The sequence below is a fragment of the Oryzias latipes genome, chromosome 16 (assembly GCF_002234675.1).
Source record: "Oryzias latipes chromosome 16, ASM223467v1".
Lineage (NCBI taxonomy): Eukaryota > Metazoa > Chordata > Actinopteri > Beloniformes > Adrianichthyidae > Oryzias > Oryzias latipes.
In genome coordinates, this window is record NC_019874.2 from 17,415,950 (window position 1) to 17,487,157 (window position 71,208).

General features: G+C 39.6%; 3 protein-coding genes across 5 annotated transcripts in view; 1 reads left to right on the plus strand and 2 right to left on the minus strand.

Annotated features, from left to right (window-relative positions):
* Positions 1-2,454: 2,454 nt before the first annotated feature.
* On the minus strand, positions 2,455-5,362 carry ino80c (INO80 complex subunit C). The gene is made up of 5 exons (XM_004077860.4): positions 5,094-5,362; positions 3,983-4,096; positions 3,784-3,895; positions 3,554-3,621; positions 2,455-3,478 (listed from the first exon to the last, which is right to left on the minus strand). The coding sequence occupies exons 1-5, from the start codon at positions 5,259-5,261 to the stop codon at positions 3,347-3,349; spliced, it is 594 nt and encodes a 197-aa protein (XP_004077908.1). The 5' UTR covers positions 5,262-5,362; the 3' UTR covers positions 2,455-3,346.
* A 10,744-nt stretch (positions 5,363-16,106) lies between these two features.
* Positions 16,107-58,088, plus strand: galnt1 (polypeptide N-acetylgalactosaminyltransferase 1). Of its 2 annotated transcripts, none has more exons than XM_023964018.1 (14): positions 16,107-16,543; positions 30,127-30,233; positions 42,360-42,501; positions 42,594-42,762; positions 46,377-46,543; positions 47,014-47,141; positions 47,229-47,308; positions 47,530-47,700; positions 52,145-52,262; positions 52,580-52,760; positions 55,317-55,456; positions 55,545-55,643; positions 55,923-56,057; positions 56,217-58,088. In XM_023964018.1, exons 3-14 carry the CDS (start codon positions 42,363-42,365, stop codon positions 56,361-56,363), a joined length of 1,674 nt encoding a protein of 557 aa, XP_023819786.1. In that variant the 5' UTR covers positions 16,107-16,543; positions 30,127-30,233; positions 42,360-42,362; the 3' UTR covers positions 56,364-58,088. The 2 variants fall into 2 exon arrangements, with proteins under 2 accessions (XP_023819786.1, XP_023819785.1); XM_023964017.1 differs by having other exon boundaries at positions 16,108-16,543; positions 30,130-30,234; positions 42,362-42,501.
* A 2,745-nt stretch (positions 58,089-60,833) lies between these two features.
* The window catches only part of tmem245 (transmembrane protein 245), an 11,327-nt gene continuing 952 nt past the window's right edge, over positions 60,834-71,208 (minus strand). Inside the window, exons 2-18 of one of the 2 annotated variants that reach the window (XM_004078112.4) lie at positions 70,695-70,812; positions 69,358-69,453; positions 68,950-69,057; positions 67,373-67,570; positions 67,113-67,282; positions 65,834-65,857; positions 64,313-64,417; positions 64,154-64,236; positions 63,968-64,058; positions 63,399-63,497; positions 63,206-63,334; positions 63,010-63,132; positions 62,713-62,858; positions 62,545-62,645; positions 62,281-62,455; positions 61,967-62,161; positions 60,834-61,894 (exon numbers count right to left, since the gene is read on the minus strand). In XM_004078112.4, the coding sequence (XP_004078160.1) occupies positions 61,849-61,894; positions 61,967-62,161; positions 62,281-62,455; positions 62,545-62,645; positions 62,713-62,858; positions 63,010-63,132; positions 63,206-63,334; positions 63,399-63,497; positions 63,968-64,058; positions 64,154-64,236; positions 64,313-64,417; positions 65,834-65,857; positions 67,113-67,282; positions 67,373-67,570; positions 68,950-69,057; positions 69,358-69,453; positions 70,695-70,812 (2,007 nt within the window). In that variant the 3' untranslated portion in view covers positions 60,834-61,848. The remainder of the gene's footprint in view (positions 61,895-61,966; positions 62,162-62,280; positions 62,456-62,544; positions 62,646-62,712; positions 62,859-63,009; positions 63,133-63,205; positions 63,335-63,398; positions 63,498-63,967; positions 64,059-64,153; positions 64,237-64,312; positions 64,418-65,833; positions 65,858-67,112; positions 67,283-67,372; positions 67,571-68,949; positions 69,058-69,357; positions 69,454-70,694; positions 70,813-71,208) is intronic. The other variant, XM_011485226.3, reaches the window with a different exon arrangement.

Sequence of the window (71,208 nt, forward strand, 5' to 3'; positions counted from 1 at the left end):
ACAGTCTTACAGGTTGTGACAATTTCAGACAGTCTTGACTTTCTGAGGAAAAAAAGGTCACAGTTTTAAAATGAAACACCACAGGCAGGAGATTAAAGTTCACTGTTTAATTTTAAAGATTTTCTCAAGAACAAATGTGAAAGCTGACAGCGTTGCTGCCAGTAGGGTTATCATTGTCTGCTTCGCCTCTATACCTTCTGCTGCCATTTAAAGTCTCACTCTTTCTCTTTGACTCTGACCTTTCCATCTCCCACCAAATCTGAACAAAGAGGGAAAGTGGTATAAAAGTTCAGTTTGAGCACTTTAGACATGATGGGAAGTGTAAACAACACTCAGAAGCACATTTCTTTGGACAAAAAACCTTATATTTGGATCAAAAATGGGAAGAAAAAAGCTTTTTTTATCATTTAAAAAAAGAAAAAAACTTAAGCTTTTGGAACGTTTACAAGCTGGTTTTAAAATAAAAGATCACATCTATGACATTGGGTTTTATTTTGTTGTTGAATTATCATTTTAGTTATTTTAAAATCAACTTAAAGGTGCTAAAGAAATGTCTGACATCCAAACTAAATGTGCAGTTTTCTGCAAAGAAATGGTTTAATTTGTTATCAAAGAGTGCAAAGATTATCCAGTCTTTGTGGAAAGAAGCCGCCTCATTTCTTCCTCTGTTTCTGTAGGTCAGACGCATAAATATGAAAGTTACCACACTGGTGCTGCAGGCGCTGGACTTGGTCTATTGATCAATTTAGCAGAGCTGGTGGTCCATTTTACTGACCTGACATTTGAGGGTAGCTTTCATGGATTTTTCTTGTATTCCTTCAGAAGTGAGACATGTCTGGTGAGTAATGCATCTGTTGCTGGATGAAGTACAGATAGTAAATAGGCTCAAAGACTCACAAAAAAGGCAGTGCAAAAAAAAAATACATGCAAAGAAAATTAGAAGCATGTAGGAACCATTTAAGGAGTTTAATGAATTTACATCAAACTGAGGAGTTGTGGATGTTAGATGTTAACTATAGTGTTTTATTTGTTTTTCCTCTTCTTTTATTTGGGTGAAAAACATTTTATTACCTACATAAAAACTGAATTGAGTTGACTTCGAGGACACTATTTATGAAATGCAAAGTGATGCTAAACCCTTCAACCAAGCAGTTTATAACTTCTGTAGGAATTACAATAACTGTCATAAAGATGGGTATTTTGTAACTGAACAGTCACATGTTGGGTGCATTTACACAGTGTTGCAGTTTTTAAAGTTGCAAACCTTTCATCGTTTTTGGACTAAAATCGATAACAGTTGTTCATAAACCCAGTGTGAAGCAATGGATTGAGCACACACTCTGCTGTGATTTTCGTCTTTCGATTTCAGTATGAGTCTGCATGTAGCAATAATATTAACTCTTAACATTTCTATCTGAACTTTTTTCCACCCTTAAGTTTTTGCAAGGTTTCTCAAAGGCTACCACTTTGTGTTGGATATCACAGATGTGTAAAAGGTAGTGAATACTAGGTAAATTGAAATTTTGACCAAAGCATTCCTGGGCCCTCTCTCTGCTCTGTGGGACTCATGTAAACTCTTGAGGACATGCTGCAAGATTGGACTGCAGATGTGAGGAGCTCTGGCGCTCCCAAGTGGTAGCATGAAGCAAGTGCAAGGACACTTTCAGTTGCAGGACTAAACAAATTACACGTTCTACTTAGACACATAAACAAACACGTGCACATGCATGGATGCCAATTTCACCTTATGTGTTTGTCTGCTGGGACCTGTATGAATTCTGTAAATCCAAACCCCCCCCCCCCCCCCCCCCCCCCCCCCCCCAGCTTGAAAGCAGTCAACTCAGACGCAGCAAGAAAACCTCAGAAAGTGCACAAATCTGCAGAATGAGTCTGTGCAAACACGCACACTCAGTCCGTTGGATTGTGTGCTTGGGTAGCAGAAGGCCCTGACGCTGTTCATTAATCACTATGTTGAGGTTTTGAAGCCACAGCAGGAATGGAAATGCCGGTCTGATTTTAATAGATATACTATTCTGCCCTCATCAGCTTGACTGGAGTTCAGAGCAGGAAGAAGTAACACTCAGTCACCAGAAGACTGGGCGTTTGCAGGAACACGAACAGCTTGTGCAGCAGTGTGGCTCATTTGTGTGTTTTAATTGCTTTTAGACAACAGTGGAGGTTTCTCTGAGGAAAATATATACAGCTTTGGGTGCACAAGCAAGCTGTCCTTTCTGGATCAGTGCATTTTGGTTATCCTTTTTTATTTTCCCTAACCTAACGCATCATTTGCAGTTAGTAACAAGCAAATTTGCATTTTATTAAAAAAAAAATTTTAATAAGTCACACAAAATTTGATTTTAACTGGATATCTTTTGTTGGCATTTGGAAGGATTTTCCTTTTCAACAGGTTACCAAATCTTTAGCTGGATTTAAAAAAGACAAACAAGGCTTTTCCTTTTTTCCTCCATGACTGGGCTGTTATATTTTGAGGGCCACCATTGATTCATTTCACCACTTGACATCTCTAACGAGAAAAAAAATCGTAACTTCCTGCAGTGAAGGATTCATGTGAAACCCCTGTCTACAATTAAAAACAAGAGAGAAAATGTCACATTTAAAGTTGACATCACTGGTGGCTCTTATATGAAAAACACTGACTTAGTTCAGATGCTTAAAAATGAAAAAACTACAATAAAACACTTTTGTGTTTGCGGAGGAGCTCATAGCTTCTGCTTTACTCCAGTCAAGAAAATAATTTTGCATCCACTCAGAGATAAAATGCACCAACATATAAACATACATGACATTAGGTCTCTTTCCTAATTAATAATCATAAACTTAGGCATATTTACATACATACATTCAATTTAAAGGTGAACAAAGAATGAATTCCTTCAAACAAACTAATACAAACATTTGTTTTCCAGCAGAATATGAATTCATATTACAGGAACCAGAGGTATTGTGAGTTTATAAAAAAAGTATCTTAACCTGTTTGGTTTATACAGCACTTGATAAATACTGGATCTTGTACATTTCACTTTTCAGAGAAAGAGATTATTACCTTTTAAGAAACAGGTTTTTGAAATGCATTTCAACAAACAAGCACATGTTTGTCATATGCTTCCGCCATGGGAGCTGTTATACAAAGAAGAGGGAAACATGTTTAAAGAGCATTCAAAATACAAGTCTCTTTTGCAGACACAGCCTTTTTTTTCACAACAGCAGCTCAGAGTCCCAGCAGGGAGCATTTTCAGCAGCAGAGCTGATCTCTGGCCCAGCAGCCTCCTCCACTGACTTTACTTCAAAAACTGGATTTAAGGGGTTCTAAGCTCCTTTTCAGCTGTCATGGAACAATGCACGTTGCCTTTCGTAGGGTCAGGTAGCCGGTTACAACATCCGAAGGTAGGAGACGGATGTAGGAGAACTCATCTGGGGATGTGAAGCGCAGCTTGGTCTGAGGGTCTGTGTAGTTCGCCTGACGAGAAGCTCAGTATTACTAAATGTGAACTTTACACAAGACTTGGGGGAATTTGTTCAACTAATTACTCACAGGAAGTCCAGAGATGTCAGAGTACTTTTTGGCCGGCTTCAGAGAAGGAGGGGCGTCGATGTTGTAATCTATGGAAAAACAGCAAACTCTGACTTTGTAACATTGTAATATTAAGGCCTTTCTACGACATGAAGGTTTCATGGCAGGCACCTCCAACTTCTAAATAAATGTAGTTTAATATGACAATATAAATGGCACAGTGCAGAAAAAATAAAAACAACTAAACTTACAGTTTGGATCATCGAGCTTCCAGGGTAAAGCCCGCTCTAAAACCAGAAGCTGTTTAAGATTCTTCCAGGTCCTGTTCTTTTTTCCTGCTGCTGCACCACCAATCCCTGAGTGCTGCCAACACGAGGTTACCAAACAAATGACCAATAATGACCAACAGCCACTAATCATTTTATATTCATCTTTACCTCAGGCACTCACCTGAAATGTGTGGTCTTTAAAAGGAGGCGGTTTTACCGTTGACTCTGTGGCAGGTGGACCCCCGTCTACTGACTCTGCTGCCTTCACTTCAAGAATGGCTTCAGTAGCTGTTACCTTAAAAAAAAATACAATTTAAATTTAAAAATTAAAAAAAAGGGAAAAGATGGGGCAAATACAAGTAATCACATAGTTTTTGCTATTTTCATCAATTCATTTTGAAAACTCTCTCAAAATTAATTGATGTAAATTGAATTTTTTTTTTTTTTTTATTTTAATCATTTTATTTTTTAATAATTTTGTGGGTGAAAGGAGGATGTTGGCCAAGCTAACATCCATCATGGTCAAAACCTATCACCCACTACATCAGACAGTGGAGGCGCTGAACAGCTCCTTCAGTTGCAGACTGTTACACCCCCCATGCAGGAAGGAACGGTTCTGCAGGTCATTCATTCCGCTGTTAGATTGTACAATGCCACAGTTTAAATATGCATTTTCAAACCGGTTATCATGCATCCATAGCCCATCTGTATATCTTTTTACTTTATTTATTTAATTTTATTATTACGCATAACATACGTTATGTCGTTATAGTGTACATAAGTATTACCTTTTGTATTTTTTTGTACATTTTGTATTTGTATTTTTGCACATTTTGAACACCCTTCATTCTTTTGCACATTGCTGTTGTTCTTTTCTTCTTTTTGCACTGAACTGCGGTAGCAATTGAATTTCCCCAACGTGGGATCAATAAAGAATATCTCATCTCATATCTTTCAAAATAAAATGTTTTAAAAAAAAGTCCTTAATGTGTTAACACAGCATTAAGCAACCTTAACCAGATCGCACTAACTTAAGGGATTGAAATTGCTGCTAAAAACAGATGCATTTGAGAAATCTGTGTTCAATTCCTTCTTTTTGGTCGAGAAACACAGTCGATCATTCAGGAGCAAAATAGAAAGTTCAAGCGCCAAATAAATGTAATAAACCGTAAGCCAGCATCTCAATAAAAAATAATTAAAAAACAGAAAGAAACGAGCAAAAAGTAAAAAAGCCACTACGGGGCATTGTTGTGACACTTTTTTGGTGTGCGAGCACATTTTGATAATATTACTTTTGTTTGTGTTGTCGTTATTGGAGGTCCTTTCTTCTTCTTGGTGCTGCTGCTGCTCCCGGCGGTCTGCAGAACCGCAGGACTGCCGGGACGCTTCTTTCCGCGGACAGCGACACTACCGGCTACCGACAGCGATGGCTTAACGGTTATGGGATTCTGCGACGCCATTTGAACAAACGTTTCACTAATTTGCAAAATAAAGTCCCCGTTGGGTCACAACATTTAGCCTTTGCATGCTATTATAGCTATCCTCCTAACCCGGATGTGAATCCGGTAGCTTCCTGTGCGGAAGAACCTTACAAAACAAAAGTACATTTATTTCTTTCTCTTTTGTTATTTATTTATTTATTTATTCATTTGTTTGTTTGTTTGTTTGTTTGTTTGTTTATTTTCCATTAAATTTACATGTGCAAGTATGTGCTACACTAAAACACATATATTGTAAAAAATGTTATATTCTCAAGTTACTGGGTATATATTTTGTTAATGACTGCAGCTCTTTGGCTTTTCTCACTGCAAAAAGTAATCTTTTCAAGTCTATACTGAAAGTGTGGCAGTGGAAGTTTACATTTTATACACTATTTATCTGATGTAAACTAAAAATGTTCCAAATATATTTTGAAAATGTATTTAGTGTGTATATTTCCTACACTACACCTAAAAGCTATGCTCCAGTGTGCTCAATAAAATGAACTTCCAATGTCAGTAACTTTTTTTTTTGCCAAGGGCTATACTATGCAAAGACCACAATAATGTGTAGCCTAATAATACCTTAACTGTGCCCATAGAAAAACATTTTTTCCCCAAGAATTTACCAGACATAATGAAATGCCATGTGGTTATTGTTGATGTAGCTCTTAGAAAGTATTTTCTGATTCCATCTAATTGCTTAATATGTACACAGGAGAAGTAGAAGCAGGAATACATCATCAGGATTTTCCCATTAAAATGTTACATGGATAGACCAATGTTTTCCAGTCTTGGTCGTCAGGGCACTCTTAACTGCATCTCTCTTATTTTTATTTTTTATTTTACATATTTCCTGTTTCAATCACTCCTGGATTCAATACATTTTTCTTTAGGCGCTGGGAACTTCATGATGAGCAAAAATCAGATGTGTTTGAAGCAGACTAACAGAGAACAATGGCCCTTCAGGTTAGTGGAGTGAACCTGGCATTGTTCTGTAACAAATCCATAGAGTCTATCGTAGCAGATAATTGTTTTAATCAAACTTTATCAGTTCCAAATGATAAAATTCTTTAAGAAAAAAAAGGGGCGGTGGGGTATTTGTTCAAGTGTGTGGTATTGTTCCTTTTTAAGTGGAGTCATGCCACCCCCTTGTGTTTGGAAGAGGTTTTTACAAACATTAAAAAAGCAGCAATGGCCCATTTAAACTGTTAGAAATGGCAATACCTTTGAAAGTAATAGCTTTGAGGCTGATCTCTGAATAAAACAATTAAACTGATAACCTTCCACAAAGATTTCGAGTCAACTGTGATTTTTTTGTCACTTCATTATTTTTTCATGTTACACCGTTGTATTGATCCACACTTAAAAGGCTCTTTGATTGTGAGGCTGCTCTATTTTACTTTATTGTCAAAGTTTGTAGACTTCAGAAAAGAAGCTGGAATAGAACTTGCATTCCAATTTATTTATCTGGGTTTGTTCCAGCAAGCTACACAGCAAAATCTGAATGAAATCAATGTGGCATGCTGGATTTTCAAGTGTAAAAGGGAGCTATACCCTTCATTGAAAGAAACATAGCCATGAGCAGATCTCATCAACTCAGCAACACATGGATTGTTTTCCGTTTTAAAGAAAACAGAATTGAGCATGAAATAGAAGAATATAATAAAATAAACTGAGAAACTGAAGGTTTTACGATAGTTTATCAAATAAATGAATAAATTTAATAATCTACTGCTTTGCTTGACAGCAAAATTACTGTTTTGTGGTCTTGGTGAAGGTGAAAATGACTCTCTCACTAATGGAAAACAACAGCATTTGTAGTTGTTTTGTATTATGACCCAAGTGTGGGTCAGTAAGTTTAAATAATTAATGTGCTCTCCTTTTAGATTGCTGTTCATTACTGCCTATAAAATGGTTTACAATCCTCTGAATAATCAACCCTCATGTTTCAACTGCATAAAAGTAGACTTTGAAGACTGGATGAATAAACCAATCAATCTATCAATTATGAACAGTTTACTTTACTGAAGTCAATAAAATAATCAGATAAATGCAACACACAAAAGATTTCTTTTTTTTTTTTTTTTTTTTTTTTTTTTTAACTTGTCCTGTCCAACAGCTAGGCAAACAGATGAGAGCTGAGGGCCTCTTGTGTTGGACATATTTTATTCTAACAAGAGGGGTTATTCATCTTCAGACAAACCAAAGGTATGTCTGAATAAACCCCTTTTGTAATTGAGGCCAAACTTTATTAATTTCAATCATGTTTGAAAATCTTTGGTGTTGGACCGGACGGAAAAGGAAAGAGGGGAACAAGAGAGAGGGACGTTAGAGAGAGGGGGGGGTAGGAGGGTGATAATAGGAGGGGAAGGGGGGTAAGACCATGAAGCAGCATAGAGCAGACAGGTTTACTGGTTGTTTATCGTTACGGTACGGTTCAAATGTAGTACAAAAAGGGCGGGGCCTGTTCACACACACTCAAATATTATCAACACACCTGCTAGCCGCAGAAATGTCCACATGTCAGCATGCACACAAAACAGATAGTGTTCACGAACGCATACCTATGCCTTTAAACCAACTAGTGTGAAATCTTTCATTCATTCAATCATGCAAACTATTAGTGCAAAGGTGAGCTAACACCTGTGCTCAGGTGAGTGTTTATGTTCTTCTAAAATGGATGGTGGAATGTGAAAAGAAGGAGGAGGAGCGCCCAGCCACCCCCACACCCATACCCCCGCCGCAGCAGCAGCGGCAGCCGGAATTCCCCCAGCGCCACACGGGAACAGGCAGGGAACAACCGCCCCCCGGGCGACCAAGACCGCCACCCAGGCCAGGGCCAGCAGGACCGCCGCGAGGCCCCCAGAGCCAGAGAGCAGGGAGGCGCAGAGGGAAAGAGAGCGCCGCCCCAGCCCAGCCAGGAAAGCAGCCCCCCGCCGCGCCGGAAGAGCCCAACGCAGGGCCCCACCGGAGAGGGACGCCCACAGCCCCAGACGAGCACCCCACCACCACCCAGGAGTTCCGGGCATCCCCCCGCCCCGACCCCAGGTACGAGCCAGGACCCCCCAAGGGAGACCCGCTCCGCACTCCAGGCAGCCACCCACCCGGCCCACGGTTGGTCCAGGTAGGAGCAAGGCAGGGGCCCGCCGCCCCCGCCCAGGAGGGGGGAACCCCGGGGAAAAAAGGGCGGCCCATAAGGGATGTTATAAGTATGGCCCGACCAGGCTCGGCCATGTTGGAAGTTTGGCGGGGCCCAGGGGCAAGGACCAGGACCCACCCCCCAGGGACACGAACACCCCCGGCTCAGGTGTAATATGAACCCCCCCACCGCGCGGAGAGAGCACCGCCGGGCCCAGGGAGCCGGCACCCAAGGGACACGGCCGCCATCGCCAAGAGGCCCGCACCCCCCACCAGGGACGGGGTAGGGGACAGATGGACCCAGGTCCCACCTTCCTTGTAAAATGTGTGTGCGTGTATGGGTGTTTGAGAGGGTGTTTGTGTGCATGTGTGTGTGTTTATGTTTGAATGTATATATTGAAGGGGGAGGGGTGTGTGTACTAAGGGGGGTGCAGTTAAAATTGGCGAGTAGGGCACTAAGGGGACATCTCCTGATTACTCACAGTGATGTCCCCTCACCCTCCACACCAAGGGGCCCTAAATGTCTAAGGTGCGGTTAAAATTGGCGGGTAGGGTGCCAGGAGGACATCTGCTGCTTGCTTGCAGTGATGTCCAAGCACCCCCCCTACCAAGGACCCTACGTGTCTAAGGTGCAAATAAAACCGAAAGAGGGGGGGCCCACTCCATACGGCAACCATAGGAGGGGGGCCACTCCCAAGTAGCCCCCCCCCAAGGCGCATCGCAGGCTAAACCCCCCACCCCCTCACCCTAATATGAGGTTATATAAGGAAGGGGGTAAGTTGGGGACAGCTGGTAGACTGTCCCCCGGTGGTCAAACAGCCGTCCCCCAGCCCACCCCCAGCAAAGGGGCCAGGGCCACCCAGCCCAGGGGCCCACCCCCGGAGGCGCCGACACCCCAGGCCCGGCACCACCCACCCCACACAGAGAGAGAGGAGCCAGAAAGCGTCGCCCCCCCCCGGAGCAAGCCCAGGCCCCCACCCCCAGACGCCGGCCCTAGAAGAGCTCTGGTCAGGCCTCGACGGGACCGAGGAGGCCAACCGGCCGAGGCAACCACTGATTGCCTCAGCGGAGACCCCGACCCGCTAGCCCCCCCGACCCGTACTAATAATGGGCCCCCCCTCCCCCCCAGAACGCCCCCCCACAGGACAGGGCCGACAAGCCCCCCACCCCACCCCACCCCAGACCCCGCAGCCGAAGCGGGTGATACCCAGAGCGACCGGGGGCCCCGAGAGGGTTGTCCCGTCCCGTCCCAGAGCCAGGGAAGGGCCGATCCCAGCCCCAGGTGCAGATGGGCAGCCCATCCGGCGCCGCTGGGCCCCCCCCACCCGAGCAGGGCCCCCCGCCAACCCCCCCCAGCACAGGCAAAGGGACCACCCCCCCAAGCCAAGCCAGACCACCACCCCACCCCCCCACCACGCACCCCCACACCCAAGCCCAGAGGACCACGCAGCGCCCCAGCCCGCCCCACCCAGGCACCGGACCCGACCCCCCGACCAACGGAGCCCCCCACCGCCCCCGCCAGGCACCGGAAGCCCCGACCCCCACCCCAAACCACGGCAGAAGGGCAAGGAGCAGCGACGACCAAGCCCTCCACCCCCTAAGTCATGGAGTCAACCACAGGAGACCAGAGAGACTGAATTCTTTCAAAGTTACTTGAGCTTTGGGCTGACATTTTTTCCAAGCTGATATGATCAAACAGCAGATTTCTGTGTTGACTTATGTTTATATTTTTCTTGTTTTTCCAATTTATTAAAATAGTTTTTTTGGCAATACAAAGAGTTATGAAAATGATAGATGCTAATCCTTCTTCTATATCGATGGCACTCATGTCACCAAGCACACAAAGTGACGGTGAGGCAGTGATTGAAACCTTAAGCCAGACTGATAAATCGACACATACCTGCTGCCAGAGAGCCCTGACAGGAGTGCAGAACCACAGTGCGTGCATGTAGCTGTCGGGTAGATTATTATCACAGTGCTCGCAAATGTCTGAGTTACTGAGACCCATCTTGAACATCCTCTGTCCAGTGTAGTAAATTCTGTGAAGAGTTTTGAGATGGATTAGCTGTAGATTTGAACTTTTTGTCAGTTTAAAGGTGTTTAGACAAAGTTCTGACCAGAAGCTTTCATCTGTGCTGATGCTCAAATCTGCATCCCATTTTTTTGTTGGAAGGGCAATATTGTTATCTAAATTGCATAAAAGTTTGTATATTTTGGAGAGAGTTCTATTCATTGAAAAATTAATCAGAGTGGTAACTACATCTGGTAGCTTTAAATCGTCGTCTTTAATTTTATACTTTTTAGTAATACTTGATTTAAGTTGCTGATATTCCAAGAAGTTATTTATTCCATGTTTGTCTTGAAGTTCCTGGGGGGTTATGAATCTTCTATCAATAATTACGTGCTCTAGTTGTTTTATGCCCCCTGCTTGCCAAGCTGGGAAGTGAATCATTTTTTTGTTAATAAGGATGTCCGGGTTGTTCCAGATGGGTGTCATTTTGCACGGTTGAATTGATGATTTTGATATTTTGAGAAATTCCCACCAGGCTGTTAAGGTGGCATTTATATTAATGCTTTTGAAACAATCCTGTTTTTTAACTATTTGGCTAATAAATGGTAGCTGTGACAGGTTGATCTTTCCACATAACACCTGTTCCAAGTCTAACCATGAGTTGGTTTCTGGATTATTTTTTAACCATTTTAAGATATATTGTAATCTATTTGCAAGAAAGTATTTGTGGAAATTAGGTAGTTCTAATCCTCCACAGCTTTTTGCAGATTTTAAAGTTTTTAGACTAATTCTTGCAGGTTTGTTGTTCCATAGAAAGCTTGATATGGATGAGTCTAATGTTTTGAACCATTTTAATGGCGGTTGTGTGGGAATCATTGAGAAGAGATAATTAACTTTGGGTAAGATTTTCATTTTAACCGTGGCTACCTTGCCCATAAGGGACAGAGGCAGGTTGGTCCAGCGTGTTAGATCGTCCTGTATGCTTTTCAGTAATGGGGTGTGGTTTAGCTGCACCAGTTCTGATAGTTTGGGGGAAAAGTAGATACCCAGATATTTGATATTTCCTGTTTTAACTGGAATTGTGAGTCTTTGTTCCATATTCCTGTTGAGTGGTAATAAAACAGACTTATTCCAATTAATGGAAAAGATTTCTTTTTTTCTCGGGCTTCCCCTAGAGGAGCTGACCTGGTCCCAAATGAGCAGGAGAAAAGGAGAAAATGGATGGATGGATGGATGGATGGATGGATGGATGGATGGATGGATGGATGGATGGATGGATGGATGGATGGATGGATGGATGGATGGATGGATGGATGGATGGAAAAATCCTAAACATCCCTTTTGTCCAGGAAAATCTGCCTTATTGACCTTTAATGATACAAAATGGTGATTGACTGCAATATAACAATGCTCTTGTTTTTATTTTTCTTAATCATCTTCAGGATATTCTTTTCTTGTTGATCTTTTTATTGTTAGAAAGGTTTGCAGCAATTACAACAGGGCTTTTTTTCACAATTGGATTCTCAGAAATAAACAAAGGTTTCCATAAATAAAAGTTATTAATTTACATGCATCACAGTTTTAAGAATCTTTTTTCCCCAAGGTCTTTGATATTTCTCAGTTGCCTCATTAAGCCCTTTTTTCTAAACTATATTAGAAGTAAATTATACTGACTAAAACATGAATTCTGACCTACATCCCTTATAAGTGACAGGTGATTAAAACAAATCAACGTTTTTTTTGTTTTTGTTTTTTTTTCTGTCATTATCCTTTAACAGAAATACAATAAATATTGCAATGAACTTGTGGCATTTGTGGAATGGCAGTATTTCTTCTTTTACGCTTACATTTTTGGGTAATTACCTGTTCTGTCAAATTTATTGTACAAGATTTAAAAATAAAATGTCAACTGTTACTTCATCAAAATGAGATAGACTGAAGCGTTCATATTGAAGGGTGTATTTGTGTAAAATAGTAGGTAATACTTGTTTGTGTACTTGTATGGTACATTATAGATGTTAGGGGGGAAGAACTGACACCTTTGTGAACTTACAAAGACATTGAAGAAAAATAATAAACTTCTTTGTCATTATTCGTCTACCGGAACAGCCGTGGACAATATATGTGTGTAATGTACAATGCCATTTGGCTGTGCAAAATTATTTTATTTTCTACAGTGGAATTGAATGCCAAATCAATTGAGGGAGAATCGTCATGGTCTTTGTCTGGGATGGAACTTTCAGTATAGTCCACACACTATGGTTCCTCTTCCCCTACACTGAGCACTCCTGTAGCTGCTGAAAAGAACTTTATGAGCCGCATAAGTAAAGCTTATTGGGACTTGCATGGAGAAGCATCCCTGGGATTCTGCTCTCCTTGAGGGCAATGTTCTCTCATAGGAAATGCTGATTCAGAAAAAGGCTTCTCTAAATGCTGTGTTCATTTCTCCCCCCACAGTGCTGCTACTTATATGAATAAAATATGTCCTGAGACCCAGCTTGAACTCAACTACAATATGAAATGAATGTTTTATGGTTAAAATAATGGAGTCTGAGCTGAGAACTGTGAGAAAATTGAACCGTTTGGTCTTTTGTTTCAACCATTACAAGCGCATCTATTTAAATACGATTTAAAATCCAGCATTTCATAGGAACAAATAAGTGATGTTGTGTTGTTTTTTTACTCTGTGATCAACTGTGAAATCTTCAGCAGCTACAAAAAGCCTTATACAACTGTTTTGAAAAGAAATTTTGAGACTCAAATTTAAAATTCACACAAGCATGCACGCTGCAGGGATGTTTCAGCATAAAAGCCAGATGCTGGACTGCTCTGCGGTAGGCTTCAGTGGTAATCATGTAAGCCTCAGACTGGAGCAGGGGATATTGATCCGTGTCAGCAGGCCATTGACTGGTACTGGATGCTTGTCGATGTCTGTAATGTGAATGGATAGCTCTCTTTGTGAGCTGGCATGTGTGTAAAGACCGTCCGTGCATGTTTGAGATCATTTGTGTCTACGGAGCTTTCATTTGAATGAATGCTTGCAGGGGTTCACACACGAGCAGAAGCTCTCCAAGAGGCAGAATCAATAGCATTTTAAAGAAAAGGAACATGTTTGCTAAATTCACAGCAATGCAATTCTCTTTAGTGACTCAGCTAGGCTGGTCTTTTTCTCTTCAGCCTACCAGTAATTTCAAAGTTCTGTCTTGTTTGCCTTTGTGTTAAATAGGACAGTATTGGTACCTCGCTTGACAGAGCAACACTATATATTCAGTTGAGTGATAATTTCCGTTGTCCACTTTACTTTTTAACCAATTTATGTTTTAAACGTGATTGTTCAAGCTGGTTTGAATCAAACCAATACATTCACATACTTAAAAAAATATATATAAAACCTCTCAATTCTAACCAGAGAGAGGTAAAACTGAAGTTAGAAAAAAGATAAGCAACTCTTCCATAAATTTGACTAATATGTTGCATTTTTGTCAGAATTAAAAGAGGTCAGGTTTATCATGTTTACCTTTTCACTGTTGTGACTCATTCTTCCCGAATACATTTAGAGAGACCTGACCTGGAAGCGCCAACATACTTTTATTCACATCTCATCAAGTCGAAGCAGAGGGTTTTCTGTCTGCGTGCGCACAGCGCTGAGTTGTAAAAATGAAAAATAGCTCCCTTAAATGACTTCATTAAGTTCAACAGGAGTTTGGCAGTGATGCTGACACAAACAATTTGCATGTTCAACACTTAGAAAGGGGGGCCAGTGCCATACCTTCAACATCATACATTTGCAGTCATAAATTTTCCACAAAAATTGCACCAGGGACTGCACTGCCAATCAAGAACAAAATACACCACCCCAGTGAATGATTGGTAACAGTGGAATAAAATGTAGGGGGGGCAAGGTACCGCCTGGCATTAGAAAAAAGGGAGCATTCCCAAGAGTGTGTGTGGTTCTGATTGTAATTTTTTATAAAGTTGTGCCTTCAGTCAAGGCGTCTAAGCAGTCCCTGGATAGAAAAGGTAACAGTAAGCAATAATGCTGACATCTTGTTTATAGCTTTCTTGTAACAGAGGTTTCCCCCATTTGCCATAAACAGCTCTACTTTCTTTATTGCAGAAAAGAGGAGGCAATTTGCTTCTTTTTTTTTTATCTTTTTATATCTCTTTTTTTCACGCTGGGTTTTATCCTCAGCAATAACCAACACACCGTATGCCAGGTCTGGCTTCTTATTGGATTCATGATTTGTTACCCTGTGGAAGTTATTGCTCCTTAGCTTTAACAGTATTTCCTCTCTGGCTTCCCAAGTGCACTGAGGCTTGATTGTACATATTCAAACTGAAAAGACTCCATAAAAGCACAGAAACAAATCAGCCCTTGTGAAATTGCATCACTCTTCTTTTGGTGCAGATAAAACTACAGTTAAAGCACCTTATGAAGCAGCTTCAGTCAATATAAAACGCAAGCAGATCCATTATGGATCTAAACGGCCATCAAGAAATAAGAATTTATTTTTTTCTTTAAAAGCTTAAGCAATTTGTTGCATTGGCATTTAAAAAAAACACACAAAACATCATGATTGGTAAAAACAAAAACACTGTTGAATTCAAAAGTGCAGTTAAAAGATTTATCTAAAAAATAGTTTTCCAGAAACTCTTTTTTCAAAGGAAATTCCTTAATTAAAGGAAGTAAAAACTGAATCTGCATCTACAAGTACAGTTTCATATTCATTTCTCATTCAGAAAAAAAAGTAATAATAAAAGGAAGCAGTTGTAATCAGTGTGCAAGCCTTCATTTGGAATAATTCTTTTTGCTAAACATTAGTCATTATGAAAGTTTTGTTATTGCTATTTTTGCAAAGAGAATAAAAATGTAAACGTGTTTCAGTAAAAACTTCATTTATTTTTTATGCATTTATTTTGGAAAAGCCCATTTTAAAGAGACCATATACAGACATACATCTAAATAATTGCAATCCGTGTTTCAGAGGTACTGAAATGTATAAATATTTATTTTCTAATTACCTGTTTGTCTGATGCTGTTTTGCAGTTTTTAAATTCTAATGTTAAAAAGCAATTTTTAAGTTATCTCAACAAGTAAGATGTCGTTCATTCTCAAACTATGTGTTTTTATCTTGTTTGTTCTCTAATAAATAGTTTTCTTTGTAATCTAGTTGGATCTTTTCTTGCATAAATTCCTATAAAAATGCAGTGAGATGTGAAAGCTATCAGTTTGTGGCACTGCTGAGGTGTTTTAGATTGTAGCACCTATTTAAAAAAAGCCCTTTGACATGCATTTTTAACTAGTTTAACATCAATTTCCCTGCAGTTTGTAATTTTTTTTAACACTAGGACTATTGAGAGGTAGTTTTGAATGTTTGTGACGGTGGTGCTTTGATTTATTGGACAGTTTTTAGTTACTCAGATGCTTTAGGCAGGAATTGTGTTTTATGGCTTTTGACTGTACTTATTTAAGACCGTTGAAAAGCTCCAGCTCCTTCACCAACATCTCGTAAAGCCTCTGCTCTCACGCTAAGTCAGATTTGCTTCCTGTGCCTCTAGGATCCCTGATTTATTATTAATTACTGGGCTGTGTGAGAGAAGATGAGGTCAGCCGTGGAATGTCTTCCGGGTTGAGTTGTTTGAGGGAGGGATGAGCAGAGATGCAGCCTGTGCTCGCTCTGCACATCAGCAGCCGCAGCAGCAGCAGCAGCAGCAAGGCTCCACTGTCTCAAGCAGACAGGCAGAGACAGCACGTCCGCCCGCAGAGACCGCATTAGTATCCCCGCCGAATCTCCCAGCAGCCACATTTCGGTCTTCTCCAAATGGATGTATAAACTGCCGACACCTTTTTTTGTGACAAAGGGGCTGTTTTTCGTAGCTGCTTTAAACGTATCAAACAGCCCGAGTTGCCCCCCCCCCCCCCTCTTTTTTTTAGGTAACTGTTTTATCTCGACAGCACAGAGGGAGCCGCTCTTCCCCCATCGTTAGCTCGTTAAGCTAGCCACTCTGCTAACTTAGCTGTGGTACTTTGAACCGTCAGTTTTCGGCTTCGCAGCTAGCCTGCGGTATTTGACGCCCCGGTGACCATTTGAGGCGACTCCGTCACTTTCAGGTGAGTGGGAAAGAAAACTACACGAACACACACGGCACGGTTGTTCCTCTGCCACCCTCGTAGTTCGCCGCTGGTCCGCCTCTAGTCTAACGGGTTGTAGCAGCAGGCTTGGCGCTATGGCAGGGATTCTTGTTGACAGAAGCAGCCAAGCAACGGGAACGTGATGCGACTCGCCTTTTGATACACCGACTGTCACTTCACAGCCGTGAATATGTGCTACTACCCGTTTTTTAGTTATTTTATTCGACAGGAATAAACAAAACGTAGACTCCTTTTCTTTTTTAAACTAGTCTTGGTGTTTATTTTCCTTAGACTAATGGCTTTTTCATCGTAGGCGTCCAACCTTGACTTTTACCTCCGGGTTAACTTCATCCGCATTTTAACCACTTTTGGCTTCACTCGCATGAATGAATAATGATATGAATTCAAATGAGTAACGGTTATCGAGTTATTTGGTTTGGTTAGGAAACCATGCCAAAGAAGTATGTAAAAACAGCATATCCCTAGTCAGCCCTACATGTGTGCTCTCTTCCTTTGGCTCATTTCCTCTTTTTCTCCACTTTTGTTAAAGGTTGTATTATGAGCCTCTGTGTTTTTCCATCTTAATTTACTGCTCTATAATAGCCTAACCTTTAAGAAATAGTTTTAACTAAAAGGAGAACATTCAGAGTAAACATTCATCACTGACTTGAATCCTATCGGAAGGAGGACTGAGCTATGTTGGTGTGAGAGTCTTTTTGGGTCCTGACTTTCGTGTTCGTGTCAGAGAGACCGCTTGAGTGAATAAGAAGAGAGAATGGCTGTGCCTCAGTCAGCATGCATTAACAAAACTGTAATTATCTGGAGTGATAAGAAAATGGATTCCCTATTAATCCAGCAAGAGTCATGGCTACAGACAGAGGGATGAAGCTTCGTAATTGACAGGAAGCAATTTAAATTCATCAGATATCTTCTTTAAAAGAATGAACGGATGGAGCACGTGTTACATATCGTGGACGGTAATGTAGGAAACGGTGTTGCTGCGTGGTAGTTGGATCTTTGCAACCGCCATTAAAGTGAGTTGGGATTGGTGTTAAAATGTGTGCAAAATTCCTGGTTTTGAACTTTTGCATTCTTTGTGGTCTGAGTTGTCTCAGTGCAGAGAGCCTGCATCTGCAATTCAAACTAAAGTTAAAGCAGGACTGTCCAACATTGAAAGGAAATGAATCATGTTCCTCATTTCAAGGCCGTGAAATCAGTTGCTTTGCTTCCTGCACTGTGTGTAGGTTCTGTTTAGGTCAGATGAGCTGATGTGTGAATGTATCGTTTACACCTTTATTTATCTTCGTTTTGTGTTCAAACCCATCAGTTACTTAGTTTAAAGCAGTCAAAGTAACTGTTTTTTTTTTCAGAGGTATAAGAATTTAATCAAGTTTTATCTATGTTTTTTAATAATATTCATTGGACAAAGTTAATTCCGTTTATGCATAGCTTTTATTGGAAGTATATTCCCATGTACTTTGCACGGATTACAGATTTTCAGCAGGGGAGAAGTTGAAGATGAAAATTGTTAATATTGTCTCCGTCTGTACTTTTATTTGCATTTGTCATCCGACATAATTGCCTTGAATTTAATGCTTCAAGCTGGTTTGGAACAATAGCTCTATTTTGGCTGGTGTCTCCGGAGGCAGGCAGCAGCGGCAGCATTCGGCGTTCCCCGCACTCTTGTGTGCCAGCGAGGCTTGGTTTAGGATTGGGTTTCCACAGCCACCTGGACCTCCAAACACAGGAATGCCATTGTTCCGGCTTCCAGGCTATGTCCAGATACAACACACACGCGAACACAAACACACACACATGCTTATAAAGAGTCACATAAATGAAGATCATAAACAAACCTGTCCGCAAAACCAGGGTTACACTTTTTTATTGTTGCTGTACACTTAAATATGAAATAATATCAAACATTGGTAATCAAACTAGATGACTTGGTGAAGCTTGACTATGCTAGATATGTGCATACATCAGATCTGGCGTGACTGCTAATTTTTTAACTTGTTTTTATAAAACCTAAAAAAAAGTTGCAATGACAACCAGAGATAGGACATGTGTTTAGGAGCGTGTTGTGAAAAGACAAATGACTCCACCAATGTATCTTCACGGATGACAGCTGTAAGTTATCAATAAGTCATTGTGAGAACACACAGTTGACTAAATCTCTGATGAGTGAACTGAATATATTCACCTGCAGGATGTATAATGGGGTCAAATTTAGCTTTGATGATAAGCAGATATATTAATATTTAGCCATGTGCTGTGCATTTACACTTATCCCACATGTTAAGCCATGAAAAGAAGGGTCACCAAAAATTAATAGTATGACTACTGCTTGTCTGGCTGTCTCTTTCCATTGTTCATTATCATTGTTTAATCCCAAGACACCTTTTCACAACACATTTTGTTCTTTTACCTAAAAAACTCATCACAAATTTTGTTTTTTCATTGTTGAGGGTCACTGTGGAAGCAATTAGCCGTGATAAATGTCTGCTATTCCACCTGTCAAAACATGCAGCTGCTTATCAGTCTGCTGTGGAAATAAGAAGTCTATTTGACAGGCAACTGATGCTTCAACCTTTTTTCCATTTTCTGTTTTTAAAGTCATGATGTTTTCATTTTTCTTAACTAATTCCAGTATATTTCTTTAAAAAAATCTTTCTTGAAACTACATGTGATGACCACATGAACCACATCTTAGTATTAACTCTTAAGATGAAGATGTCTTGTTGAAAAGAACAAAGCTAGACTGTATCAAGGGCTGATGAGAGAGTAGGATATCAATTTCATTTATTTGTGTTTGCCATGATTGTTGGTAATTTTGCTGCAGTACATTTTATATAAGGCAGTCAATTTATTTGTATGTTAGAATTTATGTTAAAAAAAAGAAAAATTTTAATCGTAAGTTGTTATCAGGACAGTAAATATCTGAAGATTCAGTTTTCAGGCCAAACTAGGGCTGCGCGAAATGAGGAAAACTTGCGATATGCGATATGAGGGATTAATATTGGGATAACGATATAATTTGCGGTATATAAACAAATAGCGAAACAACCAAAAACATCACTCCCATTTTATTGCAACAGTTTAAGAATTGTACTCCAAATGACCCTCGTTGACATATGAGGGAACATCTAACATAAAAGGGCTCCATCTGATTGGTCAACAACGCTAAAGGCTCTATCCGATTGGTCAAATGCATAAAGGGATTTATTTGATTCTTTAAATAATTTAAGCTGCCACAAGATTTTTTTAGCACATTTAAGGTAACCATTTATTGCATTTTTTGCTGTGTTTTGCGATACGCATATTGCACAGCTTGATCTTGCGATAACGATAAATTTGCGGTATATTGTGCAGGCCTAGGCCAAACCTTTTTTCTCCCCAAATAACAAGAAGAATGCTTAGCAGCTCAACTCTAACCTGTGTGTATTTAAAGCAGAAAAAGATGTCTAACTCTTGAGACCAGCTAGTTTTGTTTACAGAAAAATGAAAGTTAGAATAGTCCCCTGAGGAGTGAAAAAGCCAACAGTTTTTCCAGAAAGACTGAAGAAATGTCAGCCAATTGCACTTGAAAGTCCTGACAGCTTGAGAGCAAAATATGTACAAAGGGTAACAAAGACTAACTCAAGTATATAAAGAGCAAAAAAAGGTTCTGTCCAGTGAGCTTTTACCAAGTATTTTTCTCACATTATATTTTCTGCTTTACTTGAATAGGTTGTCAAGATTTACTGTGTAGCTTACAGCAAGTTTTGGTGGAGGCTGATGGGTAATTTAGCTAGGTCAGATAACGGTGACTTCAGAGAAAAAGGCTCAAGAAGAGCCTAGTTTTTATTCCTGTGGGATTGGTTGGGCAGGCACTTTTGAGTTGTACATGTGAATCCGTCCATGCTTGTGTGTGTGTGCGTGTCCTTTTGCTCTCCAATGGGCAACATTAGGGATAGAGTTGCATTGAAGTGGGTCAGCCAGAGCCACCAGGAATTCCTGCCAGATCACTACTTCATACTCTCAGACCGGAATCAACTAAAGGCCACATACATCTGAGTGTGTGTGTGCATATATAATCGTATATAAATGTATTTCTTGTAAACGTTAACTGTTGTAAAATCAAACTTTAATGAACCGCATTAGAACAGGGTGATCTTAGCTCGTTGACATTCAGTGACCTATCGTGTTTCTGTCTTGTTCTTTGTACCCAATTCTTCATTAAAAAAACACAAAAAAAGAACGCTCTTGTAAGAATTGCAGCTGAGGAAGCAAAAAGAGCTGTAAAACCTAAGCTACGGTATGGCACAGTATGTTTGAACCGCATAAAGCTCTGCGGATGATTCACAGACTGTCACACTCTGTATGTCTCAGCTGGATGGACACAGTATTTCTGCTGGCTTAATGATAAGGAAATGGGATTTAGGACACTATTCAGAAGAGGTTTATTTCAACTCATAGCTGCAGTCTCTTGTTTTCTGCATTCACTCTCTTCTGTAAGGGGAAATTATGGTCTATTTTTGTTTACAACTTTATTTTTTTTTTAAGCGTGTCCCCATGTTCTTAAACAGAGATGGCATTATGAGTTCATAAAACAAAAGAACATTCTGGTCATATTTCATGGTTAGATTCAGTTACAGTTCAAATGATTTACACTAAACATCTGCAAAGTAGCAGCTAAAGGGCTGCTTTGGATCAAAAAAGACTTAGTCAAGTTTAAGTGAATGTATTATTTTTACTTTATTTGCTATCATTTAAAAAAAATACTGTGGGCTGTAACTATAATTTATGAGTGCAACATTAAAATATATCAATATCTTTGGTTTGATCAACTTTTACTCAAAAGGAACTTTTACAAAATACTTAAGCTCAGTACACAATTTCAAAATAAAATAATACATATGTAAATAAAAGCTGTTTACCAAAATGCTTGCGACAAAAAGTGTTATTGTATGTCAAACAAGCGTTCAGTTTAAAGTGGCCTGGAGTGGAAAATGTGATACTGCGGCTTAAAGGACAAGTTGCAGGTTGTTCAAGAATGGTTGCAATAAATCCATCTCAGTCTGAGGACACTTCCTTAGGACATCTATTTATGGCAGCCTGAAAGGGTAAAAGCAGAGATTTTCCACAGCAAAATAGTGGTAATGGTGCTTGAAATGCCTTTTAGCAGATCCTTCTATCCATGCATCTAATAAGTTATTCCTCAACAGAGCACACTATATATTATATTTAAATTTTACACAGCAGCCATTTGCAATCCCTACACAATTGGTCTGTTTTATTATTTATGACATTATTGTATTTGCTCTTTTTGCATAAATGATTCACATGCATTGATTTAAAGCTAGTTTAAGGTTGAAAAGGGTTATTCACCTACTGCTCACTCTTGTTTTCTTGTAGACATGGGATGATCAAAAACATTAACTTTAAAAAAACAACAACAACAATTTCATTGATAAGTGGGAAAACATTGGAAAGTGGCCAAAAATGTCATATAGAGCTTTATTTCATTATAGTTTGATGCTTTTATAAAATGTCTACAGACACTTTAAAGGGCTTAGATCGTACTGTTCTTAAAGGGCCTATACCATGCAAAATCATGTTTTGAGCTTTTAAGTGGATTATAATGTCCATTCCTCATGAAAAGAAACCACAAAGCAGTATTTTGATCCGTTCACAGAGTTTTTAGAGTATTCCTCTAAAAACTGGTGCTCTGAGCACTAGCCCCTTCCAATCCACAAAAACGAGCAGGTTCTCTCGAGATGATGTGGACAAGCGATGCACATCCATCTTTGCAAAAGTTTGGATGTTGACCGGCTCTAGGTTGATGTCTTGAAATGGGCAGCATCCACAAGGACTCCGTGCCTCAGAGACCGGGTCGTCTTACTTACGGTTTGGAAAAGAGCTCAGGAAAGTAACTAATATTTTATTAAAAAAATTACGTTTATGAAGCACAGCTTCTAGTTATAACTTTTAGGACTATGTTAACTGTTGTTCCACCTTTTGGAAATGTCATCAAAACAATCCAAATAGGAACCCAAATGTCTCATTTCTCTACAGACTTGGTAATTAGGACACCAGTGGCCTCATTAATGGAGCTTCATGCTGTTTTTCTAGTTCTTTATTGGTCTTTCAGTCCACAAGATGGGAAACTTTTTATTTTATTTTAGCATATTTATCACAAGTCTTTTTAGCTTCATCCATTTAAAGGTGGGTGGGTGTTGTATAAACAGAAAGCTACACCGAGTTCTGTCTAGAAGGCTGCTCTTTCGAAAGCTCTGGTTGTTTCTGGCAAAAGTTACTGCATCATAAACTCAGCAGACTGTTTCTCCCATGTATCACCTAAATAACTGTGCTTTTAGTTGATGAAAGTTGCCTAAAAGCTTCAAACACTTGCATCCAAAACAGAATACATACTTCTGCAAAAATTCAGTTCAAAGTACCTATTTTTCTTTAAATATCCAGTCACCATGTTTTGTTTGAAAATAAGGTAAATGGGTTCAAGTGATTAAAATTATTCAATCAAAGCTTTTGTTCTATTTGTTAAAGCTTTAAACTTTCAATAAAGGAGCTGCAGAGCTGTAGTTAGCTAGGTTAACTGACAGCACATTATGCACAAAGGTGGAATGTTCTCATTAGTCAGAGCAAGACTCTGCTCCAGACTTTGACCCTTAACTATTCTCCCCCAACTCTTCTTCTCGTCTTACTATAGTATTATTCGTAGATCACATCAGACTGTAACCATTTGGAATAGGAAGAAGTGTTATTGTTTTTTGATTTTATTTTGTAGACCATTCTCTGGAGTTTATGTGTTTACAGTAAACTTTCATGAGAGGCAAATATATGAACAGTCTGTACTAACAGGTGCTGTATAAATAAAGTTTAATATGAATTGGCATTATACAATATGTGTTACACATAAGTCAAATTGCCAATGCTGCTAACCTTGCACATCACACGTTTTGCTACATTATGAAGCCACACTTTATTATAACTTTTGTTGGGATGCCAGAGTGGAGAACAAATTAGTAAACCCAGAAAGATGCATGGAAAAGGACTCACTAAATTATTAAAATAAGATGCCATATTCACAGATCCTTACTTCCTGTCTCTGAAGGGAAGAATGTGTCCTTGAAATGGGGGAATTTCTATATGGACGTGAAACAGGAGAAGTCTTTCTAACGATTCTATTTTGACCCAGCCTGAAAAAAAAGTTATTCAAATCAAAAGCCTATCATTGGGAAGGGCTGGATGTTCACCATTAAGAACACAGGCCATTATCTAGTATTTTCGGCTAAACTGAAACCAATTGTGTGATTTGCTTTGGTAACCTCTAAAGGGAGAAGGCTAAAACACAAAACCTGTAAAAAGTTTTGGGCTTCATTTAAACCACTGTCATTCCCCTCTCCCTCCCTGTAAGTCCCCAGCCTTTTGGCAGAGAATAGAATTTGCTGTCTGTTTGCAGGGGCAGGATGTTCACAAGCATTTGCCAAGATTTTGCATTGTAGCGCAAACATAAATTCTTTTATATTGAAAAAATGTCATTCGTTGTGTTAGTTAATGACATGTCGCCATTTGCACTTTTGATAATTACAGTCACAAGGGGGGGGGCAGTTTAGTTATTTATTTATCTTTTATTCAAATGTTAAGAGAGAAAGAAAAAAACATGTTAAAATTATAAAGACAGGATACTTAATTACAGACAGAGGCGATAGCTGAACACGGCAGGCATGAAACAGCAGTTTACTTTATGATTCTGGGAACATTTTTACACAAATCTGAGAGTTGTTTATGCTCAATAAACAAGTCTAGGTTCACGCTACTGCCCACGTGCTGATGAGTTGTTACACTTGTTGAGATTCATGGGGAGGTTTATGGTAACTTCACACTCTTGTTTCCTGTATTCCTCAGAGCAGGAAGTGACATACTTCTTACTCCTGTGAGCTAGTGGAAGTACAAAGATTGACAGAGGAGCAGAGATGTGTTTTATACTGGCTTAGAGAAGTGAAGGCTTTGCATTTTTCTGTACTGTTGTGTTTATAGCTGCCACTGGCATGAAAATTTTACCTGCAACCTCTTAAGTTTTTTTTTTTTTTTAAGATGTGGTTGACAAAAATATATGATTGTATGCTGGAGAAAATTTGCCTAACGCACCAGTTCCAGCTTTCTTTCATTTCTCTTTGATAAAAAATGATGTTTATGGCCCAAAACAGTGCAAGTTGTAACCTTCTAAAAGTCCAAATCACTAGCTTAAAAATATTCCTTAAAACATCTAATTTTTCTGATTCAGTCCATGTTGATGTTCAAAGGCATTACTTGAACTCTGTATTTTTTGTTTTCATTGTAATATCCCCAAGTATTCAGTAGAAGAGTAATATTGCAGCAAATGTGATTCCTCTATTTGCTTTCATTTAGTTGCCACAAAGCTTGAACAAACACATTTTATATTTACTGCAGAGTAAACATGTTTTCTTTACAGAAGCTTATTGGCAATTTTGTTCCAGATCTAATCATCGCAATAACTTGAACCACTTTCTTAATTAAAAACACAGAGATGCATCATTGGTTTTGTGAGAACTGACAAATATTGAACTTGTCTAACTATGGGCTATGTTAGATAATCAATCCTTTTTTTAAATTGTATTTTGCATCAAGTCAAGGCATCACTGGCTTGTGACTATCTCCCCTTGACCTTAGTATGACATCGTGTGAGCACACATTGACACAGGCATCCATCTCTAGCTCTTATCTGCCACCAGATTGATACTCTTGAGTGTTTTTTTTTCTTTTCTTTTTTGTTAGAAGACTTTTTTCAGTGGACTTGTTTAGACTCAGTTAGGCTGATAATCATATCTACAGTAAGGTCACTGTTCACTGAGCCCGTGACCTCTAAGACCCGGTCCTCTAAGGCCAGGTCTTGGAGGAGCCCAGTCACTAGAGACCGGCAATGTAGCTCCACAGTGAAAGTGGGTGTGTGTAAGCCTGGGGGCGGTCCTGGCAGCACAGACTCTTCCCGGAAGGGGCTGTTATCACTTGTCTGCATCAGCTCGTGAGGACCCGCTCCTTTTCGCGGATTGGGAGGGGCTGGTGCTCAGAGAGCAGGTTTTTAAAGGAATACTCAGAAATGTGTGAATTGATCAAAATACCGCTTTGGTGTTGTATATAGTGAGGAATGAACATTATGATACACTTAAAAGCTTAAAAAGTTGATTTTGCATGGTATAGGCCTTTTAAAAAGAACAACAACTAAGTAAAATTTAATAAGAGATTAGGAATATGAGATCATCAATCTACTTTTTTTTTAAGTACCAAACTGACTAAGTGATGTCAGTTTGGTACTTATTGCCTGCCTGATTAACTCCTGGTAGTTTATTTCAACATGCAATCATAGCATATTTTAACAGTGTTCAATAACAGAAAATCGGCATTAATAAACACCACACCCAACATTTTTCTGTTAATCGGGCAGGCAGGGACGGGCTTTCTATCCTTAAAAACCTGTTGAAGGCCCCCATTTTTTTCCCACTCAAACAGAAACAAGCACAGAAACTGCTTCCAGTTTATGTATTTCTATACCCTTTCCTTCTTTTCCCTGTCTATTACAGACTTTCCTTTATAGGTTTTTTAAATTTTGAACGCAAATTTTTGCTGTTATTTTTACAAAAGGTAACCCTAACTTCTTATTTTATCTATTGAAGCAGTCTTTTCTTAACTGCTCCTCAATATCTCTGACATGTTTTCTGTGTTTTTGCAGCAGTCAAGCAATCCTGGGTTTTTGGCTTTTTTTCACTCTGTGGGTGTAAACTGAGTGCCATGACATTTCCAGTGATCTCTGCAGCTATGCTTTCCGCTGGAGTACAAGGAGATCCTCTTTTCCAGTTCATCTTGTTCATTTGCTTTTGCTGCTATTTTAGTCAAAAATTTAAACAGTAGTACAAGCATATCTCTGCAAGTGTGCGTAGGGTTTTCCTATCTTTACTTTTATGGTTTTGGACATTTGCTAAGCATATTGTGTGGTAACATAGCCTAGACAATGAATACAATGCAAAACACTTAGACAAAAAATGTATTTGTCATCAGCAGAAAAGGTTTTTGGTTTTGTTTTTCTTTCCACAAGGATTTTTTAAGTGTAGAAGAAAATACATTCAAGACAAACTTTCAGAGTTTTTGTGTTGGATGCTTTTCCCAAAAATGAGAGTTTTATTACTTTCAAATTTATTTACTGGTAGTACAGAAATCAGAAACTTTATCAGAAATCCTTAAGCTTTGTTTATTTATCTGCAAAGTAGCATGTTGCCAAAAGCCAAGAATAGCCAAACTGTTACATGTGTCAAACATGCTGAATGTGTGATTGCGTGAAATGACTGTATGTCATTTGGTTAACATTGTTACCATCAGTGCTGTGATCTACTGTCCTGCTGTCCTGTTTCCTGCCTTCTGTGTTCTCTATAAACAGGAAGCTGACTGTCTTTCTGTTTTTCTTTCCTTTCATCTCCCCATTCTACCCATTTCTTTGTTCCCCCTATTTCATCTTCCTTCCTTACCTCTGTTAGCTGATGCATCTATCTATCCTGTCAAATAAGGGAAAAGCAAATTTGACAATTGTGTAAAATCAAACAGGCTGGCGTTGGAGTTGTTGTATGACCCAAACTGTGGAGTGTCAATGGAAGTAGAAAACACCTCTTTCCTACCTATCTTTTCCATACTCTATTCCTGGAATTCCTGTTTTTCCTCCTTGGGCTTCCCCTGGAAAGCTGTCAGAAACATTGAGCAATGACTTCAGTTGCCTGTAGCAGTGTTGCTGTCATGTGTTGTTTACTTTCCTCCAGCTTCTATCTTGTGGGGCTTTGGTGTTTGGTGCATGTATGAACTGCTATAGAGGGCTTCACGCCCTGCAGAGCCTTCCTGTCCCCCACTATCTGTGACATGAGGGGTTTGACAGGGCAATAGGTTGGAGAGATGAGTGGAAGGAGGAGGAAGAGGAGGAGGAGGAGAGGAGGTGCTGTTTGCCCAGGCTTGGCACAGCACTGTTAGTTGTTAATTCCAAAGATGTCATCTTTGGTCTCCCTCTGTTTCAACATACGCTGTAAATGGAGCTGCGTGAAACATACAGTAATGCTCACTGGGAAGCACACTTGCATGCAAACACAAGCTATCAAACAGCAAAGTCTAAAAGCCTATAAAAAAAGAAGTCACCTGTCTTTTGTCTGAGTGTCTTCTTCTCTTTGCTTTTTCCCCTGCAGTATTTAGAAAAAGGAGTGGAACTGTTTGGTTTAGTGCTTAGACATGGCTGGTTTGTCACACAGTTTTCACACCGAGCTTGGAGATATGTGAAAGTCTGTTTTAACTGGGAGATTTATTTCTGCCCACTCCACCAGTTAAATAATCCAGAACAAAGGTTATTTCAAAGCCCCCCTGTGTTTTTCAGTCACTTTGACTTACACTTTGATCTTGGGATAGGTTAAGTCAGGCCATATATGTTTAAATCTTAGCTTAACATTTCTCCATGTGGAAAGAGAGCTGCTGAAACCTCTTCATTTGTCTGCTGGCAAGCCCCTCCTCGCTTTTTTACTCATAAAGCGCCTCAGTCACTGGTGTTCTGAATTTACGACAGGAACTACGTCGACGCATGCTAAATGGAAACATGCCTTTTTGGGAGAAGAGACTGTTCAAACATAACTGACTAATAACGGGGAGTGTTATGTTGAGACAGGGACTGAGGCAAGACTGGGGTGGGTTGATCAGAGCCCTGCCATTTGGCTACCATGATGCATTTCCTGCATTGGTGCACAGCTGGTCATAGCCTGAAGGAAGAAATGACAGTAAAGTGAATGAATTAAAGAGATAGAAAATGATTGCTTTAGAAACTAAACACTTTATCACCTAATTCATTAAAAAATCCTTAATATTATAATATAATACAGGTTGAAGAAAGTCTTATAGGGGGACTAGTAGATTTAAGGAATACAAATAAGCATTTAAAAACTTAACTAGTCTATTCTTGATTATGTTTGAGCACAAAAACATACAATTATCAATCAAATTGATTTAAAACATTGTTTTGGTATAGAAGAAAAATAACTAAGCTTGTTTTAGGGAGTTTATTTTTAATTCGGACTTAGATGATAGAAAAATAAAAATGTATTTAAAAATATCACCCTTGCAATCATGTTTTATTTTAGCTGCTTATCCAAAGCCCCAGACATGAATTATTGCATTAAAAATGAATATTTTTTAGTTTGCTTGGGCACTTACGTCGTAATGCAGCAGTTTTTGTCTTTTTATTAAAACACAACCAAACCCAAACTTTGCTGCAATGTGGTTTTGAGGCCTAAATACACATGGGGAAGGATTTGTTTTTTAAAACTTAAAAAAAGCTTAGATGCCTGATAGTAGTCGGGTACAATGCTAGCAAACCTGCACGAACAGCTTCCTCTGTCATTATCTTTAGTTCTATGTACCTTTCTTGCATTTTGAATGGCGATGTTTGAGGTAACGGAGTAACACTTGTAGGTTGACAGCAGAGAGTGGAGAGGAAGAGGTTTGTGCTGCAGATATGCCATCTGCACTGCAGTATGCTTTTGTAAATTCATTTTCTGACTGTTATGAGAACCGGGTGAGTATTTATAGAAAAGTGTTCATTAAAGCCCTCGCTTGTCTCGTATTGAATTTGCAGATGGGATTCCATTCATCTCAAATTTTCTGATGATTTCTGTTGAGAAGATCAGAGTGTCAAAATATTTTAGGATAGAGGTAATAATTGATGACTTACCCAGGGGTAAAGCAGACTGATGCCTTTAATGTGGCTGTATCTCTGTCAAACTGATGCATACCTGCACCGCATTGCAGTGTCATCATTGTCATTAATGCAGATCTATTAATACAAACCTTCTACATTCATATACTACACACAGACTGGAAAAATGGTGTCCCAGGATGATGACTTGGCTTTAAAGTAGGCCAAGGGCCGAACTGCAAACCCACACAGACAAATGCACATAAGCCTGCTCTGAGTCTTTTTTTTTTTAGTCTTATCTCATCTCTGTGGATTTTTCAAATATAGCAGATTAATCAAGTGAAGTGAGCAGTTGTGGGAATTTGTCCGTTGTCCATCCCTATTTTTGCATAGCTTAGATCCCATAGTCCTTGTTTTGAGTCATTTTTATCCTGATTTAAAGCTGGCACAATGCCTTTGGTTAGGTCTGACCTGTGGATGGGTGTGGAAGAAGCGAAGATTATACAGTTACAACACAGTTCAGAAAGATGAGGGAGCTTAGTGAACAATTTCTAAAATGATCCACTATCTCCACTTGTGTGTGAAATGAAACATTTTTGCTTAAATGATCATAGATTTAGTTTGTATTTTAGTTGTAAATAAGCCATTTTTGTGCTTGCACTGGGAGGAAGGGTGTTTTATGAGGTTGTTTAAAGTACAGCTTTGCATCAGAGTTTATCCGTACTTCCAGTAGCTCCATTCTACAATTGAACAAAGTTAAAAAAAAAAAAAACTCTGGGAAGCATTTTGTTGTAATAAACTTATTTTTGATCTGTCTTGTCTCTTCAAGAAGCATGTGTAAGTGACGAGCACAAGAAGTGGGATCTCTGAGGCCCCGCCCCCCTGCTGGTGGAGGATCCTACACATCTATCCAGAGACCCCGTCATTCACCTCAAAGGTAGGAATACCATTTATTGCAGCCCATTGAGTAAACCAGTGCAAAGACACTGATCACAGTGATCATTTGTTTATTAATTGTAGATTATGGAAGTTTTTTTAGTCCTAATTTAAAGTAATATGCAATTCTCAATTGACAATTTAATTTGCAATTTGATCATACAATTTAAAAATGAACTTTTCTATTGACAATTCAATATGCAAGTCTGGCTTGGAATATGAAAAATAAAATATAAAATAAAAACAAAATCAATTGCATTTTAAATTGTCATGGGTTTTTGATGTTAATGACGACAATGCATTTTGCAATTTGCAGTTCAATATGCAAGTTGACCTTGTATTTTGAAAAAGTGTTTTGCAATTTATTATACAATATTAAAAAATGACATTTGAACACATGGTTTGTTTTAAATTCATTTTAAAGTAACTGAAAATCTATTGAATTGTAAAATGTCTTGCTGTTTTTGTGTCAAAATTCAATTGAAATTGCAAAACAGCGGCCCCCTGGTATAATGCATTTTCATTTGCATAGCGTCGCACTTTGTGTCAAAATTCAAATTGAAATGCAAACTGTCAGACGCTCATCAGGGCAGGGCCTACCAACTCCATATATTTGCTAAACCCCTTCTCCACTTCCTTTGGTCGACCAATTACCAATGTTAAAGACTCAACTAACCAATGAAATGATTTGGCATCGGAGGCTAGAGAAGAGACTGACTACAACTGCAACTGCTGTGTTGCAGCTAGATTTTTTCAAACACACTGTTAGAGCTTCTGTGTCCTATAAAACAGTGTTCCCCGGGCCTTGGACCGGGACCTTTCCGTGGGTCACTTGGTACTGGGCCACAGACAAAAAAACCTAATAAATATGATAACAGATTATTTCAGTTTTTTAAAATGTTTTGATCCTGAAGGAAGTTTTATTTTGAAAAGAACTCCCAGATTCTATTCACCACATCCGTCTTGGTCTTGTGACTTAAAGCTGCGAGTCTGCTAAGTTAGTAGCCCAGAGCTAAAAAGCAAACAAAAGCCAAACAATAAAACATATTTAGAAAATTTCTTTGGGGAGGAAGGAGCCAGTGTGGAAACCGAAGCAGAGCCTTCGACTTCACAGAAAAATAAAAAGTAACACGCTGCACATTGATTTTACACCTCTTATTTTAGTGTAAGTTGATATGAGAAATGTTATCAAATATTAATGCAGGAAAAAAATTGTACACTGACAAATAACTAACTTCCATGAAATTTACGAGACATCATCAGCACTGCTTTTGATGGAGGATGCTCAGCAGCAACAACAACAGGGCACATCTACTTTGTTTTGGTATGATTAGCTAGTTTCAGGGTAAATGAGGCAACATTATTATTTCTTCCTTCAATGTTGTTTAGTAGTCCATATATTTTGCTTGTTAATTGCAGTTTAAAAAAAATGTATTAAAAGATTAGCATTGTATTGCTCAGGGCTTTTCTGCATTGGTCCGTAAACATTTAAAGGAATTCTGAACAATAAAGGTATTTTCATAAAGGAATATACTGTATGTTTTAACTTGTTGATATATATATATATATATATATATATATATATATATATATATATATATATATATATATATATATATATATATATATATATATATATATATATATATATATATATATATATATATATATATATATATATATATATATATATATATATTATCACTGCTGCTAAATTATTTGGTTGGATGTTGCTTATGCTGAGTGAGCATGTAGGGTATTTGTAGGTCCATTAAGAAGTCCCTCTTTATGGCTGAGTCTGAAGTGGAGAAAAATGGCTTTGCATGTTGGCTTTGTATCAATATACAACACATTACTAACATAAAGTGTTGCGTATTGGCCCCAACCCTGCTTTTAGCCGTGACAATATCATTGATTGCGTAAACGCTTTACTGCTGTAAAGTGTTGGGAATCAGCACAAGGTTGCTTTTCCCTGCCACTGATTCAGCTGGAATTACGTTAATTCCGTAAATGGTTCAAGAGTCACAGTAGTCGAAAGAATGTCAACACTGGAGCTAAAGCTTCTGGGTTAAAGGGTTAATGAGAAAGAGAGCCAAAGAAAACTTCTGGAAGCTTTGTTATGTTTATGTTTTGGAGGGAAAATAGCCATAGTACTGTTCTTTAGACAATAAACAACAGACTTGTTTGTGATGTTATTCTCTGGACCAGCTGTGTCTTGGAGTCTGATCACGTTGTAATGCTGCCCAAGTCAACACGAATGGAACCACAGCCTCAAGGGTTTGAAAAAGTACGGCACAGCCCGCAAAGGCAGGAAATGTAAACACTATAAATCAGTGTAAAGCAAGATCATACAGGACAGAGAAGGGCTTATGGGTAAATGGTGTACCTTTAGTCCATGACCACTGCCTTGTCCTACTTGTGTGATCAGAACAGGGTTAGAGCACTGCTATTGGGATTCTATTCTGAATTTGACAACGTTTTACCCTTTGGTGTAAACATATCAGATCATTTTTATTAAAGCATGCACTAAAGAACTGTTTTAGAGAAAAGTTACTGGTGAAGATCTGTTAAACAGGCAGAGAGCAAAACACTGTGTGTGAAAACATCTTGAATACATCTGTCATTGCAGACGACATTAAAAAAGACGTACCATCAGCAGATAAGAGATCAGTTAACCTACCAGTAAGAAAGAAAGAGATGTGGTGTTATTAAATATGGACGTCAAAAAATGTATCCATTAATAAAAGAATGCACAAAATCTACAACATTTTACTTCCAAACAAAGGCAATTTTTCTTGATGCTCTTCTAGAAAATCATGCCTGTAGAAAAAACAAAAAGAGGGAGCATTTTCTACAATGTGCTACAGAATGACAACAGTCCCCATAAGTGGGAATCCAAATGAAATAAAAAATATTTGTAAAAAAAGTTTTTACAGAAAAAATCTTTGGTCATTTTGAAGATTGTTGAAAATTAAAAAAAAGTCTGTCAGCACTGAATCTGAAACAAATTTGGCAGAAGTTGCTGTTGTCTTAGCTATAGGGGTAAGTTCAGTTATTATAAATGTGACTCCATAGATTACCTGAAAATTTTACTGTTTACTGTAAATTCACTACTTTAGGTAATTAATCAATAAGTAAGGAGGCTAAAATACATCAAATATTTTCTGCCCTGAGCACAGAAATGACAGAAATCACAATATTTTGGGGAAAAAATTGCAAGTAGACTAATTTCCAAAACTGTTTAGTTAAAACAAAAACAAATATAAAAAAACTTCTGTTTTGTTTCGCATTAGAGCTTAGTCATATACTTAATCAACATTTATAAAACCTTACTCTCTTGTTGTTTATTACTAGGGCTGCACGATATGAAGAAAACTCGCTATATGGGATATTAGTAATTAATATTGCGATAACGATATAATTTGCAGTATATAAACAATTAGCAAAACAACCAAAAATATTATTCCCATTCCATTACAACAGCTTAAAAATTATACTACAAATGACCCTTGTTGACATAGGAGGCGAACATACAACATAATAGGGCGCCATCCGATTAGTTAACAACGTGAAGGGGTCCATCTGATTGGTCAAATGCAGAAAGGGATTCTTTCAATCCATTAAACACTTCAAGCTGCCATAAGATTGTTTGGCCACATCTAAGGTAACCATTTACTGCAAATTTGCTGTCTTTTGCGATATGCATATTGCACAGCTTGATATTGCGATAACGATAAATTTGCGGTATATTGTGCAGCCCTATTTATTACTATTAGTGGCATAATTTACATTCATTTTCTTTAATCTCTTTTGCAGTGTTTTATAAAGAAGCTTGCTTGGTATGGGAGTATGTACTAATTTAATATAAAATGAGAAAAGCATTGGGTATTTTGGTCAAAGTAAAAAAAGATTATAAACTTTAGAAAATTAGTTCTTGTGTTTGCATAAACAGATGACTTTATTTGGCAACACAAAGAGACAACTGTACTTGTTTTTTAATATACTTTCCTATTATCAGTTTACATTGTCAGATTAAATATTGCTGTTTTTGTTTAGTGACTGACAAGTGAGATTGCATTGTCGTTCTACATCCTTGTTTTTCAGAGATCCTGCTTAAGCAAACAAACAATTAATAAGAAAACTATTATTAGCTTTTCCAAATTAATACAGGTAATGCCATGAGACTATTATGAATGCATAAAACTGTGACATATAGACACTGTATGTTAAATATTTGAAGTATTTTTTCATTATTCATTATAGAAGGGTTTGTTTGAAGCATTTAAAGATAAATGGCTTTTCGTATCTTTGCAGGACAGTAGGTCAATTGCTAATCAGGCATTTCTCCTTTCAAAATTTATAACTGCAAAGAAAGGTTTATGGATTTTCCAATCATAATTTCTTGTTTTAAGATGCACTGGATTTTGATTACAATTTTACTCTTCTTTGTCGATGGTCTATTGATCGTTTGGTGTCATTGTTTTATTTAAATCTTTGTAGTCTCTAGGTAAGTTGGCCCTTCCAGGCATTTTTGGTCTTTTGTTAATGTTTTGGCTAAAATCAAAATGTTAATGTGAAATGGTTATTACTGTAATCTTTTACTACAAGAGTTTTATACTCTGCTCAAAGAAAAGTAAAGGAAAAGCTACATATACGCATCTTATACCTGAACTAATGAAATACTCTTTTTAAATGCTTTGTTCTTAACTAGTTACATGTGCTTACAACACAACCAGACAGAAACTATTAATGGAAATTAAATATATTAGCCTATGAAGGTCTGGATGTGGAATCATACTCTAAATTGAAGTGGAAAAACGCACTACATGGTGATCCAACTTCAATGTAATGTCTGTGAAACACGTCCAAAATGAGGCTCACTAGTGGGTGTTGTCTCCACGTTTGTGTATGACTTCCCTGCAACACCTGGGTATGCTTCTGATGAGGCGGCGGATGGTCTCCTGGGTGATCTGCTACCTCACTGGACCAAAGCATTCGCCAACTCTTGGGGAGTCTATGGTGCAACCTAGTGTTGGAGGATGGATCTGTGAAAAGCACAGAGCACCAGTGGCGAATTTGCCAATCTTGGAGTTTTTTTTAGCAAATGACAAACGTCTTGCATGGTGTTGGGATGTAAGCACAACTCCTACCTGTGGATGTCGGACCCTCATACCACCCTCATGGAGTCTGTTTCTATAGTTTGAGCAGACACATGCACATTTATGGCCTGCTGGAGGTCATTTTGCAGGACTCTGGCAGTGCTCCTCCTGTTTTTCCTTGCTCAAAGGTAAAACACATCTCCTGATGTACTGGCCTGTCTCGAGGTAGTGCCTCCATGCTCTAGTAACTATGCTGACAGGTACAGCAAACCTTCTTGCCACAGCTCACATTGATGTGCCGTCCTGGATGAGTTGCACTGCCTGGGCCACTTGTGGGGGTTGTAGACACTGTCTGTCTGCATTCATAAGTCACTTAAACATCAGCCAGAAAACATTAGGACAGAGAAGTTGTCTGTGGTCAACACTTGCAAACCACTCTTTCATTTGAGGTGTCTTGCTGATTACCTATTATTTCCACCTGTTGTCTGTTCCACTTGCATAAAAACATGGGAAATGGATTGTCAGTCAGAGTTGCTCCGTAATTGGACAGTTTGATTACACAAAAGTGAGATTGACTTGGAGTAACAATGAGTTGTTTAGGTGTTCCCTTTAATTTTTTTGAGCTGTGTAAATTCTGTCGTGTTTGCAAAAGTCACAACAGGAACAATATGAGAACGTCAAGTGTAAAGGATAATCGTGCAGACCAGATGTCAGTTGGCCAAACGCAAAATTTCAAGCTCAAATCAGGTTAGTTGAAGCTGTAAATGTTAGGATTTGATCAAGGTGTTATTGCTTTAGCGTTTAACCCCAAATGAATGCACAGTCTTTGATCAAGTGCATATTTGGTGTAACTAGTCTTGCTTTATTCCAGTTATTGATTCTTTTGCTTTGTACTTACACAGTCCAGAAAAAAACAAAAAAAGAAAACCCAGCTAAATAAGCAATTACAGTGCACTGGTGTCAAAAGACTAGCAGGCATGATGCAGTGGTTTATGTAGTATTATGTCAGTTGTAATTATTGATTTTTAATGCGTGCACTCTTTGACGGCTGCTAGGCAGCTGCAATCGCTTCCACCATTCAGGGACCACCAGCTGTGGCATTAATGTGTATTGATTTTGGCCAAAAATGCCCCAGTAATTGGAGATTGAAGTTTTTAATTCCACTTCACTCCCGAGCCAAGTTTTGAATTGGTAATCAATTTCAAATGGGACTTTTGCACTGCCACTGGCAGTTTTCTATTTTACACTTTATGTTTTTTTACACTGAGCTCTCCAAAATGGTATTGAGCAGTGCTTCAAAAGAAAAGGTCATTATTGATTGTTTAGCCTATTAGAGTACAACAAAAAAGTCGGTGTTTCAGGAATAGAATGAATGTAAAAGATGCAGAAAACCACCAGTCACTTAGATTTGCAAGCTACAGTTTTACAACTTTCCAATGTTTTAAAAAATGTTTTTGTTTATACTGTGACCCTGTAAGGAATAAAACGGGTTTAGAAAATGGATGGACTTTTAATTACTGTTTTATTGTTTATTAAGTTCAACTTTTAAGAATAGATTTTCTGTTTTAGTGTGCTTTTCATTTCTCCTTATTTATTTTTACCTTTGTTCTGGAACCATCGAGAAGGGAACAGCTGGTATCCTCCCATTTGAGTTGTGACATCCTGAGTTAGACCATGTTCACAGCAGTACAGGCTGGCTATATTGGTCTGGTTTTTAGCATTGCAGAATACATTGATAATAAATAGGCATGGTTTAAAAATATCTAAAACATTTAATGGTTTTCTGTAATCTGTAGTATTTGTGGCTAACTTAACTCATAAGTATGCAAGATTTATTGAAATGTCTTTATTGAAGGAGCACTGCCAGTCTCCAGCTGGGTGGTGTCACGCTTGGCATTGGTTGAATGAAAAGTTTTCCCTCTGCTTGAGTCAAAATGGCATATTAATAGATATTTCTAGGTTTCTAGAAGCGCAAAACAGACTTAAAAGGCAATCTAACAATCCTTGCCAAATTCTAAGATTTAAAAAAATCCACACGACACTCCTTTTTCAATTTCTATCACTTGGTCCTCTGGTCTGCCCTTGTGCTCTTCATCTTCCTCACCACCAGTGTTCCTACACACCATATGCTATGATGTCAGACTACACTCCTGCTTTTCTTTTTCTTACTCTGCCTATAAACACATCTATCATTCTTCCACCATTTGCCACCCGCACCCTGTTGGTCAACAGCACCAGTAGTGCACCAGCAACAATTTTTATTGTAGAATCTACTTTAAGACATGCACATCTGTATCGGCTAAGTACTAGCTCTCTGGAGAGAAACTTGCATGCGCTGATTTTATGTATTTTCATTATGGGTTAAAGGAAAAAATATTATCCGGGCTACAGGTTGCTTGAAGAATTCTATAACTTAAGAAATCAGATAAAAAAAATGGCTGCTTGATATGCATGTTAACTGGCTGAACACAGTATGGCAATATGGTGAAATCACACATTTAATAAACATTTGTGTTCTGTGAATATATCTAGGGAGCAGTGTAGATTATCTATTTATTTTTCTATGAACTGATAGCACATCTTACTATCCCTCAGCCTTTTTCATATTGTGTCTAGTTTTACTTCCTCTATGGGACCATTGTGCACTTAGCAGTCAAGGTTATGCCATGATATGAAGTGACCTTAAATTTTTTTGCTAGAGTTGGCTGGATGTCTCAGCATCTCTATAAAAAGCCATAAAGATTGGGCTTCGGGCCACCTTGTTCTATTTCACTCCCCTAGTATTAGCCTGCACCTTCTGCTCCAATTGAGAGACATTATGACTGCTCTGAAAATCGGCGCTCCCATCAGTGTTGTCTTGTAAACTATTTGCCACCAGGACAGCTCACAGACTTCAGTAGCCTAATTACTGTTGTTAGTTCCCATTAAAGGCACTTCAAACAGAAATTGTTTTACTGATTTAATAGTGTTTTTCAGAGCAGAGAATATGGTTAAATTAAAGTCATTCATTCCTTTAAAAAATATAAAAGATATTTGTCTTGGAACAGGCAAATAAACCATCACAGTTAATGAGAACATGAATCATTCTCACATGACATTCCTACAGAGTATTATCTTCCTTGTTCTTCTTCATTTTCTTTGGTAGATATAACCATAAAATCAGCAGAAGAGAGGCCCTTCAGCTTCATCTGTAAATAGCAATTCAAGTGAAGCTCTGGGTCCTTTCGCTGAGTAATTCCAAGTGGTTTTGAGAAACCATGGTTATGCAATCTCTAAAGGGGGATTAAGTTTTAGAGAGCAGGAGAGGAAGATGAGGAGAGACAGAGTAGTGTGTGATAGGGGAAATTGTGTTCTTGTCGGGAAGTAGTGATGGCAACCACACTTGAAGGACAGCTTCACCAAGAAAGGAATGAAATGGTGGACTTGGGGGGTGTTGGAGGCTGGTTGAGAGTGTGGGTGATGCCCAGAATGAAAATGTTGAAGAAAAAAATGGAGGGAACCCGACATGTTAATGGATAGGGGAGAGTGCAGCGATATACTGTTGTTTGAAAAAGACTTCAAGCTGAACACTGGTTTCTTTGAACTTAACTGACACCCACACTTTAACACGGAGAAACGGGGGGTGAAGCTGTTGTGAGTATAGAGCAGAGCAAGGATGTCATCTGCAATTCTTTCCTCATTCTCCTCAAGCTGAGCACCTAGAGACAGCAGTTCAAAAATAAAGTGCAAGCCTTCATTTAGTGACCATTCATTTATAGCAGTCATAAAAATAATACCATCTTTTAATTCTTTAGGTTTATGTCTGTCAAGCAATGATAAAAAAAAAAGTACTGACACAATTCTGACAGTTTTGATCATTTTACAATAAAAATATTTCAACGAGTAAATAAAGCCTTCAAGATAGTTTATGACAGTGAAAACAGGAAAAAATTAAAGTGTGCCTTTTTTGGAAAAATTTCCAAGAGAGGGTCTCCTTTATCTGAACAGCTTCAGTTTAAAAAATAATATGATGAACAAATACTACAACTTTTTAAAATCAAATGGAATATGTTTGTTTTAAAGACTCAATAATTTAATTAGAAACTATTGTGCTAGTCCTTAAAAATGATAACTATATCTCTGAAATACTGAAAGCGGCGTCTTTCAGACGCAGCTCCTGCAGTAGGTGATAAAGATCACACACAAAAAAACAACAAAATGACACCATGAACTCAGACATGGAGACGTGCTTACCAACACATTTTGAAGAGCTCTTTATAATAAATAAACCTGGTCTCTGAATGTCATTCATGTCTTCGGTGCATTATAAATCAGATAAACAGTCAATGTTTCCATGTAGCTATGAGGCTAAAAACTTGACGGTAGCTTTTCCCACACGTGGCAGGACTGCTTAGTTTATGAACACATGTTTAGGACTAGCATTGAGCACCGAATTTGACGCATGTTGAAAAAGAGGAAGCAGACGTGAATTTGATGCATAAATCTTGTTTGGTGAGAAGTCAGCATTACGCCGGGTTTGGCTAATTCTTTTCAGAAGCATTGCACTTTTCTCCCAGAACTGCGACTTATACTCCAGAGCGACTTTTATGTTTTATTTTCTTCTTTATTGTGCTTGTTTTTTTTGGTTCTGCGACTGATACTTCAGAAAATACAGTAATTTGTATTACAGATTTTTAAATTTAAATAAACGTCTTTGTAAAAATACAGAAACAGAAGTACCGGTATAGTATTTGTTGTTCTATAAATAAATAAAAACTACCAAAAATTGTTTTGTGCTGGTATTTGTGTTTACAATGAAAAGACATAAATGATAACAATAAAGCAGTGTGAAGAGCAGTTTTACAGCAGCCCATCTATAAGCAGTAAAGAGGAGACCACTTTATCTAAACTGACAAGGTTAGCTGAGAATGTTTTTAGTGTTCACCATTATATTGGCCTCAAAATGATCCCAATATAAACATCCACTTCTCTTGCCTCTATAGTCACAGTGTATTATTTGCAACAGTGTTTTATAGTTATTTTTACTGGCTTGAAGAGTTCTTAAGGTGACAACCCAAAGTGCATGTGGTGCGGCTCCAGCCTGTTTAGCTCTCTAAATATTACATCTAATAAACATAAAGAAATGGAGAAGCGTCCAGGTCAAGTTTCTAACATCAGAAAACTCACCGGCAAATTACAATAAATTGTAGAGTAAGATGTATTTATGCTAAACAGAGCTAGCCGTGACAGATTGATGCCATGTCCACTGAGCACACAACAAAGAGGCAAATACAAAGGTTTCTTTTTAGGAATCATAATCCAATAGATTTAAAATCATAAGCACACACTGCAGATAATACATATTTCAGACCCCTTCCAGCTGTGGTATAAATAAACAACATTATTAGATTACTTAAATTGTGGGACGCTGGTGTGTTTGTCCCTGCGGTCTTTGTCGATTGAACAGGACGAGACAATGATGATAAACGGTGATGTCGAAAACAGTCATTAATCCCAGCTGTCGCCACGGAAAGTTTCTAAGACTACAAAGTGATAAAATGACACTAGTGTTGAGTTTTCTGTAGCTCTCCTTCAGCTCTGGCTCTGCTCAAATGAATCAACCAAAGAGGCTACTCGGTTCTTACTTATCTCAGTAGGTAAGGAGCAATTTAGCTTCAAGTAAAACATTTATTTTCTCTGTGATTCATGACAGAGGTAGATTTTTAACTTGCAATATCAATCAAAAGTGGGAATCCAAGTGTCAGGGCTTGTATCTAGCTCATGAAAGATCCATCCCACTGCTTTTAACTTCTCTTTGAAGACAGGATGTGACATCAGTGTCCATGGAAATGACCTAAATCTAAAAAGATGTTAGCTATTGTTTCATAAATTTTCTACTGAAACTTGTTACTGCACCTGATTTTCCAAAGGAATGTGCTTATCTGTTTCCTTTGTCAAGTCAAAGTGCTGACTTTTTAACAGCTCGGCAGGGCATGAAATATACTGTATGTAGTAGCTGTAAAAACTTACAATGTACTGAGAGGACATTGTTATTCCATCAACAAGTCAGAGACAAACTCCCACTAAACAATCACATTTTCACTTTCTCTGCAGTTTCTTACATTCCATATTACCAGAATCCTGTCAGAGAGAATTAAGAAATGCTGCTTTGCATTTCTCCATCCTCCTTAGTTGCCTAAGCAAAGCTTAACTAAGCCAAGCTTAGCTAGCTATGCACCAACTCTTTTTTTCCCTCTCTCCCAGGGGTATGAGAGAAATATCTGTGGCCAAATTAATTTTCTTCCCTCAGCTCGTGCTGCTGCAACTTGAGGGATCATTGCAAGATGGTGCTGGAGGAGAGAAAAAGGAGGGAGCAGTGGAATTTTAATGTGGCTGTCTTGTCTTTCACAGCCCACCAAAGAGAAGCAATTACTATCACGGTTCCTCTCTCTACCCGCTGTGTGTGCGCTCACCTGTGAATGTGTGTCGCACTGCACTGAACACTCAGGGATTTCGTAAGTTAGATGTACAAAGAGGCGATTGATATGCTCATCAGGCTGGAGGAACATGCATATAATTGCCCCTATGGGGGACTTGGCCTTAAAATTGCATGCATTTATCTTCAGCAGTTTGTGAGATTCCATAAAACGTCAACTGAATTAGGCAGAATTTGCAACACTCAGCTTGCTTTAGGTGATGCTAAATTTGGCCTAAATTCATGTCTTCTCTTTAGAATTGACTTTAGAATTGCATTTGGCATTGCACGGAACTCATGTTAGACTCTCAGCATTAAGATCATGAACTAGAAATGCTGGTAAATAGTTGTGAGTTAAAAGCCAAAGGATTAGTCGAAGATGAGACAAATGAACACGTTTAGAGTACACTTAAGAGGGAAACGGAAAGACTTAAAAATCAGAAAAAATATACAGAAACTGAGATGACTCGCTTTGGTAAACTTTGTAATGGTTTGTGTCCTTCCAGATGTTTTCTTTTTCCCCCCATAACTCAACTTCTCTGTCCTGGTTCTTCTTTTCTTCCTGACATCTTTAGGATGCGAAGGTTTGCCTACTGCAAGGTGGTTTTAGCCACTTCCCTGGTCTGGGTGATGCTGGACATGTTCATTCTGCTCTACTTCAGCGAGTGCAACAAGTGTGACGACAAGAAGGAAAGAGGACTGCCTGGGAGAGCCGGTACGTAAACATTTCAGCATATACACTCATATCTGGTACTTAAAAAAAATCCACAAGAAGGTCTATACAAAATGTCTTGGCATCTACTGCAGACTCCCTGTCCAGACCGCGAGACGGACCTGGTGAAGGTGGGAAGCCAGTGGTCATCCCTAAAGAGAACCAGGAGAAGATGAAGGAAATGTTTAAAATCAACCAGTTCAACCTAATGGCTTCTGAAATGATTGCTCTGAATCGTTCGCTGCCTGACGTCCGTTTGGAGGGGTGAGGATTTTGGCAAAACACTCGTCTTCCCTGCTACTTTCTTTAGCTAAACTCTTAGTTTTCTACTTGAGATAAGTAAATTGGTTAAAATTACAAAGTAGGGTTTGACCGGAGTCATTATCAAAAAAAAAAACACTTCCGTAAGCCAACATTAGCCATAAATGGTAAAGTTGGGGTTTATGGACTGATGTTAAGTCCTGGAATTGTTATTTCATTTATATATTTGTAAATGTCAAGTATTTAAATGCATTTATGGAACAATGTGGGATAGACAATTATTATGCCAAATGGAACAAAGATAAGAAGCACAACACATTTTTCTGAGGGCATTAAACTCTGATAATGCGTTGATGAAATAGTCAGTGTGGTGGCTGGGAAGGCCATTGGGAAAGCAGAAAATCCTGATAAACATCCAGGACCGCTCATTTGAATAAGCTTAATATATGGGTCATTCACTCAATACCATCTTTGAAGTTTGCTGTGTGACCAGCAAACAAATAAATCAACGAATACTAGTATTATTATAATGAGGTTATTTGGTCGGCCAAGTATTGATGCAAGATGGTCAAGCTGACATTTTGAAAATGTCACTGCCAACAGACTCCAGACAAAAAGCCAAACGCTTCCAAAAGATTTGACTCCTGTTTGGGTTTTTCTGCTGTCTGTTTGGTACATTTTCACCTCTCTATCCTCCTGATTTTTTTATATTTCAACTGTAAGTTTTTGACTTTTAGCAGCGTGTTTTTGAAAAATCCTTTCAGACCAACACAGAACTCAGCAAATGTTTCTCATTGGACTCTTCTCTGATTAAAGCAGTTTTGGTGTGGAATGTTTTGGGCTTCTGCTAGATCTAAGTGTGGATTAGATCCCATGTCAGAATTATCACTTCTTCCCATCATTATCACTTCCTGTGATCTCAGGCCACAACTTCAATCCCAATTGCTGTGTTGTGCAGTCAGTCAGTCAGTTATTTTGAGGAGAGTGTTGACGTGCTGCAACCTTAAACATGTTTGGCTGTGTGCTCTGACTGCATTAACAACTTCATTTGCATGCAGCTGGAGTATAGGAAACGGTCCCAAACTGAACTACAATTTACAAAGGCAGATGGTAACCACATTGGTAGTAATGCCTGCAAAATGAAATGCATTCCTGGCTGCATGGGGTTAGTTTTATGGCTATTTTTGACCAAATCTTGGTGACTACAGATGTGCACTGTTAAAATGACTGCACTCCGGTCAAGCACAATTTACTTATCAAAGATGTATTCCTTTTAAAAGTATTATGCAGTTGTAAAATGATATAGTAAAAGTTTTTGCATCTTTAAACATAATTTGTGCATTTGCAAAAAAGAAATACAACTGCAGAATAATTTAAAGCTTTTGCCAATTTTTCTTTGAGCAAATAAGGCTTTAAATACATACAAATTGAAAAGAAAAAGTTTTAATATGACAATGTCAAAACAGGACAGAAAATAATTCTATGTATCAACATATAACTTGAAGACTGCTAGGTGTTTGGCGATACATGGCCAGGCAAAGGAGTTGGCAGACGTGCATCCAGTCTGCTGCATGAAAGATTAGTCTAAGTTAGTTCGCCCAATTGGAAAGCAGCTCATCAGGTCAGTGAAGGAGGCTTTTAGTAAGAGAGAAAAAGACTGGCTCGTGGAGGCATCTGCAAACTTGACAGGTTAAAAAGAAAACACATTGATCCGTGAAATAGGTTTTAGGCTTTGAGTGAGTTGATTACTAGGTATGTTTTCACCCAACCTACCCCTTGTCTATCTACCTTTCCTAAGAGATAAGACAGTCAACAGGATGTGCGTGTAAAAGCATGCATACCTTTGTGCTTGTTTCACATGTGGGTCTTGTGTCTGAATGTTTTTTCTTTTTCTTTTTAAGAATCAGAAAATGTATTGAAACTAAACTGGAGACCAACCCGTGTGAGGTCATTACAGGTGTATGTGTGTCTGTTGGTGTGTGTGTGTGAGTGAGTGTGTGTTTGCACATGTGGCTGGGTGGATTAGCAGCATAAGAGAACATTTTCCATGACCACTCCTTTTTGAGGAGTTGATGTTTTCTGCTCGTCTGGTGTCGTAATAGTGACGCTGCTTTAATTTGAAACAGTTTGAACACCCATCGTAAATATTCCCACAATCCACTCTGTGTGAACCTCAAAGCCATTATCATGCTTTCTGCTGCCAAAAGTCATTCCAGGACCCTGTATGTTGAGAAACACAGGACTACAGTAAAGTTTTTAAAATCTGCAACATGATTTGAACATGCATGTATGAAAACATCTGTTATCTAATACACACCAAAAAAACTTAAGTAAACGAAGCTACAGGAAATTGCGACATGAGGGCTTTAAAAGTTTTCTATTTTCACAGCAAATCTTCCCTTGTGCCCTTTTTTGCAATTCTCTAGGACTCAAACTTGTGGTGACTGAGAATTTCAGCATTATCTATCGTGCTCCAGAGGACACACTCAGAATTAGTGTATACTTGACCTCTGTCTCTGTTGCATTCCTTTTGTCCTAATCAGCAACAGAGGCAAACAAAGCACTCCAGTTCTCTGGGTGAAGCTGATGAAGAGGGGGGAGTTTGAAGGATTGATCTGGGGCTATCATATTCCATTTGGCTGCTGCGAGTGAAATTTGTCAGAGGAAGGAAATCAGTGTGGTATCAGCTCTGTCTTTGTTTGGTGAATGAGGGGAAATAAACTGGAGAACATCCTAAATCTATCGTTTCATGTTAGAAAGTACAATTTTTTTTGGTTGTTTCTGGCCTTTGCCTCTTTTTATATGAGTTTTATTACACCATAATATTTACTAGTTAGCTTAGTTTTTAACCAACTGTTTTTTTTTATTAGCTGCATATATAATATGTTTACTTCTTAGAGTCTTGGGTATAAAACATCATAAATCTTTCAGACACAGGTCACCTTTATCTCCTGCATTTGTGTGGATACATTTTAAACCAATCTCTAGTAGGGATTTTGAAAACTCAGGTCACACATTACAGGATAGTACTGGGAAAAGTTTGAGGCCAGAGTTTTTAAAGAGTCAAATGTGATTCATCAAAAATCAGGCTTCAGTAAACATTCCTTTTAGAGAGGCTTTTATAATGATGTATCACATAGCAGCGGTTGGTTCGAATTCTTTGAAAATATTGCTTTCACATGCTGAAGTAGTGGATTAATGACAGACTTGGTCTTGTTTGTCTGAGTTTTATTGCGCCCAACAGTACTGTCTTGTAGCTGTCAAATCCAGGAAAAGGTTCTGCCGCTTCAGCGCAGTTGACGGTCCACATCACTGTCTGTCAGACAGAGCAGAAGCTGTCACTTTCATAGAGTAAATCATTGGTTTAAACAGAAAACCATGGTTTGTGGGTAATTAATTATTTACATTTTCTATCTTTTTATAAAAATCTGTGCATTCGGCTGTCATGGCAGTGAGGTTTTTACTCTCTAAAATTGGGTGTAGAAATGTAATTGCGTGGACTGCAACCTTTGTTGACCCTCTCCAGCTATAGCTCTCTAAATCGGATGTCTGAAGAGCCTCTGGATGAGTCCACAGAAGCAGTGTTTACTAGTGTTTTTTTACTGTGTTCTTTATAGGTGCAAGAACAAGCTATACCCTGATGATCTTCCCCGCACCAGTGTGGTGATTGTCTTTCATAACGAGGCTTGGAGCACACTGCTGCGAACCGTCCACTCCGTTATTGACCGTTCACCACGCTCGCTGCTGGAAGAGATTGTCCTTGTTGACGATGCCAGTGAGAGAGGTACACGGACACAAAACCACACAACAACGGCAATGTGAATACACACAGTGCAGATAGTTCTGTCATTGCCTCTTATTTGAGGTTTAACCTATATTTTGAGACCTGCTGTGGGATTTTACTGGATTGCCAAATGCAGTTTGTGTGTGCGAGTTTGACTGCGTTGGTGCCCAACAACAAGTCAGCACAAACATGTTCAGTCTAAGGGCTGTGTGTGCTGCTCCACCCTCTGCAATGCTGGTAATCCCTGTTTGGGGGAGATTAGGTCTTTAATTTGCCAGCCGCTGGGATTACATTGGGTTATTACCCTCAACCACCCCCTCCCAGTCATCGCAATGCAGCACCACCTCACCTTATAGGAGTTCAGGTTGGAGTGTGTGCAAAGACCCAGACGCTCGAGCAAAAAGGACACGAGTAATTCAGCTTTTGCTGTGTGCAACTAATCTGTCTTAAATGTGTTTCCCGTGTGTTAGACTTTCTGAAACGCCAGTTGGAGCAGTATGTCAGAAGGTTAGAAGTTCCTGTCAGAGTGGTGAGGATGGAGCAGCGGTCCGGACTCATCCGTGCTCGCCTCAAAGGAGCATCTATTTCCACTGGCCAAGTGTGTGCATAAGTGCACATATGTGACATCAGCTGCTGGTGTTAAGGGGGACTGAATTTGCCTAATGTTTTCTTTACATGTTTCTAGGTCATAACCTTTCTGGATGCTCATTGTGAATGCACCCTGGGGTGGCTGGAGCCTCTGCTAACTCGCATCAAACAAGACAAGTACGCATAAGTACATCACACTGTTGAGTGTTCCCTCAATGTTTAATCAATTACTGGCTGTTGCTTTATGAAGGAGTAGTGGCTCATAAAAATTGAAGTTTTTATTGTTGCCACATGTTGCTGGTTAACAATTAATGTTGTCGATTAGAATCTAAACATTTGAAAAGAAGTCACGTTTGCGGTCACACGCGCGTTGATTGTGCTCGTGTGTCCAATCACAGGAGAACAGTGGTGTGTCCCATCATTGATGTAATCAGCGACGATACGTTTGAGTATATGGCGGGATCCGACATGACATATGGAGGCTTCAACTGGAAGCTCAACTTCCGCTGGTATCCTGTGCCTCAGAGAGAGATGGACCGCCGTAAAGGAGACCGCACAATTCCTGTCAGGTTTGTCTCATCCCTCACAAGCAACCTTTAAGCAATGATTGGGAGAGTTCCATCTCTGCTTGAGCTATGATACTCACACTAATGTCTTTGTTGGATCACATGAAATAAGAATTGCCCTCCAGAGCCAAACTGAGTGATTTTAATAGTATAACCAGTCTCTCATGGTCATGTACTAACTGTGTAAACCACTTAAGAATGAAATCCCAAGAACTTTAGCCTTGTTCATAACCACTAAGAATAGATACAAATGAATACAGATTTATTTTACAGTGTGTTTGATTTTGCCACATAGAAACATGGAAGGCATAATTGGTTGACCAAATCATAATATTTTATTGGCAGTTATGGTTTTTGTCTTTGTCAAAAAGTTAAAAAAAAAAATATATCCATAATGCTCCATATTCTTTACGATCTTCAAGGCTTTAGTTCCTTAAAAACAAGAAAATCCCTTCAATTCCTGTCTATTATCTGTTCTTCCTGTTCTTGTTTTTAAGTGTGCTTAACACCACTATTCAAGGTCACATATTATACCATACATTTCATTTAACACCTTTTACCCTTGTTGTTGATTGTTTTTCACAGTTCCACTTGACAGACTTTTCCTGAGGGTGTATTGTAAGTGGGCAAAAAAATGTAAACAGTTTTTAATGCAAGACCATGAAATTACTCCTGATCACATTATGAGGCTCTCATTTATTTAAACAGTAGTAATAAAATGAAAGGGGTTGCTACTTTGTTGTTTTTTTCAAAACAAGGGATCATGAATGGATTAAAGTAAACATTAAAATTTAGTCTTTTGACTTTAAAACAGCTGCATATATCATAATTTTGTATAAACCCTCTGGAACTGGGTTTAGTTATACTACTTTTAAAAAATATGTGCCTTTCCACTGTATAGGTATTTATATTTGTTTTGTTTTCAAATCATGAATTAGTGCATAAATTTTGGACATGTCGAGAACAAAGAAAGTAACCAAATGGATTTTGCCTGCCTTTTCTAGAAAGAGTTAAATACTAAAGTCTTAGAAACGAATTAATGAACAGGTATCACTGATTGTTATATAAAAATCCCAATAATATATTTTCAATAAGTAATTATTTATTAATTATTAAGTTATTATTAAGTAATTATTAAACCATCTTTTGTGGTTGAGGAACATTTTTTTGTCCAAAACAAGCCAAAAAATCTAAACTCCTAGTTTATTTGGTAGCAGCTAAAACAGCCAATGGGATGCTATGTACTCTTAATGACCCAATCCAATAAAAATTGTGTTTTTGGTGTTTTTAACATTGTCTTGTAATATTTTACTCATAATTGAGGATGTATATAAAGAAAATTCAGATCAAAATTGTTTTTCTAAGTATTTCTTTGTTCAAATCATTGTGAATCAGGAGCGGACAAAAATGTTTGTTTGAAATAGCTTGTAATTTTTACGTACAAACAACGATCAGCAAGCCCCAAGCTCTCTGCTCTGCTCCATTCTGATGCATCCACTTGCAGACAAATAGATCCAAGCTCGTCTTTGTTTTCCTCGTCAGAGCTGGAATCTGGCTCAAAACTGTACGGCTGAATAGCTCTGAAATTACTCGCCATTTTTGTTGCACTGGTGATGTTAGGTTGGGGTTGTGAGGGACTGTAAGGAAGCTGGAGAGAGTGTAAACAAAAGGATCATGGGGAGTCAGGGCAGGCTTACTTATGCCAACAGTTATGCCTACAATTTAGAGGCAAATTTCTAAAGAACTCCTGCCCCCCTGCAAAAACCACATCTTGTTTTTTTTTTTCTTTTACTTAAAATGGCATAATCATAATTAAAAGACCACTGGGAACGCCATTACAATAGATCAAAAGATTATCGGAATGGGATTTTAAACATTCATAGATTCATACTGTTACTGATTCTATAATATTCATGTTTAATCTAAACTTTGAAATTAAATATTTTTCCTACTAAAACCCTGTAGAAGTACAAATGTTACACATAACCACAATTATTCTGTATGGGAAAAACAACTGTATCCACTGCTGCCCGGCAGAAAAACTCTTTGGAAGAGGAAGACAACTGTCATTCTTTACGGCCAAAACAACTTTCTTAAACATCTTATTGACCAAAAAAAATCTGTGAAGTAACCCGTCACACCTGAATTTTAACACAATAAATGCAAAGACAACTAACTTCTGAACTGAGCAACCCCTATTACCATTGCCTGGGGCCTACTTGATCCATCACTTTCCAAATATCCAGGTCATCAAGAGTAATAAACGTTTTCCCAGAAGAAAACGTGCCAAAACCAAAGCAAGGTCATTTCAGGGAGCTATAGGGGGGTGGAGGGATGGGGGCTCCTGCAAAGTCAAACTCAGAAAAGTGGATCTTTGTTTTTGACCTTCAGAGTAGATTTAATGTCCTTATATAACATTAAAGCAAGATAATAACTCTACAAAACATTACCATCAACATGAGTTTCCTTTAAGTCCAAAAAGCTTTCTCTGGGAGCTTTTTAGGTCTTCATTTTCTTTCAAATCATTTAAAGGAAAACTATAATAATCCCAAGAGGGATTTTAGAATGTCACAGTGGAAAAGAACTGTTTTCCTTCCGCCGAGTTAAAAAAAACAACTCTTTAAGCCATTAAAAGACAGGAGGATCCAAATATTAGATAAACATGGAAGTTCTACTTTAAAAGATTTTCAAAAACAGTGGAACTTTTTTTCCAGCATTGTAAAACCTTTTGCAAAGATTAGTTCCAAACCTTCTTGGGTTTCAGTCAAACGTTGCTTATCTTTGAGTAGCACAAATGTAGGATTTATCATGAGAACTTCATAGAAGCAGCCAGGTCATGATGTTCCCTGGGAAAAACCAGAGTTTTGCTTTCATTATGACACACTTCCATTTTTGCCTCAGAGTAGGAGACCTGAGCCAATAAAGTGATTATTATGAGCTTATCTACATTATCATTTGCTGTAATGTCACACTGTCTAGACTCTTTATTCTGCATGAACTAGTCTTTGTTTCAGATCCTGTTTCCAGTTAATCTTAGAAATTCTCCACAAAAAGAGAATTCAGCGCCATTTAATGCACTTTCACAGACGAGCCTTTATTTCTAGTGTGTTCTTTTTTTTGTAAAAAGAAGGGCTTTGTGCATTAGTGTTTTGCTAAACACACAGAGCTGCGAGCGCCGCTTTTGTTTCTATGACAGCCTGTACTTGGATAAATGGCTTTAATCAGGATCAAAGCTTCTCTTTGAATTACTGGGTGTTGTTTGAATTTCGTAAAAACAGTGGTTTAATTGGAAGCTTGAGCCTTGAAACAACTTTAAAGTGACAGTAAAGCAAAAATAATGCTTGTTTGGTAAAAGAGCTTTTGTTTTTGTAACACAGTTAATATATGCACCCGTGTCTACATATCTCTCAACAAGCTGTAGTTTTTTGGTTTTTTATCTTTTTAAGGCCTGTTCACACCGGGACGAATTTCGCCCGCGATTTTCGCCGACGTTTAACGCCTCGTGACTAAACAAAGGGCACCAACGAGAGTGTGCACACCGACGCGAAAAAACGCCACGCGTTAAAGCGTCAAAAAAAAAAAACGCCTCGGGTTCGTTTTTTTTTTTCGACGCGTCGCGTCGAAATCTACTCGACCAATGAGAACGGCGCTTTTGCTCACGTGTCTGGAGCTTCTGAAGTTACAGTAAAACACAACTTGGGGGCGCTCAAACACAAAACTGCCTTGCTGAGCACACATACCAGCGAAGAAGATAGACGCCAAGTAGCATCTACACAGCCGCGAAGCAATAATGACGGACATTCTAAAACATCCCCGAACCAAGCACCAGTTGGAGCTACTGATGCTTGAAATATTCATGTTTTCTTTGTTTGATTCTGACAAGCGTGTAAATACTTGCTCTCTTCTTCTGAGTGAAAAGCGACTTTAAGAAGCGTAAAGTTGCGCAGCGCCACCTTGTGTACAGGAGTATTTCTGTTTTACATTAAGCGCCATCTAATGTCAGGGAATGAAATTGCATGTTCACTCCACTCATCGTCAGCGAAAATCGCCTGGGTGTGAACACAAAAAACGTGGCGAAAAACGCTGGCGAATAACGCCTGGCAAATATTCGTCCCGGTGTGTACGGGCCTTTAAAATACTTTTTTAAGACCAGGCTACTCAGTCTTTCAATTGCTGTTTCTGGATTTGAAAGTAGAGTAAGATGAAAGCTGGTAGGGGAAAGTTTGGTTGTTCTTAAAAGATGGAAGACTTTTTGAGGACAATAAACTCTCATGATCACAGAAATCTCAACTGAAAGATTGAAAAAATATAAATAAAAGTAGGAAGGGGCTTGAGACTTCAAATTTTAATGGGATCAGTAGATGCTATGCGACCTTTAGAAAATTGGCAGCTGGCAAATGAAGTGGCACTAACCAGACTTGGTATTTCTTTTTGCTTGTGTCTGCAGGACTCCCACCATGGCAGGAGGCTTGTTCTCTATAGACAGAGATTATTTCCAGGAGATCGGCACTTATGACGCAGGCATGGACATCTGGGGTGGAGAGAACCTGGAAATCTCTTTCAGAGTGAGTGAACACAGCCAATTGGCGTGACTCTAATCTTCCGTCCAGTGGCAGGCGGTCAGGAGTATCTGCTCGCTTCGACAAAAGTACACACACAAACACACCGTCACAGATGTAGCACTTCAAAGCTGACTAAATTGTTGTCTTGACTAATACCTTTGTCGGGTGTCATCTTGCTTGACTGGCTCTCCATCAAACTCTTTCAGACTGCCACAACACAGCTGTCTGCCAGCAGTCTGTTACTCATCAGGTCTTCAAGTATGTCTCCTTCCACGAGGTGTTTTGCTCCTCCGTGTTGACGAGGCTTTATCCCTTTGCAGATCTGGCAGTGTGGGGGGACCCTGGAGATTGTCACCTGCTCTCACGTGGGTCACGTGTTCAGAAAGGCAACACCCTACACGTTTCCTGGAGGAACGGGACAGATCATCAACAAAAACAACCGGCGCTTGGCAGAAGTATGGATGGATGAGTTTAAAAACTTCTTCTACATCATCTCTCCCGGTAAGTTGGACTGCGTAGAGAAGCTGTGTGCCCGTGTGTGTTTGTGTGGAGGGCGGGTCTGTGATCCCGTTATTGACAGTGGGATACTGCAGTGGTTAGTCCGTCAAAGCTGTATGCAGTAATAGTGGTGAGTAATGTTACACCATAAAGCATCTGTTTACCTGCAGGAATCACACACTATTTCTATGACAGTAAAGGAAAAGCAGAATGTGTGAGGGATTCTATTTGTGTGACATATTATTGGGATTTTTTTTATATATATTATGTCACTTTTTCAGAGCAGTACATTTGAAAAAAAGAAAAAAGATCCAATTTAAAAAATAAAAGAAAAAGGAGATTTTTTTTCTTAGATTTTCGTCTAACAAAAAAGGGCAAAAAAAATCAACGTGATTGGTGAAATCAATAACTCTTTGTCAGTGGACAGCTGCAGGGAAAGACGGCGTGCCACACCACCTTGCTTCTCTCTGCAAAATAGAAATTGGAAAAGAAAAAGTCTTTTCACTGCTTTACTCTGCATCCTTCTTCTGTTTCAGGTGTTGTTGCTTGTTCTTTGATTGACGCTCTGTTTGGATCTTGCTTGTCTTTAACCAGCCCATAATTTATGCTTTGCTGGCAATTAAACAAAGTGAGATTTGAAGTCCTGGAGATTAAATGAATTATGGGTAAAAAGGGCAAATATTCTCTTTGTTTTAGTGAAGACGAGGACTGCAAGATGAATCATTATAATGGATCTGAGTGCATTTACCCGCAATAAAAAGTTTCATGCAAAAATATTTCTGAAAAAAAGGTCTTTTTTTTGCTGGGATTGAGTAAAGCTGTTAGCATTAAAGACAGAGGAAAAAACTTTGTCCCCTTTTAAACATTCACTGTTTCCCACTGATTTAGCCCAAACAAACGATGTCATCATCATGACTGAGGTAGCATCCTGTTTTACCATTTTTTTTTTTTACTTTTTTGACAGAAAAGGTTCTAGAAGGCCACAAAGGACAATGTTTGTTTGACACTTGTATTGACATTTCATATAGATGTGATACAAATATCGTGCCATCATCGAATGCTGCACTGGCTTCATACATAAACAGTTCTGTCAGTGTGTTTTGTTCGACTCTTTCTGCCTTGGGTTTGGCGAGAAAATAAAAGCCAGCTGTGGAAAAATGCAACAAATATTCCAAAGACATGGTTTAATGATCAAAATACTGCACTGCTGTATTATTCTGATTTGGTTATTTATTTGCATGTGTTTACCTGTCGTTAGGGTCAATCAACATTTTGATTTTGTAAGATTACTATGGACCAAAACAAAAATGGAAAAGAGCTTGTTGATATGTCTATTTTCAAAACAGCCTGCATCTTAAAAAGATGGCACCTCAAATCAGGCACAAAATCACATTACCAATCTGTTTTTGTTAACATACGACTATTTTTTCCCTTTATTTTAGGAAATTGTACATTTGAAGCAATTCAAAAGATTTATAAAAGTTAAGCCAAAAGTTTTCTTTCTCCAGAATTGTCCCTGCAATCACGAAGGCAGGAAAGCGACATTTGTTTCGGAAATGTTTTCTTTTTCTTTATGGAATGAAAGAAAAACAAGTCAATTATTCTGTCCTGCAGCATCATCTCAAAGACTGTTATTGTAGACTCAACAAAGCCTTGGTAACGTTCTGTATCACAACAGCTCCTTAACAAAGGCTAAGAAGCCGTTCTGTTAACTACGGCATGTTAGAAAAAAAAGTAACTGTGGCAGTGGGACATGCATCACCCAACACAGGATGTACTGCTCAATTTCCTGCATGTAGCATGACACTCCATCATGGAGCACACCAGAACATGAAAGGTGAACGTGACCCGAATGGCTCAGAGCTGTCACTCTCTACTCGCGTCACGCAATGTGGATCCAGAATCACCACCAGGAGGAACCAGTCGTGGAACTTGTCCATCCATTAGTTTAGATGTCGCGTGCTCTGTGTGTCAGTAATGATTTCATAGACTTTCACTCATGCTGCAGTTTCATTACCTATCAAAGGAACTGGTCTCGTGAAACATGATGCTACTTGTGTAGCTTGCAGTCAAAAGAGCAACAAAGAAAAAAAAACAAAATCTTACAGTTTCTTCAAAGCAGATGAAATCTGTCTTTCTTTCACTGCAACTTTGACTTTTTTCTGCCGAACATCTCGTGTTTTTGGATGTCATAAAAAATGCCACCAAACTTTTTTTTCAGCCCAACAATCTCCCTCACTGCTACAGAGCCACAAAGAAATTCATGATACAGTCTCACACAGCTGAAATAGACACTGAGAACTCCACTTGACCAAAACACAAACACCTTTCCCCACATGTTCTGACCTTCATCCAGCTGGTTCTGTTCAGCTTTGCCCCCATTGTGCTCAGACTGACCTCATATCTTCATCCGCTCATGTCTCATTGTGCATTGCAGTGTAAACTAAGACAAAGACAGAGTGTAAGCCTTGGGCTTTGTATTGGAAAAACAAAGTTGGCTCATACTTAAAACATGTCAAACTGGTGAGATAGAAGTCATAATTATGTCTGTGTCTCCAGGTGTGACCAAGGTGGACTACGGTGACATTTCCACTCGCACGTCTCTGAGACAAAAACTCCAGTGTAAACCCTTCAGCTGGTACTTGGAGAACATCTATCCGGATTCCCAGATCCCGAGGCACTACTATTCCCTAGGAGAGGTACACACACACACACACACACACACACAGAGGAACACATTAGTCATTCTGCGCATGTTTCTCACTGTGACGCGTTGATTTGGTTCAGATCCGTAACGTGGAGACAAACCAGTGTCTGGACAACATGGCCCGCAAGGAAAATGAGAAGGTTGGCATTTTCAACTGCCACGGCATGGGAGGCAACCAGGTAATGCAGGGGGAGAGAAAGTTGAAGCAAATGCTGAGGCGAAAATAACAAAAAAAGTTACTGCAAAACAGAGGGAAAATGGTTCTAAAACATGTCGGCTTATTTTGGAACCTCCTAAGCAAAGAATGAGAGCCAAATAAATGTCTATGGGATGTTGTTTAAAGTGGGGCACGTCAGACAGAATATGCTGCTAAAGCTAGACTGAGAGGATCCAATCATCCAGAGGAACGCTGTTATGGATTTTACTCTAAAAACAAATGCTTGTTATGTAATGTGCAGGTCTTCTCCTACACGGCTAACAAGGAAATCAGGACAGACGACTTGTGTTTAGATGTGTCCAAGCTGAATGGACCTGTCATGATGCTCAAGTGCCATCACCTTAAAGGCAACCAGCTCTGGGAGTACGATCCTGTGGTAAGTGGGCCGGATTATATCAACGCTTTACGCAACCTGAAAAAAACACCAGGGAGTCTGCTCCTTGTTTGAATCCGCATGTGTTAATGAACTCCCGTTGACTGATGTCTCTAAAGCCAGGCTTTCTTCCTGTCGTTCCCTTGTTTTTCTGCGGCGCAGAAGCTGACTCTGGTCCACGTCAACAGTAACCAGTGTCTGGACAAAGCCAGCGAGGAGGACAGCCAGGTGCCCAGCGTCAGAGACTGCACACACGTGCGCTCCCAACAGTGGCTGCTCCGCAACGTCACGCTACCAGAGGTCTTCTGACCGCACTGCGCACACTGTTGAGGCCACACACTGCGGCCCGGACAAAAACCACCAGGGGAACGGCCGTGTTTATTGAGTTGTGGCCCCAGGAAAAAAAAAAAGAGACTTCTCACGAAGAGATCCAGGAGCAGAGGAGGATGGATTGGATGGTACTACCTCTGCTAGAAATCAGGGGGAGGTGTGTGTTCAAGCCTCCTCAGAGTGAACAGAGAGGAAAGACTCACTCTAAATAAGTCATGGCTGTTTTACATTTCTTACTTTTTTTTTTTACTTTTTTTTTTTTTTAAATGAGATATCAACCGCAGAGAGCAAGCAGCTCCTGTGTGTAAGAACAAGACTGAACGCTGGAGTCCAGGATCTGCTCTCCCAACTTCCCTGAAAGAAGCAGTCCAGCCCTCAGCTCATTACCTAACGTTTACTGACTGCCTCCTATCAGTGTGTGCACTTAACTGTGTGTGTGTTTTAGGACCCTGTGCTCTGAGATGAATGTATGCCTTGAAGGGGGGACTGAATCCCTTGTTGACTTCCTTTTTTTTTTTTTTCCTTTAATTTAATTTTGTAATGCGCTATGATAAAGTGCGCGTGCACACGTGTGTCAGAATCCCTCCTACCGTCTCCGCAGCGGTGTCTGTCTCCCTCTGGTGTTACTCTGCGGCATCTCATCGTATGGATTGAGACCTCCACACTGTGGATTTTCAAAGGGGGAGAGCCCATTCAAAAAAGAGACAAACTAAAGACCCGATGTCTGCCATCAGCAGATATCCAGAGATATAGAAACACGATGTTTGTGCTATCTTGAGATTTCTATGTCCAGTTTTTTTACATGGCTTGTCTGTTTCTACTGTAATCTTAGATCATCTGTCTCTCTGTCGTCTTTAAAGATGTTGAAAAACACACCCAGAGGTCACGGTCGCTGGATTCACATTTGGAAAAGAGCTAACATGGTTCATATTTTAGTTTTGTTTTCAGCACATTATCTTCTCTGTGACCTCTTTCAAGGAAAGGGCTTACTTTCCTCCAGTGGAGTGTGAGTGCATGTGTTCAGGTGTGAATGTGTGTTTCTTTTTTTTTAACTAATCATCCTCCTTGTTCATCAGATTCTAGAGCTTGTAGACTAAACTGGCAGAAAATCCACGTATCTCTGCTTCCGCTGCTGAACAAAAACAGTTGTTATCTCCTGGTAGAAAGCAGCTTCCATCTTTGGATGTCAAAGTAACTTGGATGTTTTGGGTGAATAATCAGAAACAAAACAATACATGTTGAGACTGAGGAGGTTGAAGCAGTCCACTGTGGATTAGACAGGACAGATTACATATCTTAATAGCTGCATATCTCTTTTTTTTCCAAGCTGGCCTGCAGTCATTTGAGTGTCAGTATCTCAGTAAAGACAACAGACTTCTCATTTCCAATGTGTGTGAGTGTGTTTGAGTGTGTATGTCCTCATTGTCAGAGCACAAGAAGTGCAGTCATTAGGGTCTGAAACATTTCAGCCTCCTCCAGTGGAGGAAGGCTTTTCACGAGGATGTGGGCCCGTCTTCGCGGTGCACAAGGCAGCGATGGAGAACAGGTCCGTCTCGTCCGAGCGGACAAGTTTTTGACTCGGACACAGACGGAGCGTTCTCCTGCTCTGATGTGGAGGGTTGTTGAAAGTATCTGGCATGTCCTGGCTTCCACAATGAGTGAATCCAAATGTAGAAAAATAAAAGCTACAAGGTTTACAGAAGATGTGGAGCAGTGTGATGATTTCTGAATTTACACCAACACTAAATGAAGTCCTGCAGAGTCTCTTCCACATTAGGAATTACTTTGACTTTCTTCTTTTTTCTTCCTGGGATTTTTCTTCTTTGTTCCTGTACAAACAAGACAATGTCTTATCTGACTGCTCACAACCACACTTTTATCACAGTTAAGCTTCATTGTCTTGTTTCCCTCTGTAAGCTGTAGAAGTCCTCACAGTCTTGCATGCGTGCTAAAGTGTAAGTATAGTTTTTTAGCCTTCCTCTTTTAGGTTGTGAGGGGGAAAAAAGTAATAATCAGAAAAACTGCTTGCAACTCCAATAAGTTGAAATCCAGTAAGAAGAGTTTTGTAATTTAGTTTGTTTTGATTTGAAACTCCTGAAAAAATCGATCATTTACCGTAATTCTTCTGCAATTTTCTTCCAGAGTCCTGCTGCTCTTTACAAGGTTAGTTTAGCATATTTTTGACTTTTTTGACTTTACTGTTGTGCCGTCTTTTAAAGGCAAAAACTCTTATTAGTTATTTTGCAACATCTGAAAAAAGTGTAAAACAAGCAGTCCCAAATAATAAAATGACTGTCATGTTCTTGTTGGTGGCTTGCTCCATATTGTTCAGAGGTCTACAGCTTGACCTCTTCGAAAAAAGCTCAGGGTCACAACACAGAAACCACAAGGTCACAGGCCATGAACTGTGTGAGCTGCTTTCTCTGATAGATGACCCTTGCTTCTATCTCCACGATGAGGAACAGCCACGACACTGAGCCGAAATGAGATAAATCTTTTGGGACGCGTCTGTGTCCTATTAATAAACATGACAGTCCGGTGTGAAGGTAATAGTGTGGCTGCACACTGAGTGAGTGCTCTGTGCAGAGTAAATGGCTGAAACTCTTTTTCTTGATCGGATGAATTATTCATCAGCATTAGCTTCAACATGGTCCATCAGGAAGACATATTGGACGACAGGGTTTCACATATACATGCAAAACGTGGGCGCCTCCACAGCTTTTTTTTTTTCTAGAAGCCATCTGTTTGCAGTGACGACATGACACATCCTGTGTGCAGAATCGTTTCTCTCTTTTGACAGAAAAAGGAGACTCTGTGAGGGCCTTTTGCCTCAACGTCTCTCTAACCCTTGTGCTGTCCTATGACCCCACCGTTACATTGACGTGTTGTCCCTACCATAATAAAGGTGGAAAGATTTCATGTAATCCATGGAAACCAGTGAAGATCACAAATCATTGAAGAAAAAAGGTTCAGTGCACTGTCTAGTGGGTCCAGATGACCCAACTCCCAATGTTAAAGTGACTAGGACAGCACAAGGGCTAAACTGGTCAGGAAAGTCAGACGTAAATCCTAATTCTCTGTAAAAAGGATCAAGGAGACACATTGTGCCTTTCTGAATAAAGAGAATCTTTCCTCCTTTGAAGATTTACGGCCACCACAAAACACGAGGAGAAAAAACAGAAATTTCTTTGATGTAAAGACGGAGCAAAGATGATTTAGACTCCCTGAGCAATCAAGTTGGTTAATTTTCTGCATCAGAAACGCATCCTTCTAATCTGCTGGATGCCTCCCCGTTAATCTGGCTCATTTAGTTAGTTGCATGTTGCATGTCTTATAGTGTTAATGATCTGAGGCTGCAAGGCAAACTTGAAAGACCATCAAACAAATCAAAGCTCCCAAAAACACAGATGTTTAAAATACTGTTTGGTGAAGTATCTTACTTTGAAAAAAAATAGTTTCAATCTCTTCCAAATTTACATGTTTCCATTAGTTTGATGCTTGAAGAACCTCCAAGTCTTCTTAATTTCAGAGGAAAGGTTTATAAAGGCGCAAATTACTGACCAGGTGGATACTGTAAATATTTTTTTTTTTTTTGCCTCCAGAATCCTCAGGCGTGTTTATTTATTTTGCATTTCACCATTTTGTTTTCTGTGAAGATGTGGACACTCTTTAACCCTTCAACACCCTGTTCAACCAAACGGTAAAACACATTCTGAAAACGTGTTTTAAAAACACGGATTGTGTGTCTCATTTATTCTTTTTGTTTTTGTTGTTAAAATGGACACCCATTTTGTAAAGTTTTTTAAATTACTTTTTAAATAAGAAGTATTAAAAAAAGAAAGTTATTCAAATCCAAGTTTAGGTTAATTCGGAATCCAGAAGCTAAACATTAATGGAAAAAAAATATCTTTACTCCTTTACACACTATATGTAATTGAACCCCTTTTGCAGGATTAGAGGTTTCTATATTTATTTATTAACAGATTTATCTGTTGCTGCATCCCATCAAATTGTCAAAAGAGCAGGATCAATGGAAGTAACGTAAGGTGCAATAGCAAATCATTTTCTCTATCATTTGACAACCTCTGGCAAATTGCATATTTATGTTGAAGCGCTTTACAGTGAGTTTATAGAAAAAGTTTTCAAAAATTAATAGCTAGTAAAAACTACCTGACTCGAGAGAACGACTTCCGGGATTTGATCAGCACTTTCTGCTCATAGTTGACGCCACCGGCAGCTGCTCTGGAGGAGAGCACTTCGAGGATTTCATTTTTTTATCTGTCCATCTGTCAGGGCTTCACTGACACATTGAAAATCTGTCAGGCCTTTGCAGAGCAGATGACAGTCTGACTCAGTCCTCTCACAGTAAGTTTAACTCATTAACGATACGTTGGAAAAATGGAGAAAAGGTCATTTTTCAGCATTTTACAACAGAAGCTGCAAAACAAATGTGTTTTTAATTAATCTTTTATTCAGTGCATATCCAAAAACTGTTAAATAAAAATAAAAAACCTTTTCCATAAACCGTTCAGACAAAACATTTGCCGGCTCAGATAGCCAACATGGTGGCTAATAATCGATCAACTCTACACACATCTGCAGTTCCAGCTCAATAAATCTTTTCGCACTTTTTAAAATAAATAAATAAAATATTAAAACTACTTAAACAAGTCTTTTTTTTTCAAAAGGTTGAGGTTTTGCAGTGCAACAGTGAGGTGGATGAAGTGAATAGTACAGACATCTTTAAAGAGGATCACACCATCACTCAAACCTAAAAGTGCTCAACGAATTGAACCTAACGGAACCAAGGCGCTGCGTCTGAAAGTGCTTTTAGCCCTGCCACATCAGTTAAGTGCTCTCAGAAGTAAAAGACAACTCAAAATGAATAAATGAAGAGTTAAAACTGGCTTTTCCTGTAAACCCCTTGGCTTAGATCCCACTTCCTGAATGCGGCATCAAAAATCCCATCAGTCTCTGGTTTAGAGCTCGTCAAAACGAAAGCTCCACCGTGGTAACGTAACCTAAGGGATGGGAACTCTGGAACGTTCTACCGGTAACCTTGTTTTCTGTGAGGAGAGGTCAGAGCTTTAAACAGTAGCAGGTAATTGGACTCGAGATCGGAGCCTCAGTATATAAAATACATCCTCTTTTGATTTGCTAAAAGACGCAAGACTTGTAAGTATTTCTCAGTATTAAAAATAACTTTAGGCACTCTTAGTGTCTTTACAATATGACGAACATCATGAGCTGTCATTGGTCCGGGTGGAAGATCAGGATGTTTGCCTGCTGAATAACACGAGCAGATCTGGCGTAAAGTTTGGACAAATGGTTCCATTCTGTACTCAGACGGCGTCACAACTGGCACTTTCTTGGTCCACATCGATAGTGCAGAGCCAGGTCGAAAATCGTGAGCCCTTAGCTGGAAGAATCAGCTGACTGGAATCACTGGAACACTCTGACGCCTTCACTCGCTGGTCTTCGGGACAGAGGGGGTGGACTCGGCATAGTCCCTAAAACAGACAAAACAAACGCTGTTTAGCAGTGATCTGCACATTTCTCCCATGTGTGAGCCGTCGGTTTACCTCATAGGGTGGACAGGCCACTGGGGCTGCACTGGAGTGGGCAGGGCAGAGCTGGGGCTCATCAACATGGCACTGTAGATGTTGGCAGCAACCACCAGGATGCAGAGGAGGATGGGCCCAAATATAGCTCCTTCAAGCCCTAGATAGTATGCTCCACCTGCTACTGCCAGACCCGTCAAGTAAGGATGTCCGCCCCTTCACAAAAAAAACAAAAAGAAAGAAAACATTTCTGATGTTTATCATGTGGGAGAATCGGTGAAGCCCACAAGAGCTGAAGAGGGACTCTGTTTGTTGTTCAAATGTCGCCCACATACCCTGATATATCGGAGTAGATGGCGGTATCTACGAAATACGTCGGGAGCAGGTGGCAGATCAGGAGCAGCACGGCCTTGACGCCTTCACCCTGCACCAACCACAGGTCACACACAGCCGGCACAGCCGCCCAGTACGTCCCCAGGAACGGCACGGCCCCCAGGATGGCAGCCAGAGCTTCAAATCCAGAGCGGGGAAGCAGGGGGGGTCAACACAACACTGTTTTTTGGCTTAGCAACTGCATAACAAACAACATGGCAACTCACCAGAGGGAATGAAGACGATGTTGATGCCAAAGATGGTGTGGGTGAGCCACGTGTAGAGGCCGTAAAAGCCGGCCATTTTCAGAGAGGCGTCAAATACTCCTCTGGAAAACAGACGAAAGGTCAGACGGAGCGACCTCTGGGGCGGCTCTTAGACTCAGCAGCATTTACCTGATGGCCTCTTCCACAGACTGACCAATTATATTAGAGGAGGGTCCAGGCTGGGAGAGAGGCGTCAGGCTGATCACCCATTTGACGGGTTTGTAGTATTCACCGCTAGAGCTCAGGAGGTAGAAGAGGGTGGTGAGGAAGATCACCTGCACAGGAAACGGCACAGAATCATTTCCATCCATTTCAGAGTCTTCATCAGCAGAATTTCAAGTGCATAAACACTAAAAAGATGCAGAGATAGAAATGCCTGATATGAGTAAAGCTTCAGGACGGGCTTCTTTTTTCAGGGTTTCATACCAAACTCAGTGCAAAGTTGAGCAGCGCAGTGCCACTGTGGAACAAGACGGTGAGGAGGGTGGTGGTCGTGGAGATGAGGAGGCCGACGTTCCTGCTCATCACTACCCACAGTGACTCCAGGATCTATAAGAGCAACGCCACAACAGTAAAATATCCACATCTACAAAATCAATATCTCCATTTTACCAAAACTCACAGATAGCAGAGTCTCAATATTTTCCTGAAGAAAGGAAGCAATGTCCTTCCAGTCCAGGATGTCCCCCAGCCAGCTGTTGTGTCTCTGAATCATCTTGTGCCCACGAAGGCGGCCAGACTGGGTCACATTCTGCAGCGGAAAGTGCTGGTTATTGGATCACCCAATGCTTAGAGGTTAAACAATGTCCACTTACCTTCACGAACCAAGAGTGGTACAGTCTGTCCCAAAGCTCCAAAACCTGCTTCTCAATCACTGCCGTCTGGTTGGCCTTGTCTCCCAGCATCTTTTGGAGCTTCCATCAAAAAAAATATCACAACCGTTATCGTCAAAGCTCAGTTCTAAAGCTACGTTCACACCGTCCTCCGCAACCTGCGTTCAAGCGACAGCGTTCAATGAAAATTCTAAGTAAATGTGCGTTTCAGGCTTCCGCAATCTAAACTCTCGTGTTCATGCGTCTCCACAACTGTTGAGGGGCTCTATGTACCATGGGCTAAACATGTGTTCAGGAACGCACGCCGCATGCCCAGTCTGGACGTAGCGTTATAGTCAAGCCCAGAATGACTCAAACCCCTATCAAATGTTGGATATGTCACTTCGAGTTTAAATGTACAGAAAAGCTGAGAATTACTTCTTTTCTCTTGCACATCGTCTTGTTACCTTGGTGGTTCATTGAGAGTATTTTTTTAAGTCAAACTTTGCCAGTTTCAATAATTTAAGACTTTATTGGCTATAAAAGAAATAACTCCACTTTAGAGCTCCCACCTTCTGTGTTATCCATTCTCTCCCGTGCTGATAAACATTGGTAGCAGCTGAATTCAGAGCTTTCTGCACAACACGAGCTTCTGGAAGCATGCTGGAAGGAGATGCAGGAGAGTGACGAATCGTTTAGTAAAAATAGGAGACACGCTGGAGTTTGAAGCAACAGAGAAGTCACAAAAACTGTCCTACTTGGCCCATTCCGGATGGTTAGAAACTGTCTCGTTGATTAGGTTACTGGTGACTTCGATGATGTGGACACTTTCCTGATGGACCTGGAGACAGAACAGCATCCTTGTGACTGTGTGAACCATCCCTGGAGTGAAGTATCTTATCGTACATACAACATACCATAGCAGTGAGCAGCAAAGCCATGAGCAGGGTCCCTGTAACAAGGAGGAAGATGATGAAGATGCTGATGATTTTATCCAGTGATCGCTCCAGCCAAACTATCATCTGAGTGCAGGAGACAAAAACGGAGAGGGGAGTGTGTTGACACAAAAGTGAGGAAGTTCAAGACCCACAGGAATCAGATACATGAAGAAACCTGTGTTCTTCCCATGACAAAAAGCTTTTTTGAATGTTCTCTTTTGCCAAACAGGATCAGAGGGTTGAGCACTCTATGCACCAGTCGATCTGTGCACACATCTTTTGTGTGTAGATTTTGCAACATAAATCTAAGAATGCCTTAAACGAATTGAGGCATAAATAAAAGGATTAGGATTTCTGAGATTAATCGAGGAAATCTGCAACAACTAAGAGAAGACGAGAAGTTACACTTTTAAATCAGACTTCAATTCAATTCTGTCAACATCTGGACTCTGTCGTGAAGGCAGCATCCTAAAGGGAGGTCAACCTTCTCACATCTTTGACATAATAATTTTTCAAGTTTGAGTATTTCTACCTTCCTGCCCAATTTTCTCAGTTTTTCACACCTTTAATCTCAGAAATATTTTGAGAATAAAAGCCCTTTCACGCTTTAAAAACAACCGATCGACAACATTTACTGTGAACGTTTTGTTTTCTCCACAGCTGGTGTCAGATGTGTCCACCTGGCTGTGAGACGGTATGCTTCTTAACTCAGGTTTCTCAATGCTCTAAACTGCATTTACAGTCCATTAGCAGCTTCCCTCTGCGTTTGGGATCACAAGAGGACGTCACAAACGCATCAAGGGGTCGCAGTGAAGACAGCTCATGGGTGTGAAAGGAAGGAACATTAGATGCAACTTGGTCAGATGGCCTGGTCCTAAAGCGCTCATGTTACATGGTTGGTTTCATGTCAGTTCATGGATACAATACAAATGTTAATCTTTTGTTCTCAAAAGGTTAAAGGTTAACTTAGCAGACCATAGATCAAGTTTAAACCCACAACGGAGATGAACGTCGGCTAAGAAACACCAAAACAAGAAAAAAGCTTTCCTATTATCAATAAATGTTAAAGATGTTTAACATGTTTGTGCTCAGAAGATTGTCTTTTCTCAGTATCATACATGGTTTAAAAAGCAGCACATCTGTGAAATGCTCTATCCTGCTCTCTCCACATCAGCCATGTCTCTCCATGCAGCTCACACACTGTCAGGACAAAGCTGTCGGCTAGATCAAAGCAGGATGAGATACAGACGAGGCGGAGGGATCAACAAGTCCCGCCCACCCGCCTGACTGCAGCTTAAAAAGATATAATAAAAAAATCAAAGCAAAAGACGGGAAAGCAGTGAGAACAGATGACAGTGGATGGGAGAAAGAAGCAACAACAGGGTGTCCCCACTCATTCATAAAAGCATAGGTCATTTATATTATTATTATTTTAACCTTGATTTTCTTTTTTTTTCCTTTTCTTTTTTTTGCTTTCTCTCATGCTCAGACACTCATTACCTGCTTGTTAAGCCAATGCCAGAGCTTGGGAGGGAGACAGAGAGACATTGGGAAGATTATTACCATTAATGTGTTCAGCGTCCATCACATGTACCCATAAAGCAAAGAGAGTTTCAGTCTGGGTACAAGCAGCAAAGGGCGAGACGGCGAGGACTTTACTGCACTGAGATTAAAATAACATCCCCGAAACAGACATAACCCCCAAACCCTCCCCTTAAAATCTAAAAGGCAGAAAATACACCGCTGGTAAAACCGCTGATGTGTTAAGTCTAGCTTCAATTGTTTCTTTAAGCTGATGAGGCTTTTTTTTTTTTTTTTTTTTTTTTTACAGCTGAGGAACATCTTACTTCCTGTTTGCTTTGCTGCATTCAAATGCTCCAACTATGCCAGTTCAACACAGCGCTCCATGTGGACAGGACTTACAAGTACCGGTATGTAAAACTGGACATTGGGATTTGAGAATCACACTAGAAACTAGCAGAAAGTCTTAAGTCTGGGTTTTAAAAAAATCTATTATTCAAATTAATCTTCACCTACTAGATGTGCGGTAAATTGGATTCCTGAAATATGTGGATCCATTTTTCATTAAAGATTCCTTTTATTTATTAAAATATCTGCTTTTCTGTTAGTTTTTAGAAAGTGTCTATTTGCAGGTAATTTTTCGAAATACGTGCGGCCAGGCCTGAAGTTTTTTCTTGGACCCCGAGGAAGGGTTAAAATGAGGATTACCGCTGCGTTTAGGGTTAAACCACCAGATAGATGCTGAGCCCGCGCGGCTGTTGCTGCTGCTCACCACTCCTCCAGGGGAGGGACATATGTGGAGAACACATTTTACACACCTAGGTGCATAACATATTATGGGACTTTAACTTTAAGTTTAATTATAAATATACAACCTTGGACGCACTTAAAATATAGATGGGTCAATGTTTGCCTGTGTGTTACCAGTGTGCATTTTGGCTGCACGTATTTCATGTGGCCAACATGAATTTCCGTCACTTTTTGTCCTGGTTGCACGTAAATACAAGGGAATAACATCAGCCTAGTTTTTAATGTAGGAATTTGCATTCATTCATTAAGGAAAGTTATGTTTGTTGTGTTTAAATCCCTAGCAATGTGAAAACTTTTTCACAACAGAAACATTTTCTTTCAATAAATAGATTAATAAATCATAAATTGAATTATAGAATGTTGAATTTAAATTGAATTGATTCAGAGGGTTTGGCAGAGGTTGGGTGGCCCAGCGTGACGTTGGATAGGGGTGTGATGGAGGCGTTACCTTGATGTCGACACGCAGCAGGAATTGAACCAGGCCTTTGATTGGTCCAGGGAGCAGGGCATCTTCCCGTTCACGTCCAAACTTCTCCAGCACCACCCACCACGAGGTCAGAGTGCGCTCGGCAAAACTCTTCAGACCGAAGCGGACCGCCAACTTTTTCAGCACCCACACTAACAAAAAAAACAATGAAAGAAACGCACATGAAAGCCGTGGAGCTTAACCCATAAATATAGATGGGTCAATGTTTGCCTGTGTGTTACCAGCTACAGGGATGGGTAGCAGCTTTACAATCCAGAGGTGGAGCCACACCTGGACCAGAGCAATAGCCCAGACCAGCAGAATGAAATAGATATCACTGGCTCTACGGGAGCGCTTGTCTTTGTGGAAGAGGCTTCTTGGTAAAGCTCCTCGAGGGAAGCCGGGAGTCGCAGGAGGCGGAGCTACTGGGTTGACACCACCTTTGTGTAGATGAGAATCAGGAGATGGATATGACAAAAACCAGTGATTAGAGGTTTTTTTTCTCAAAATAACTTTATGAGAATCCCATTTGACAACAACAAACTATCCTGAACACTAATTGTTAGGGTTGGGCGATGTCCCCTAAATTGGCCGTTGACGATGTTTGCTGTCAACCATCGGGATGGACGATGACATCGTGGGGGGGGGGGTATTTTTGCATTTTTCGTTCTTATATAACTGCTATTCGTTATTTTGCTTTTTTCATTTTATTTCCCAACTAATGGTTAATCCGCGATGATCCAGTATAAACTGAGGGAAGTGACTTTAACAGAAAAAGTAACAAGCAAGATAGAAAAGAAGTAGTCCGCTCCCGCACTTAACTGGCGGAGTGGACCGGCGGAGTGCGGATTTACAGCTCTGTGTTTGATGGGGGGGGGGGGGGGGGGGGGGGGGGTACATGAGCGGTATGTGTGGGAGATTTAAGACTGCGATCCGTCCCGCAGCTCTAGGGGGACGAGCTATCAAACTCAGAACCGGGTCTAAAAGTGTGTCTGAGCTCAGATCGTCAGCAGACACACAGCGGTTTAAGCATCAAAGCAGAAATGTCGCTCAGTCCTTAGAAAACATTCAAACAATCACGTGGATTTGTGTTTCCAGGCCCGTCCCGACTAAATAAAGGCTGATGTTATTCTTACATGTTTACGTGCAGCCAGCAAGCAGCACCACCCAAAGCTAATGTTGTTAGCCCGTGTGTTAGCATACTGCTAATCCTGGCTACGTTCAGAAAAAGCACTGACCACACGGATTAAAATTAAAATGATGAGCGAACAGGTGTTTCATAATAACCGTAACATTATTAAAAGCACGTTTAGAAGATCATCTCGTATTTTAACGAGCTGACATGTCAATATATATAGCCGCTCGGCGCTGTTATCGTTTTGTATTGAATTGTTATATTCAATAAAGTTTGGAAAAAAAGCCGCTCGGGGGAACTTGTATCCTCTTCCGGTTTTCAAACTGCGCATGTGCGAATACTGCGCATGTGCGAATGATTTATTCTGACCGAAATTGTGACCTTAGTGAACGTTTTTACATTCTGAAAACATTTTTCTGGGCCCATCTACACGGTTGGATTCTAATCCGACCATTGATCCCATCAGGATATTTTGTACATGTAACCGCGGCTTATGGTGTCGACGCGCAACGTGGCGAGGGCGTGGCATCACGATGGTGGTCTCTCCATCGGGATGTCAGTCACCCATCACGATGGACGATGATATCGTCCATCGGCACAACCCTACTAATTGTCTCGATCACCAGACACTTTCTGGACTCCTATATCAGAAGACCAAACTGAAACTAAAGTGGGATTTATTACCTGAGGTGGAATTCTCACTTAGTTCTGCTTTTGGTTGGAAGCTGCTGCAGGAAATGGCCATGTAAATTGTGTTGGCAGCAAATGACAGCACCTGGCCAGACAGCTCTCCTGCAGGAATTTGACAGAAAAAAAAATAAACAAGTGCTGACAAAACTGCAGCAGGTCTTTCTATCTTAATCAAGCAAATCTAAAGAAATCCCTGATATTGAAGGTGAGGTTAAGATGTGAAAGAAAGAAAAACTGAGCTTTAAAATACGTAAGGAGAATTTCCAGAAAAAGTTGGTTTGGCGGGAAGAGCCCATCTGGAATATCCTGCAGGGTTTTGCATTTTAGAAGCACTTTGACTTAAACAAGTACTGCTGGTTTAGGTTAGCAGTGGGTGTAGATGAACTGAGGAGCGAACGTCACCTCTGCCAGCGACGGGCGGTTTCTCCTGGGAGCCAACGATGAGAAGAACAGCCACAACCACAAATATGGGCACCCTCCACGAGCCAGTCAGAGACACTGAAGCAGAATCGGAGAAAAACCTCATTACAATGCTGCATTTTTAGTCAAGAAAAAAATGATCAAAGTTGAAATGCCTAACTTTGACCCTCAAAGTTTTCTATATCCCAGTCCGATCATCTTTTGATCTATTTTCAAAGCGTTCCCAGTTTCAGCCAAAATCAAAAACCTGTTGTTTTCTAAGACATAGTTTCTGAATAGTTGCAGAAGTTCATTAGAAACTCACCTCTGACGTGGGCGGGAGCACAGCCTCTATTGCGCAACACCAAGATCATCGGGTGCCTTTTGATTATGATATTTCAAAAACTCATTCTAATAATGTCATTCTTTATGAACTATTGTAGACATTTTGATGATGTGTCTTTATTTTCCATATAAATGTATTCTTTGCGTCTGCCTTTCGTTTAGTTTGTGTCAGTATTTGACATAAAGACAGCAGGTAATACAGGAAAACGGCTGTGCTTTAAGAGATCATAAATAAACAATCCATCATTTAGAAAAAAAAAAATCAGCACAATGTTTTTTACCCATTTCTTCAGACTAAAAACGTTAAATATATTGGTGCTGCTCTATTAATGTTTCAGATCAATTTACATTTAATATTATTTATTGATTGAATTATTTTTCTCAGCGTCAAATGGTTCAGTTGGTCAAAAATGTTCTTTTCTGTTATAGACTATAACAGGGTTTCTGTGTGGCTAAATAAAGTAAATATTTGTTGAAAGTGGATTTAAATTGTTTTTTTCTTTTCTTAATGTTTAAAGTTACAATTTCAGGTATACTTACACAATTTTTATAGATATTGATTTTATTTATAGTCACCGCAGAGAGTGGGGGGGGGGTGAAACATTTTCTTTTTCCTAGGGGGGGCCTTGCAAAAACCAATTGAGAAGCATTGCCATAAGAAGACATTAAAAACGTGACTTTCATTGTAGTGGGTCTTTAAGGAGAACCCCTCTGTAAGAGCATGCAGTCACACGCCTTACATGTGCTAAAAATACTGCTGACTTCCTCATCTTACTCTGCACCCCTGTCTGTTCTCTGGACTTGTAAGGACAGAACCTCCTCATCACTCCTTCACCCTTAAATAAAACATGCTTGAACAGAATTCCACTGGAGCCCTTCGTTTTCTGCAGGCTTTCTACGCTCGGTGTGAAAAAAGCTGAAAAATGTTTTCCCCTCAGAGGCAGAAAAGTGTGAGAAAATGGGTTTGAACAGGTCCTCCAGACCGCCACACGTACCAACAAAGAAGAGGAGTGCAACCCAGACAGGGACGGCTATGGTCTTTAGGTATCGCTCCGTTTGAGGACTCCACTTGAAACAGACTGCCAGCAAGTAGCCAAACACCACACTGCACACCTGTAATATGGAGGAGCAGAGATGTCAACAGAAAAAACATTTATATTTTACATTTTGATGGGGTGTTTTAAGCCCTTTTACATGAACAACCATAACAGATCTTAAAAAATTAAATATACTTATGTCAGTTGCTACCAATAACATGCAATCTGTCATTTGGACAATTTCAAAACATTATATTCTGACTTTATGTTACTTAAAGGCTAATCTTTTTGTTGCTCTTCATTTCATATGCTCCATATTTAGGATTTTTAGAACTTCCTGTTGGAGAAAATCTTGTTTACAATCATGTGAGCTGGTTCTACACCAAAGCCATCTTTTGCTGTAATTCAATATGTCGATTTTCTTCCTATTTATAAAAGCAGGCAGAGTGCAACACTGTCTTCAGAGAAAGCA

Coding starts and splice junctions, on each gene's coding strand:
- ino80c (XM_004077860.4), bottom strand. CDS start 5,261: ATGGCGTCGCAGAATCCCATAACCGTTAAGCCATCGCTGTCGGTAGCC. Junction 3,896..3,982: donor TTAAAGACCACACATTTCAG/GTGAGTGCCTGA, acceptor TCGTGTTGGCAG/CACTCAGGGATTGGTGGTGC. Junction 3,622..3,783: donor GAAGCTCGATGATCCAAACT/GTAAGTTTAGTT, acceptor GTTTTTCCATAG/ATTACAACATCGACGCCCCT.
- galnt1 (XM_023964018.1), top strand. CDS start 42,363: ATGCGAAGGTTTGCCTACTGCAAGGTGGTTTTAGCCACTTCCCTGGTC. Junction 42,502..42,593: donor AGGACTGCCTGGGAGAGCCG/GTACGTAAACAT, acceptor CATCTACTGCAG/ACTCCCTGTCCAGACCGCGA. Junction 55,644..55,922: donor ACGGCATGGGAGGCAACCAG/GTAATGCAGGGG, acceptor TGTAATGTGCAG/GTCTTCTCCTACACGGCTAA.